The following is a 72,089-nucleotide window of genomic DNA, read 5'->3' as shown; positions in this document are numbered from 1 at the left end:
TCGAGACCAATGTCTTCGGCTGCGGTGGGGTCAACAGTTGGAATGTCTTCAGTTTCAGGAGCCTCTGTGGTAGCAGGCTCATGAATTATCAAACGATGCTCTTGGTGTGCAGACGCAGGACGAGCAACTGAGATTGGCTCAACGACAAGGGGCTCTGTGGGAGCAGTCCGATCTTTCTTCTTTGTCTTTCTCTTCTTGGTTGGTGGCGCATCATCAGTGGTGTTCTTGGACTTGCGCTTTCTGGCTTCGGCTGTTCTTGTTTTCTTGAGTTCCGAAGCCACTGTGGGGACCTTAGGCTTCACGCCTGTCATGCTGGCGGGGAAGACAATGCGTGGTTCTTCCCGCCTTGATGCTTCAGCTGGGGCCACAGTAGGCTTCTTCTTCTTGGCAGCCATCTTGGGGTCGCTGCCAGGACGCCCAAGTGCCTTGCGCTTCTCGGCTTCATTGTAAGCTTGAACACATTTGGCAGCAAGGAGTTTCATGCGCTCTCGAGAACCTTTAGCTTCGTCACGATTCTTGTGAAACGCCTCCTTGAGCTCATGCATCATTTGGTTTAAGTTTTGGACATCCGTCACACTGAGCTTGGCCATATGCTTCTTGAACTGCGCCTTTTCATAGTCAATTTTGTTCTTCAGTTCAACAATTTTATGAGCTAGAGCCAGCTCAGGAGCAATGGCTCCAAGGAAGGAGACGCTGAGGCCGATTGGAAGCTGAAGATAATCAAAACTGAGGTTTGGGCTGTCAAACCATTCATCAATGAACTTGTTCAGGATGTCCACATCGAAAAGGGGAAGATCATTGAAGATTTCCGCCTCTTGCTTGCTCTTGATTAGCAGTTCGAGAGCATCATCGTCACTTGACAGATCAATGGCTTCGTTCTCATTCCTCAGAACGGCAGCTGGGGTCAGTGCTTGACCAATGATCTACATGGTCTTCTTCTTCTTCTCAGTCTTGGATATGTGAGAAAGATCTTCAGAATGCACACTAGGTGCAGGAGGAGCAGTGGCCAGAGGCTTCGCACGCGAAACTCTTGGTGCAGTGGAGGGCTTTGAAGCCTTTGGTTTGTTCTGCTTTTGAGGCTTCGGTGGAGCGGGAGCTTCATCAAAATCAGCTTCATCTCCAGACTGATCCACTGTGGCCCTCTGAGCAGTGATGTAGGAGAGGAGACCATCAAAGTTGTCGAAGGGGCCGATGACATTTGGATTTGCATCACGTGTGCCATCAGCCCGTGGAGCAGAAGGACCTGGCTTGAAATTGCATCCAAGACTTTTCTTGTTCTCTTTGGCCGATGCCTTTGCAGTCTGAAAGTTGCGCTTGAAAAGATTATCATCACGACACCATAGCAATGATGATGGGTCGGCATTGGCAGGCTGTGGTCCACGGACCATACAGGGGTAGAAACCCTGAGCAATAGCTTTAGCTCTATTCTTGGGTTGAAGATTTTGAAAGAGAATATCACCCCAAGGACTCATGATAGCATTCTTCTCAGCATACTCCTAGGTCACGAATCGGTATTTGAACCATTGCTCGGCCCAATATCTTCGAATCCATTGGATTCGAGTTTTGCGCTAATTATAATCTTCTTCTGGATCAGTCTTGTACAGCTCATGGAGATATGGTGGCAAATCCTGATGTCCCCCCACGGCGCTGCATGCCGCCCTTCCTTGCAGACTTTTCTGTGGCCATGAAGTTCAGACTGAATGGCTTCAAAATTGTCAAAGTCTTCCGTCTGCTGGTCAGACAAGAACTAGCTTCGGGAGAGTTGATGTGATGCTGTAAGAATTCTGCAAATGAATGCAAACTATGAGAACCAAGGGATTCTCCCACGGACATGTACATGTGACAGCATTAGAGATGTGAGGGAAGGGGAAGAGGTCATATGCATTCTCAGAAGATTTTGAAGATAAATCAGTTTGAAGGCATTGACCTCATAGCGCGAAGACATTCACTTATATGTTGAGAGTTGGTTCCAGATTTGTACGAATCCAAGAATAGGTACAAGTGAGGAATCCAACTACGTGTGAAGCATAAGTGAATATACTAGGCATAATATGAGATGCAGAACAGGATAGATCCAATGGAGGCAGAAACCACTTTTGGTAAGGAAAGATTAATCCATCAGATCAAAAAGACAGTAAAAAGAGAGTTTTAATTACCACACAATGAACTGCTAGACGGAGTAGAAGAGGAGGCCGAGCAGTTCGATCTTCCGTGCCCTAACTTGGCGACGGAGGGCACCTACGGCGACGGTGGAGAAGACGAGGTCGCGGCAGCTAAGCGCTTCGTCGCCGACGTCGTCGAGAGCTAGCGGTGGCGCTAGGGTTTGTTGAGGTGGAGAGGTGGAAGAAAGATTTTGACCGCGATGAGTTGTGCATTTATAGGGAGAGGGACAGCACAGCGCAATTACGCAGGTGCCCCTGGCGCTTCACATCTGAGGGACACATGGCGAACATGCAACACATTGGAAGTTGTTCCATGTTCCCACGCACGCCTGATCTGTCGGGTGGTCGTTCCGGCTTCTCCGGGTTTCAGGCAATAAGGACTGAGCATTTAAAATAGATTTAATGTTTGTCTCTGTATCTTCTGCTGACAAGGATGCGGAGAAGACATTCGGCAGTTTCAACAGAATGCATATGATTTGGATACATAGAGTTTGAGGTAGAAGCATAGAGGGGTTAGGGTCCGATCACATTCACTTAGTCCAAAAGATTCAAACGAGAAGACATAGCTATAAGTGAATGTTGTAGAGGACAGAACACAAGTATATGTATATATCTGAGTAAAACTAAATCAATAAGGTGAAGATCATCAGGAAGACAAACCAATGTTGAAGATAAATCAAATGCGAAGACTTAGCAAATGTAACGCCAGGAGAAAAACACTTCAAACAAGAATTTGGTGGTGGCGTTACCCACCGTATAGGAAGTATTAGACCCAGACACGGCACACAATTATCGTGGCGCTCCGAAATCAAATTCCGCATTAATGTATTCACACTTAGAGTGTAAGTCTTCATTGATTGAAGATATACGTTACTTCGTGTGTTGCACATCTAAGTCATCAACATGCATAAGTGTTAGGATGTGTGCCTAATCACAGGACATTCGAGGATTCCAAGATATTTAGCTCACACCGTAACTTGCAAAACCTTTTCTCATCCAAGGGCTTTGTGAAGATATCTGCCAATTGCTCTTCAGTGTTGACGTGAATGATATCAATATCTTCCTTCATAACATGATCTCTGAGAAAGTGATGACGAATTTCAATGTGCTTTGTCTTCGAGTGCTGAACTGGGTTGTTGGCAATCTTGATGGCGCTTTCATTGTCGCAGTAGGGTGGTACTTGCTTCAGATGGATGTCATAGTCCTTGAGTGTTTGCTTCATCCATAGAAGCTGAGCGCAGCAAGATCCAGCAGCAATGTATTCAGATTCAGCAGTGGAGAGAGATACACATTTCTGCTTCTTTGAAGACCAATAGACAAGTGATCGTCCCAGAAAGTGACATGTGCCTGATGTAGACTTGCGATCCACCTTGTCACCAGCATAATCAGCATCCAAGAATCCAACTAGATCAAACTCAGAGCCCTTTGGATACCATAATCCTAGTGTTGGGGTGTAATCCAAATATCAAAGAATTCGCTTCACAGCTAAGTGATGTGATTCCTTTGGTGCCGCTTGGAATCAGGCACACATGCAAACACTAAGCATGATATCTGGCCTAGATGCACATAAATAAAGTAAAGAACCAATCATGGAGCGGTATACCTTTTGACCGAACTCATTACCATTGGTGCCAGGACCCAGATGACTTTTGGTTGGCATTGGCGTCGTGTAACCTTTGCAGTCTTGCATTCCGAACTTCTTCAGGCAGTCTTTGAGGTATTTCTCTTGAGATATGAAGATGTCGTTGCTCTGCTGACGAATTTGAAGACTAAGGAAGAACTTCAGCTCACCCATCATGGACATTTGATATTGCTCTTGCATCATGTGTCCAAACTCATCACTATATTTCTGGTTAGTGCAGCCGAAGATAATGTCATCCACATATATTTGGCACACAAACAGTTCACCATCATATGTCTTCGTGAAGAGTGTGGGATCCAGGGAACCAGGTTTGAAGCCTTTACTCTTCAGGAAGTCTTTGAGTGTGTCATACCAAGCGCGAGGGGCTTGTTTGAGGCCATACAATGCCTTGTTGAGCTTGTATACCATATCAGGATGTTTTGGATCTTCAAAGCCAGGTGGTTGTGCAACATACACTTCTTCTTCAATCTTGCCATTGAGAAATGCACTCTTCACATCCATTTGATACAGAAGGATGTTGTGATGATTTGCGTAGGCTAGCAGTATGCGAATGCCTTCAAGCCTAGCTACAGGAGCAAATGTTTCATCGAAGTCAACCCCTTCAACTTGAGTGTATCCTTGAGCAACGAGACGAGCCTTGTTTCTGACGACTTGACCATGCTCATCTTGTTTGTTGCGATGTATCCATTTGGTTCCTATTATGTTGTATTTGCGAGGGTCAGGATGCTTGACTAGTTCCCACACATTGTTCAGCTAGAACTGTTGAAGCTCTTCTTGCATAGCTTGAATCCATTCAGGTTCCATGAAGGCTTCAGCAACTTTCTTGGGTTTTGATATTGAGACAAATGTAAAGTGCCCACAGAAATTTGCTAGCTGTGTTGCTCTTGAACGAGTGAGTGGACTTGGTGCATTGATGCTATCAATTATCTTCTCAATCTGTACTTCATTTGCAACACGAGGATGAACTCGACGAAGATTTTTCTCTTTCTGATCATTGTCATCATTTGGAGGATTGTCTTCAGGCTGAGCATTGGCTTCAGGTTGATTAGGTGCAGAAATGATGAGTTCCTCTTCAGCCTGTGCCTCAGAAGGTATGATATCTCTAGTTCCCATGAGTTTATGGATTCACTAGGTGGATCTTCATCTAGCACATTTGGCAGGTGCTCTCTTTGCGAGCCGTTAGTCTCATCGAACCACACATCTACAGTTTCAACCACTTTATAATGAAAGAGGTTGAAGACTCTGTAGGAGTGCGAATCCTTTCCGTAACCAAGCATAAAACCTTCATGTGCTTTCGGTGCAAATTTTGAAGTGCGATGTGGATCCTTGATCCAGCACCTAGCACCAAATACTCTGAAGTGACTGACATTTGGCTTCTTACCAGTAAGGAGTTCCTAGGATGTCTTCTTCAGAAGCTTGTGAAGATAAACACGGTTGATGACATGGCATGCAGTAGCAATGGCTTCGGGCCAGAACTTTCTTGGAGTCTTGTATTCATCAAGCATTGTCCGAGCCATCTCAATGAGTGTTCTGTTTTTGCGCTCCATGATGCCATTCTGCTGAGGTGTGTACGGAGCTGAGAACTCATGAGTGAAACCCAATGTATCCAGGTAAAGGTCGATGCCGGTGTTCTTGAACTCTGTACCGTTGTCACTTCTGATATGCTTGATCTTGATGCCATAGTTGTTCATGGCACGGTTGGTGAAGCATCTGAAGACATCCTGCACTTCAGTCTTGTAGAGGATTATATGCACCCATGTATATCTTGAATAATCATCAACAATGACGAAGCCATAGAGACAAGCAGTAGTAGTGAGAGTAGGTGAGTAGGGCCAAATAAGTCCATGTGTAGCAGCTTGAAGTGTTGAGATGTCGTCATGATTGTCTTTGAGGGATGCTTGGCCCTAGTCATCTTTCCAGCTTCATAGGCACCGCACATATGATCTTTCTTGAACTTGACGCCCTCGATGCCTATCACATGCTTCTTCTTTGCGAGAGTGTGTAAGTTCCTCATGCCAGCATGCCCTAGCCTCCGATGCCAAAGCCAGCAATCTGAAGCTTTTGCTAGAAGACATACGGCAAGCTATGGTCCTGCTGAGAAATCTACCATGTACAAATCATCTTTTCGATACACTTCAAAGACTAGAGACTTGTCAGATTCCATTAGTACAAGGCAATGGTATTTTCCAAATATCACAATCATGTTCAAGTCACAAAGCATTGAGACAGACATTAAGTTGAAACCAAGGGATTCAACAAGCATCACTTTATCCATGTGCTGATCCTTTGAGATTGCAACTCTACCTAGACCCAATACCTTGCTTTTACCAGTGTCAGCAAATGTGATGTGACTCTTGTCAGATGGAGGTAAGGTTGAGTCCATGAGAAGACTTCGATCACCAGTCATATGATTAGTCCATCCGCTGTCCATAATCCATTCTGAAGACTTTGGTGTCATACCCTACAGTACAGTTAGGGGGATAGGCTTCACCAAGTGTATTGTGAAGCATAAACATTTGACGGACAAGAGGATTATCAAAGCTCAGATCAAGGTTAGGACAGATAGGATGATTGGCAAGCGATTCAGGAACAAAATACATAGTAAGACCATTTGGGCATTTTATCTTGCGCCCTACAAGATGTTTTAGGTCCCCAGCAATAGCATCGGACGCCTTTGATTTCCGACTGGAGACCTTTCCCTGCAAAAGAAAGTTAATTCTTCTTAACCACCCACATCTTCAGGGGTGGCTTAGAAGCAATGAGTCTAAGTGCAGCATCTGAGAACTTCGGCTTTGAAGCCCCAGCAAATAGCCTTGCAGGAGATGAGTGATACTCATATGAATAAGCAGAATAGTTCTTAGTCTTATGAACATAGCGGTTTGATGATATGCGCTCATATTCATAAGTTTGAGTATGATTTCCCTGTAAAACATTGGCGTTAGGGTGACTCAGGTGAGTCATGTGTCTGTATGAAGCCTTCGGGCCATATGAAGCCTTTGCTCTGGGGTTTGTCTTCTTCCCTTTTGGTGTCATGATGACATTCACAGGAAGATTCTCCAGACACCTTTTGGGCACCCAGATCTTTTTCATAGGTGGCCCATTCCTGCAGTTAGTACCAATATACCTGGCAAACACTTCACCATTCTGATTCTTAAACAGTTTATAGTGTGCATCCAAGGAATCATCAATGATAATTGGGTTAGCACAAGTGAAGCGAGATAAGGTGGATGGATCCACTGAAGGTCCCTTTGCAGCAACCCATATGGTTTTGGGGTACTGCTCAGGCTTCCAGTAAGAACCATCAACATTCATTTTCCTCTCGAACCCAACACCCTCTTTTCAAGGGTTTCGGTTCAGAATCTGCTTTTTGAGGACATCGCACAGTGTCTGATGCCCTTTGAGACTTTTGTATGTCCCTGTCTCAAGCAATGTCTTCAACCTAGCATTTTCATCAGCAACAGTAGTGGCATCCTCAGCAGAGGGGTTAGTTACAACATCAATAGTTGAAGATATTGCACCAGTAGAAGCAGTAGAACATTCAGCAACAGAAGTAGCGTTATCACGCTCAAGGCATTTTAGACATGGTGGTTCAAATCCTTCCTGAGCGGGACTAATCCGTTGAGCGCGAAGTGACTGATTCTCCTTTTGAAGATCTTCATGAGCCGCTCTCAATTTCTCAAGTTCTTGCTTCCTTTGAATATAATCGTAGGAAAGCTTTTCATGAGTTGTTGAGAGCGTTTCATGACGACATTCAAGTTCCTCGTACTTAACATGAAGATTTTTTATTTCTTCAATTAAGGACTGAGATCGGGTCATTTCTGCGTCCAACAGGTCATCGCTTTTGTCTAACAGTTTTTGAATATGTTCCATAGCTTTCTGTTGTTCAGTTGCAATTTTAGCAAGTGTTTTGTAGCTGGGTTTGGATTCACAATCAGAGTCATCTTCACTTGATGTTTGAAAGTAAGTATCACGTGAGTTTACCTTGGCACCATGTGCCATGAAGCAGTAGGTGGGAGCGGAGTCGTCCTTGTCATTAGCATCAGCGTTGGTGGCGGAGCCATTGTCTTCAATGTTGAAGATGGACTTGGCAATGTAAGTTGTAGCTAGAGCCAGACTAGCAACGCCAGAGTCAGACTCCTCCTCAGACTCTACCTCCGCCTCCTCAGAAGCAGACTCCTCCTCTGAATCCATCTCCTTGCCAACAAAAGCACGAGCCTTGCCAGATGAGCTCTTCTTGTGTGATGAAGACTTCGATGAAGATTTGGAAGAAGACTTTGAGGATTTCTTCTTCTTCTTGTCATCAGAATCATATTCCTTGCTCTTTTTCTTCTTCTTGTTTTCATTGTCCCACTGTGGACACTCAGAGATGTAGTGACCAGGTTCCTTGCACTTGTGGCATGTTCTCTTCTTGTGGTCATGAGTAGAAGCTTCATCATTTCTTGAGCTGGATCATGAAGACTTTCTGAAGCCTTTCTTCTTTGTGAACTTCTGGAACTTCTTAACAAGCCTAGCAAGCTCCTTTCCAATGTCTTCAGGATCTCCAGAACTATAGTCAGATTCTTCTTCAGATGAGGAAACAGCCTTTGCCTTCAAAGCGCGAGTTCGGCCATAGTTGGGACCATAGATATCTCTTTTCTCAGATAGATAAAACTCATGTGTGTTGAGCCTCTCAAGTATGTCAGACGGATCGAGTGTCTTGAAGTCAGGGCGTTCTTGAATCATCAGGGCTAGGGTGTCAAATGAGCTGTCAAGTGATCTCAGGAGTGTCTTGACGATTTCATGCTTGGTGATCTTAGTGGCGCCGAGAGCATGAAGCTCATTTGTGATGTCAGTGAGGCGATCAAACGTGAGTTGGACATTCTCATTGTCATTTCTCTTGAAGCGGTTGAACAGGTTGCGAAGGACACTGATCCTTTGATCTCTCTAGGTTGAGACGCCTTCGTTGACCTTGGAGAGCCAGTCCTAGACTAGTTTCGACGTTTCCAGAGCACTCACACGGCCATACTGTCCTTTAGTCAGATGACCACAGCTGATGTTCTTGGCAGTAGAATCTAGTTGAACGAACTTCTTGACATCAGCAGGGGTGACACCTTCACCAGTCTTGGGAACGCCGTTCTTGACGACATACCATAGATCGACATCAATGGCTTCAAGATGCATGCGCATCTTATTCTTCCAGTAGGGATAATCAGTGCCATCGAAGACAGGGCACGCAGCGAAGACTTTGATTATCCCTACAGTCGACATAGCTAAAACTCCAGGTGGTTAAACCGAATCACACGGAACAAGGGAGTACCTTGCTCTGATACCAATTGAAAGTGCTAGTTATCGACTAGAGGGGGGGTGAATAGGCGATTTTTATGAAAGTCTTCAAAACATGGAAGTTTCGAAGACAAACAATGAAAATGAACCTAATAACATGCAGCGGAAGGTAGACTACACTAGGCAAGCCATAGTCAAGTATTCAATGAAGTGAAAGCACGAAGACTAATAGCAGCTAAGTAGTAATGATCAGGAAGGAAGATAGTATGAAGCCACACAACAATAGAAGTCACACAGTGAAGTCAAACAGGTAGCACAGGTAGGCAATGACTTTACGAAGACAAACTGTAAGTAAAGAGAGGGAGAAGATAGAACCGGTCTCTTGGAGAGGATAAGGATTTGTTGGACCAGTTCCAGTTGCTGTGACAACTGTACGTCTGGTTAGGGAGGCTGAGATTCAACTCAGAAGACCACGTCTTCACCTTATTCCCCTTGAGCTAAGGACACCCAATCCCCGCCCAATCACTTTGGTAAGTCTTCAAGGTAGACTTCCAAACCTTCACAGACTTCGTTCACCAGCAATCCACATTGACTCTTGGATGCTCAGAACGTGACGCCTAACCGGCTGGAGGATTCACAGTCCTCAAGTGTAACAAGTCTTCAGGTCACGCGGACAGAAAGACTTCAGTGATGCCTAACACTCTTTGGCTCAGGGTGTTTTGGGCTTTGTCCTCGCAAGGATTTCTCTCTCTCAAAAGCTTCGGAGGTGGGTTGCTCTCAAACGACAAAAGCCGTGCACTAACTCTGAGCAGCCACCAATTTATGGTGTAGGGGGTGGGCTATTTATAGCCACTAGGCAACCCGACCTGATTTATCCGAAATGACCCTGGGTCACTAAGGAACTGACACGTGTTCCAATGATCAGATTTCAAACACACGCGGCAGCTTGGCTTGGGCTACAAGTAAAGCTGACTCATCCAGCTCTGGATAAGATTTGCCCTCATTGTCTTCGCTCGAAGACATAGGATTTGGTTGAGCATCACTTCAGTCACTCTGACTTTGTTCACTTGGACCCCACTTAACAGTACCGTGGTTCCTATGACTCAACAAAGAAGAAAAAGAAACTATGAAACAACAATGTCTTCGCGCTCCAAAGTCTTCATGTGATGTCTTCTCATGTCAGAGTCTTCAATGTGAATATCTTCACATACCACCATTGTCTTCCATGTCTTCACACATTTTTAGGGGTCATCTCCGGTAGGTAAACCAAATCAATGAGGGACTACTACCTGTGTTATCCTGCAATTCTCACAAACACATTAGTCCCTCAACCAGGTTTGTCGTCAATACTCCAAAACCAACTAGGGGTGGCACTAGATGCACTTACAGCAGGGCACCCCTTGGAGACACACCAATTGTTCCAAGCCGTGTGTGGCGTCTCTCTCCACAGTTTACTCCTCCGGTCATATTCACGTAGTGCATAGGCAAAGCCCTGCGCAGATCACATCACCATCACAATCACCACGACGATGGAATATGATATTATGGTCGAGGGAGAGTTTCGTCAGCACGAATGGATTAGGGGGTCCTCGGATGGCCGGGCTATGTCACATGGGCCGGATTGATGGTCCGTGAAGATATAAGGTAGAAGGCCTTCCCCCGTGTCCGGATGGAACTCTCCTTTGGGTTGATGACAAGATTGGCGTCTGGACGTGTAGTTTCCTTCCTCTGTAAACCAACTTTGTACGACCCTAGCCCCCTCCGGTGTCTATATAAATCGGAGGGTTTAATCAGTAGAGGCTATCACAAATCATACAGGCTAGACATCTAGGGTTTGGCCATTACGATCTTGAGGTAGATCAACTCTTGTAACACCTATACTCATCAAAGTCAATCAAGCAGGAAGTAGGGTATTACCTCCATTAAGAGGGTCAAACCTGGGTAAACATCATGTCCCCCGTCTCCTGTTACCTTCAATCCTCAGACGCACAGTTCGGGACCCCTACCCGAGATCGACCGGTTTTGACACTAACAGACACACTCTCCCCTTCTCGTTGCTATCCATCTCCTAGATAGATCTTGCATGATCGTAGGAATTTTTTTTAAATTGCATGCTACGTTCCCCAACACGGGTCTATTCTTTATCATATTTGCCTTGAGATCTATTTTTATTTGCTTTTGTTTTCATATCTATTTCCAAAAACCCAAAAATACCTTGCTGTATTTTTTGTTACTTATTTTATTTCGCGTTTTATCGAGATCTATTTATCCAATCTATCATAATTTTTATCCCGTCAGCTTGACAATTTCTGGCGTCGTTGCCTATAGAGGGAATGATAACCCCTCATAAGCGTCGGGTTGCAAGTATTTGTTCTTTTTGTGTAGATACCGTTTACATAGTGTTGCTTGGTTCTCCTACTAGATTGATTACCTTGGTTTCATAACTGAGGGAAATACCTACAGTAGTTGTACTGCATCATCCCTTCCTCTTTGGCGACTCCAAAACTATGAGGTCTGAGGGGAAAACATGCCTACCAATGGCCAATGGTATCTGAAAACATCCTTGGCTGGCCATATACTCTGCTCCTGGCGAGGTTACTAACATAGGGGTTTTGAGAACTTGGGTGGACATCTTAAACTTATTCACAAATCCCCTTGATATGTATGATTGCGATGCACCAGTATCGAAAAGAACGGTTGCAGTAAATGACTTAACCAAAAACTTACCGATTACTGCATCAGGCTGAGCTTCAACCTCCTCCATGCTCACCTGGTTCACATGTCCTTCATTGAATGGGTTCGGCTTCTTCCCAGAGCTTCCATTGCCATTTCCATTTTGGGCTTCAGGACAATCAGTTGCATAGTGTCCAGTCTTCTAGCACTTGAAACAAGTAATGTGACTTAGATCCCTCTTGGTTGGGGTAGATGGGTTGGTACGGTTCTGTCCGTTGCTTCCTCCATTCCCATTACCATTCTTGGAGCCATTGTGGTTGTGCGAACTACCTCCTCCATGGGTATGCTGAAACTGTCCTCCCGGTTTCGGGGCAAATCGTGGCTTCTGCTGAGCTCCAGAATTGTACTTCCCTTGTCCATACTTCCTCTTGCGGTTTTCAATCTGTTGTTGCTTCCCTTCAATCATGAGAGCTCTATCTACCAGCTCCTGGTAGTTGTTGAAGGTTGCTACCATCAACTGCATACTCAGTTCATCATTCAGTCCTTCAAGAAACTTCTCCTGCTTGGCAGCATCTGTAGCAACGTCATCTGGTGCATAACGTGCTAACTTACTGAAATCCTCCACATACTGGCCTACGGTGCGTCCTCCTTTGCGTAGGTTGCGAAACTCGTGCTTCTTCATAGCCATAGCTCCTGCTGAAACATGAGCTGTACGGAAAGCTTGCTGAAACTGATCCCATGTGACAGTGTCAATGGGGTGCGTGGCTGTATAATTCTCCCACCATGATGTTGCGGGTCCATCAAGCTGATGTGCGGCAAAACGCACTCTTTCCGCATCTGTGCATCCTGCAGTGGTCAACTCCCTTCCAACTTTGCGGAGCCAATCATCTGCAACAATCGGCTCGGTGCTACTGGAAAACACCGGCGGGTTTAGCCTTAAGAAACGGGCTAAGTGATCAACAGGTGGTGGTGGCGGTGGGTTGTTGTTGTTGTTGTTGTTGTTGCCTTGGTTCTGCACTAACACTTGCATCAGGGCATTCTGTTGCTGAATCAACTGGGTGATCTCTGGCGGGAAAACAAATCCGGGGTCGCGTCTCGGAGGCATCTGATAGGTTTAGAAAAGATGAGAGTTAAGAATAGAATGAGGTCTAGAGAGAAAACACTACCCATATGCTCATGAGACAAATACAATCAATATCACTCAATCAATTCAAACAAGGCATAACAATCGATCTAACTAGCGTTACAAAGTGCTTGAACTATACTATTAAATGGGGGAAAACTACTACTGATATGGTGGTCTAATAAAAATTCTAATCCGTTGAAGACTCCATGATGTCTGCTCCAGCTTCGTCAACCCAGTCATCTTCACTTGGTTCTGAGTCGGTGTCGTCGATGATGATGTAGTTATCCGGACAAGTGCATTCGTCATTCTTTGCTTTTGGCACTGGATTTCCCATGAATACTCCAATCTTCTTCTCCAGGTCGTCATTCTTCCCTACTAGTGCGATGATTTCCTCCATATAATCCTCGCGTGTAGCTTTAAGTTCTTCTTGGAGCTCCTTGATCTTGGTTAGTGCCTTCTTCAGTTCTTCCTTGTCCGTGCACATCTGGTTCTCCTGGCGACGAATATGTTGGTTTTTCTCCTGGATGAAAGCTGCAATTGATCCATCCTTCTTGGTTCTGATCATCTCCCATTGCGCGTCCCGGCGTCCACAAATCTGATAAATTGTATCCTTAAGCTCCTGGTGGTAGACTTCTCCAATGCGTCCCATGGCGATGTGTGCGGCCATGCTCTTCCCTAAACTCCAGGTTGGTGCTTCGAAAACCAATCTTATGGGTTCCGTAGTTGGCACAAACGTCCTTCCTGGAATGTGAACTTGAATCTTCCAGCTCTCCTCTTTGGGTAATGTGGCGTTGTAGGTTCCGGTGATGCTTGGTATTCCTATGTTCAAATACTTGGTGACTTCCTTCAAGTGTCGACCAAACGGTGTGTCTTCATCTGGTTGCATGAACTTGCTCCTTGCATCCGCCATTCCTAAAAGATTAGAAAGTGGAGAGGGGTCAGAAATGAGAAGAGAGAAGCTTTCTAGGGCTTAAGCTTAGTGGTCGTGTCCTACAGTCAGCGTGTGCTCTGATACCAACTTTGTAGCGACCAGACCTCAAATGGTCTGTGCTGCTGTGCACCAGTGTCATCCCTGGATCAGTAATGCTGACACGCACAGTACAAATGGAGGATTTATAACAGAGTAGCAATCACACACTTATTACATCGAATATCTCCAAAGAGATTAAGTATGAAATAATATGGCTTAAGGCCATCTAAAAACGATAACAGCGGAAGACTTGGAAGATAAGTGAGTCCATCAACTCCAGCGGCATCACTGAGTATAAGACCACGACCTAAGGCACCTTACTCGTCGTCTGAAAAGTCTGCAACATGAAACGTTGCAGCCCGAAAACGGGTCAGCACATAGAATATGCTGGCAATGTAACACATAGAGAATAATGAACAATGATAAGGCTATACTACATGCATATATGGCTGCTGGAAAGCTCTACGGTTACAGTTTATGCGAAAAGCCAATTTTTCCCTACTGCAAAGGAATAAATTTTATTTAACTATCATGGTGGTTGTTAAACATTGAGAAGGTACCTCCAACTCAATCCCAATTAAGTGTCATCATTAACCCAACAAAATTAATTAAAAGTAACATGGTGATGACATTCAAATGATAATCCAGGTACTAGATACTCAAGTTGTCCATAACCGGGGACACGGCTAACCATGATTAGTTTGTACACTCTGCAGAGGTTTGCGCACTTTTCCTCACAAGACTCGATCGCCTCCGCTTCATTCTCGCACTGCATGATGTTTGAGAAACGGATGACCGAGACACAGTCTTTCCGAAACAATCACTCTTTACTCTGGGTGGACCGGTACACCTACTTTCCCCTACATCTGCTAGCCCACCTCTTCAAGAGATCATGTAACCTACTCAACTATGCTAGAGCCCATAATAGCTTGTGGCTGCACACGGAAGTTTCCAGCATGAATAATCTTATGATCCCTTTGAGCCTGGGTGGCGGTCCTTATAAAATCAGACAACACTGGGTTCTCCAGGTGCCTCAATCCACCCAGATGTGAGTTTTAGTTGCCACCTTAGGTAAACCATTATTAAACATCTCACATCTGTCATGAATATCACTCAAAACCCAATCCACGTCTACGAGCATAGCATGGCAATATAATAGCAACGTAGAAGTAACTCCCAAGGGTTTGATAAGAAAACAGGTAATAGGTACTACCTCAACTACTTCCCAGTACCCATAGTTTAATCAGATCATAATCATGCAATTGTTTGAGGAATAGATCTAATGCAATAAAAACTGGGTATGGAAGGTATATGATCAAAGTGTTACTTGCCTTGCTGATGATCCGCAAAACCTAGCGATTCGAAGTAACAAGCGGCACACTCCGGGTACTCTATCGCAAACAAACAAGCAAACAATAAGTACTCATCTAATGCACAGGTAAAACTCGAATGAAAGATCCAACCAGAAAGTTCAACTTAAGAACTCCGGTTTGCAAAAAGAATCAACTCGAACGAAGCAACGAGAGTCAAACGGCGAAAGAAACAAGCTTCGTTTACTAATCTGGATCTAGGTCAAATTTTACAGTAGCAAAAACTTGTTTGAGTAGGTTAAACGGAAAGAGAATTTCGAAACGAAACTCTAGGCGCTTGAATTGCCTGATTCCGATAAACGAGCGAAAAGTTAAACAGAAACGAAGATTCGATCAGAAATCGAATCTGAGATAATCGCGGAAAAATCCGACGAAAAAGAAAAACGGACGAACGGTTAAGAACGGACGTTCGTTAACAGAGAAAAACCGACGAACGCGTTCGTTAAAACGAACGGTTCGGTGAACGCTCGCAAAATAACAAAACCGAAAAAAAAGATCTAGGGTTTTTTTAAACGAACGGTTTTTTTTAAAACGTTCCGCGGAAAAATATTCGTAGAAAAATAAATAAAGATCCAAAAAAGATAAAATAAATTTTCCCCGTCTAGTTAGAAAATCTAGAATAGGGTGAACATTTTTTTAACACAAAATAAATTTTTTCAAAACATGCAATATTTTTAATGCAATAAAAATTGCAAATAAAATCCAAATAAATTCCAATAAATGATTTTAACACTTTTTCTCCAGTATTTCAATTGTTTTGGAGAAGTCATATTTTCTCCTCTCATTTATCTTTTTTTTAATGAAATATTTTTCCGGAGCGAAAATAATTAAAACCAAAATCCTCGTCTTATTATTTGATGAAAAATCAAATATGAAAATTTGAGAAAATCCCCAATTCTCTCCGAGGGTCCTTGAGTTGCTTAGGATTATCGAGGATTTGTCAAAATGCAATAAAATATGATATGCAATGATGTTCTATGTATAACATACCAAATTGAAAATTTGGGATGTTACAGCCTCATGGTACCTTCAATCCTCAGACGCACAGTTCGGGACCCCCTACCCGAGATCGGCCGGTTTTGACACCGACATTGGTGCTTTCATTGAGAGTTCCTCTGTGTCATCAATAGAAGGATCGATGGCTCGCCTTGTCATCAACGACAAAATCACCTCTGGAAGGGCCCTAGCTCCTGGGCAGATCCTCCAGCTCGGCAGTTTTACCATGGCCCGCTCTGCCGTTAAGCTAAAAGCGGTCCCCCAAATCACCGAAAATCGTCTCCGCATCGGCCTCGAACACTCCGATAAGATGGATCCTGCGGATGTCTCATCTTTGAATGAACTGCTAGATCGCATCGCCGCCCTAGGGGTCACAACAGACTATGATCGGATCAGGCTTAAACCCGTTCAGAGGGAAATCAGGTCCCCGCCGATCACCCATCTGGTAGGGGTTGTGGAGGAACAAGCCGAAGATACCTCTCCCCCTATGCTGAGAACAAGCCATGTTCGGACCTCCGAGCCCTATGAGCCGGATACCCATCTTCGGGAAGAAACCCTCTGTCCTCCGAACATAGAATCGAGCGTTGAACCTGAAAACCCCCGGGACACTCCGGATCCTGGGCCAGTGACCTCAGAAATTCTTCAAACTCCGGATCCCACAGTGGGCCAGGGTTCGGATTCAAGCCCACCCACCCACCACAAGATATACTCCCCAAGCTATTCTGGTCCTCCGGACATATGCGACTTAATGTATGTGCGGCAGCAACCTCGGGAAACAGTCCATCACTTTTGGGCCAGATTCCTCCTTGTTAAAAACAAGATCAAAGATTGCTACGACGACGACGCGGTTTCAGTATTTTGCCACAACTGTACGGGCGAGGGGATCCTTAATGCCCTCAACCGACACCGCATACTGCACTTTGCAGATTTGGCACACATAGTACAGAAGTATTGCGCAATGGAAAGCGCTTGGAAAGCCCAGACAGCCCAGTGGGAACCGCCTGCCTTTAAGCCACCCACCTGACGGGAAAAAGGATGCACCCTCATGTTGCACCTGATCATCATCTCACGGACAAGAAAATCAAGCCCTTAACGGGACACAGAACTGTCCTTGATGAATGGCTCAACAAGCCATGTCAGATACACCCGACGTCGAATTCCGAACCAACACACAGCCTTCGGGCATGTTGGGTACTCTGGCAGGTGGCTAAGAGCGGAGGCTATCCTCACCAACACGACCTTAGAGAAATACTCTTCGGAGGACGACGATCTCAATGTATTTACAGTCTTCGAGACATTTTCTTCAAATAATCGACGTAAAAGGGCACTCCGCGACCTCCCTGAAGTCAGCCAGGTAGCCGCAGTAAATCCTTGAAATGATACGGCAATAACTTTTACCGCCAACGACTAACCAAGGGCTCGATCGGTCCGCGCACCAGCCGCTTTGGTCCTAAACCCAATCGTGGACGGCTTTCGGCTCACTAAAGTGCTCATGGACGGCGGCAGCGAACTGAACCCCATCTATGAGGACACGCTCGATAAAATGCAAATGGACAAGAGCCGCATCGAGCAAAGCAGTACAAGCTTTCGAGGCATTATCCCCAGTCGAGAAGCGCGATGCTCGGGGAAAATTAAACTTGATGTGGTATTCGGCACGCCGGAGAACTACAGGTCAAAAGAGTTGCTCTTTCGCGTGGCACCTTTCAACAGCGGATATCACGCCCTGTTGGGGCGAGACACATTCACACGCTTTCAAGCCATACCCCATTACGGGTACATGAAGCTCAAAATGCCCGGGCCCAACGGAGTCATCACTATCACCAGTGATTCGGACATAGCACTCCGCGCCGAAAATAAAACCGCATCCATGGCCCTCGAGGAATTATCGGAGGCCCTTGCGGCCGAGGATCTCCCCGCTCTGGGTTCCACAGTGGATAGAGACGACGTAATCCTCGATAAAAGGCCTAAATCCACTTCTTTCAAGCTAGCAGACGAAATAGTCAAATTTCAAGTTCACCCGACGGATCCTAATAAAACAGCAGCCCTCGGAGCACAGCTGGATCCGACGGTCGACGTCGCTCTAAGAGCATTCCTGTGTGAGAATTGGGACATCTTTGCCTGGCATCCTTTGGATATGCCAGGAATCCCGCGTAGACTGGCTGAACACAGCCTCAACATAATAAAGGGGTTCAAGCCAGTCAAGCAAACGCTGCGGCGATTTTTCGAACCCAAGTGACAAGCTATGGGGGAGGAGCTAGCCAAACTACTTGAGGCCGGGTTCATCAGAGAAATCAATCACCCGGACTGGCTAGCAAACTTGGTCTTGGTGCCAAAGAAGGACAAATCTTGGCGCCTTTGTGTCGATTTTAAAGACCTCAATAAGGCCTGCCATAAGGACCCCTTCCCATTGCCCTGCATTGACCAAATCATTGATGTGCAGGACACGAATCACTGTGTTTCCTCGATGCATACTCTGTATACCATCAAATTAAGATGAAGGAATCCGATCAGGCCGCAACGGCATTCATTACTCTGTATGGGCCTTTCTGCTTCAACACTATGCCCTTTGGACTCAAAAATGCCGGCGCCACTTACCAACGCATGATTCAAGCATGCCTGGAAAAACAAATTGGCAAGACGGTGGAGGCATATGTAGATGATGTAGTCATCAAAACTAAACATGTCAAATCATTGGTGGACGACTTACACCTTACATTCGACAACCTCCGAACATATGACATACGGCTCAATCCAGAAAAATGCGTTTTCGGCGTTCCAGCCGGAAAACTGCTAGGGTTCATTGTTTCCAATAGAGGAATCGAAGCAAACCCAGCCAAAATCCAAGCCCTGTCACAATTGGCAACGCCAACAAACCTAAAGCAGGTCCAAAAACTAGCTGGGTGCGTGGCAGCTTTGAGCCGTTTTATCTCTAGGTTGGGAGAAAAGGCGCTGCCACTTTATCGCCTGCTCTGACGCACCAATCACTTTGCGTGGACGGATGCGGCAACAACCGGATTGGAAGAAATAAGAACTTTGTTAGCAAGCAACCCAATCCTTGCCGCACTAAACATCGGCGAACCTATGTTACTCTACATATCTGCAACTCACCAGGTGGTGAGCGCGGTGCTCGTCATCGAACAAGAGGAAGAGGGACATAAATCCCCCCCCCCCAAAAAAACTAGTGTACTATGTATTGGCGGTCCTTACACCATGCAAATCCTGATACCCACACTATCAAAAGATAGCATATGCAGTCTTTATGGCATCCCAGAAGCTGCGGCACTACTTTCAAGAGTGTTCGATCATGGTGGCTTCCGAAGTACCACTTAATGACAGCATAAACAATCAAGACGCCACTGGCCGCATTGCCAAATGGGCCATCGAGCTCCTACCATTTGAAATAACATATAAGCCACGCCGAGCCATTAAATATCAGGTGTTGGCCAATTTTGTCGCCAAATGGACAGAAGACAAACTCCCTAAAGAGTACAACACATACTCCAACTGGGTGATGCACTTCGACGGCTCTAAAATGTTAGCCGGACTGGAGGCTGGTGTCCTCCTAACATCCCCTATAGGGGACACAATCCGTTATGCATTACAAATCATGTATACGGACTCCAACAACACAGCCGAATATGAGGCACTACTACATGGTCTCCGGATGGCTGTTTCTATGGGCATACAACGCCTCGAGGTACGCAGGGATTCGAACCTTGCAATATCCCAAATAAACGGAGAATTTGATATTAAAGATTCAAAGATGGCGGCTTACCGCAATGTTGTACTCAAGATATCAGCTCGGTTTGAGGGGCTTGAGTTTCACCACATGGCTCGAGACAGTAATCAAGCGGCGGACATCCTTGCTCGAATGGGCGCTAAACGCGACTCTGTCCCACCTAACACCTTCGTGGAAAGGCTCTTCAAGCCATCCGTGGTATGGCAGGACGAGAGCGGTAACACTAGTCCGGAGCCGATAATACCCCCAGATGCCGAACACAATTCTGATATCATCGGGGGCTCGGGCACCGAAATGACACCTTCCGCCCATAAAATCATGGCTGTCATCGCTCCGTGGACTGAACCTTTCCTGGCCTACCTCCCTGATGACCAGAATGAAGCTCGTTGTATCGTTCGATGTTCGAAAGCCTATAAAGTTCATGAAGGTGAACTCTACAAGAAAATTAGTACTGGAGTCCTTCAAAGATGTATCTCCGAAGAGGAGGGATGGCGGCTCTTGGCCAAAATACATGCTGGTCTTGGCGGCCATCACGCCGCAGCTCGGGCCCTTGTAAGAAAGGCCTTCCGTACATGTTTCTTTTGGCCCACGGCCCGAGAGGATGCACAGGACCTCGTACAGCGCTGTGTTGGATGCCAGCTTTTTGCCAATCAAAGCCATATGCCGCCCACTGCCCTACGAACAATCCCCATTACTTGGCCTTTCGCGGTCTGGGGGCTGGACATGGTCGGACCCCTTAAAGAGGGAAGCCATAAGAAGAAATATTTGCTGGTTATGGTGGATAAATTCACTAAGTGGATAGAGGCCAAACCAGTAAAAACGGCTGAAGCCGGACCGGTGATAGACTTTATATCCGGTGTCGTACACCGTTATGGTGTCCCACACAGCATTATTACTAACAATGGCTCTAACTTTACAGCCGACGAGGTGAAAACTTGGTGCGCTAATCTGGGCATTAAGCTCGATTACGCCTCCGTATATCACCCTCAAACAAACGGTCAGGTCGAATGGGCTAATGGCCTGATAAAGAGCGGCATCAAACCCAGACTAGTGCGATCCCTACGGGAATCAGATAAGCACTGGGTTGAGGAACTCGATTCCGTACTCTGGGGGCTGCGGACCACGCCCAATCGCACGATCGGACACACACCCTTCTTTATGGTGTACGACACAGAGGCTGTCCTGCCCTGTGACATTATTCATGACCCACATCGAGTGCGCATGTATGAAGAGAGAGAAGTAGAGCTCGATCGGCAGGACGATCTAGACGGCCTGGAAGAGGAGCGCGATGTCGCAAAATCCCGTTCCGCATTCTACCAACAACAGGCTAGAAGATACCAAAGCAGAGAAGTGCGGGCGAAGACATATAATGTCGGCGAACTCGTTCTATGCCTACCAGAGAAGAAAAAGGAAAAGCTCAAACCCAAATGGGAGGGTCCCTTCATTATAGATGAAGTTCTCACTGGAGGAGCCTATCGCCTTCGCAATGCATCGGATAATCGCTTAGAGCCGAACCCATGGAACGATGCTCGGCTCCGAAGATTCTATGCCTAAGCCCGGACATATGCCTTTGTTCGTTCCTTTTTCTCCTTTCAATTTTTTCTTTTTCTCGTTTTTATACGATTTCTAGCGTGTGTTAGGGTAAGCCGCACACTTGAGGAGTATACATCCTTAAATGTACACACCCCACCATAACTGGGGGCTTCTCTCAATAGAAGCTTATTATTATTTTGAGCATAGAGCTCACCATATATATGTGTCGACTACTCATATACGTCCTTTCTTCGCCATTATATGCACCTCTATGACTTAAGTTTTTGCCAAGCTGGGTTGCCTGGCTCCTGTGCTTATGCCCTACGTTCCCGCTTGTTTGGCTAGGGCATAAAGGGAGCACCTCTGCGATTGTTACAACCGGGTTATCCGGACATGTACCTCAGACGGGTGAAGCCGAAAGCTAGCGTTCTTAAGAGAATAATTGGTCGGCGGAAAACGATGAACTGCCTTCGTTGCAATATAAACTCCTGAAATATAAAGCTTCCTGTGATTTTTTAGCATCACAGTTTAGGCATGCATTAATAACGCATGCTGACCCAGGGAGAGGAACCCTTAACGGAACTATTCTCTCTGGAAGATGTTTCTTACATTAAAAAGTAATATAACATAGCTCCCCGAATATAGTTTGTTTGTTCAAGCACTATGGTTGGATTGCCTGGTTTCTGAACATACTTGGTGTTTACCACAGGTATAGTATTGGAAACACTCCAACCTTTGGGTTTCGGAGGTTGAAGCGGAAGGTCTGCCATGACGATCTTTTAAAATTCGGCCAAAGATAAGTTTGATGATAAAGTGTATTGTTACATGGAATCAAACGCCTACTCCTCCATAAGGCTCTCTAGTTTACAGTCCTGTTGTGAAAATTTGGCGGATGTCTTTACTTGGTCGTACACCAAACTAACCGGAATTTCTTGACCGTCTGGTCCTCGAGGTCCGACCCGGGCCATATGATTCGGATCCAGTCCGGTATACCACGTTTTCACCATGGCCCAGGCTTCTCGTGCACCTTCTCGACATGCTGATGCCTTCCATAGTTCAAAATGGCGTCGAGCTTCCTTGAATAAATTCACGAGCTCCTCCATAATTTCTAGAGGAGAATTGGATGGCCATAAAACCTTAGCCATGTTCCTCATGGCTTTCCGAGCTCGCTCGTGCACTTTCGATAGCTCTTGCAGCAAGTCGCCTTGAAATCCGGACACTTCTCCCTCGGGCCGCCCAGTTAACAAACCTATAGGAACGATCTCGTAAACCTTTGCATCAGGGGACCATATGAAAGTTAGGTTAAAGGACATACTGAATATGCCGCCTCTCAGCTTTCTTCTCTCCTTCAAGGCATCCGACAGTTGGGCTCATACGTCCTTTAGCTCTTATGCTTGCTTGATGTTTGCATCATGTAGCTTGTTCTTCTCATTAATGGTACGTGTTAATACACATTGACCAGCGGCTTCTTGCCCTTCGGCATGTTTTTTGTCCGCCTGAGCAGCCTTTAGCCTCTCCTCCAACTGATCTGCCGATCCTGTAGCTGTAAACAAAACAATGCATATTTAAAAATCATTGTTGGCCCATAATCATATTTTCCGGACGCTGTTGTGCTTACCACCAGGTGCCTTCTTGGATTTCTTCACATTTTCCAGTTCGGCGGTGACAACAGTTAGCTTGGTCCGGCATTCTTCAAGCTCCTTGGACAGCTGTTATTTTTCGCAGTGAGTACGTGATGATATAACGACACTTGAATCAGTTGCGCCAACTGCTCCAAGTCTCGGGGGCTACTGGCACATGATTATTGAATCTACACAAAGTTTTTACCAGCATATCCTTTGAAAGCAGGTGAGTGGCTCTGGCAAGTCCATCCCGAGCAGCTCGGATATATGCATCCGCAGAGCTGAGGGCGTGGAACGCCTCTTCGGTGAAACTTGGGTCGCGCATGGCCTCTTTCCGCCACCGATGATTCATCGCACTCTCCACTTCGGAATTGGTGACTGATACATTATTTGAGTCCTCTTGGAGATGACAATCCGGTGTTGCGCCCGCATCAACCCTAGTCCTTGTGGCAAGGTCCGGGGCTGGATTGGTCGATGCATGGCCGGCGAGGTCCCCGGATACAGTCCAGCGTATGCTCTTCCTAAAATATGGCACAGCGGGAAACGTCACAATCCGGTATGTCCACCGAGTGCATGTTAAAAATTATACCTCTTTGGTGAAGGTGGGGGCCCGGTAGTATCACCGTTTGCCTTTCTTTTCAAAGACTCGCCCTGCACGGGCGTCGCCTTCTTAGAGGACGCCTCTGATACAGCTCGGCGAGACGAGCGCTGCCCCTTCGGAGCATGAGACAGTGCGGTGGGTGAGGCGCAATGGGGAAACTCTTTTGGAGGAGACGTCTCCTGGGTACTTACATGGGAGGACGGGAGAAAGCCGACGTAATCGGCTATAATGGCCACTTATGTCCCGTCGTAGCTCGCCTGATAAAAGATCCCCTCCTTAAGTTCTATAAATATATCCGGATCTTCTTCAAATCCGGGATCCATGTCTCGAATATGGTCCTCTGGCTGCGGAGCGGGGCTGTGGACCCCCTCGACGACCTTTCTCCACTCCTATAAAAAATAGCCGGATTAAATTCGACTAGCATAAACTCAGGACAAAGATTGAGTGAATTGAAGAAATACTCACCCAGTCGATGGGGTTATACATGGAAAAACCTACCCGACATTTCAAACGAGTCTTCCTTCTCCCATTTGTAAAGGTCGGCTAAGATGGTGGCCAGGACGGCAAAATTGTCTGGACCCTTGCGTAGACAACGGGATGCATCGTCCTCCCCATTGTAACTCCACATAGGAAAACCTCTACATTGGAGCGGCTGAACGCATCACGTTATTGAAATCGCCATTACCTCGATTATAGACAGCCCGGAGTTGGCAAGTACTCTGATCTTGCTTACTAGCCTCTTAACCTCCGCACTGTCTTCTTCCTCGGGGCTTTGGGGACACCAGCTGGTGCGCTTCTTTAAAGGAGCACTGGAGAGTTCGGGAAGACCATGCCGGATTGGGTCTGGAAGAATGGCGTCTTCAATATAAAACCATTCCGAGGGCCACTCTTCGGATGCCTTCTTCGGAGTGCCGGACAAGTATCGTGTCCCGGCTATGCGCCATACTTCGGCGCCGCCCACCTCGAATATAGATGCCTTCTGGGAGCGGGGTACGAGGCAGAAAAATTTCCGCCATAGCTTGAAATGAGCCTCACAGCCTAGAAACAGCTCGCAAAGAGCAACGAAGCCCGCGATATGCACGATGGAGCCTGGCATCAGATTGTGCAGTTGGAGGTCGTAATACTCCAGAATACCTCTGAGGAAAGGGTGGATAGGAAATCCGACGCCTCTCAAAAGGAAGGAAACAAAACACACCCGCTCCTCTTTAGAAGGATTGGGGAAATTCCCCGCCAGGGCTTCGCCGTTGAGGGAAGTTAATCCAGCCCGAACGGAGACTAGATCCGCGGGAGGAAGATATCCCTGCGTCTGAAGTTTATTCATATGGGCGTGGGATACCGAGCAGCTTTCCCAGTCGCCTTTTTGAGGGTCGTGGGGGCGTGAGGAAGAGCTAGGAGCGCTGGCCATGTTTGGACAATTTCCTATGGCGAGTTCTAAGGATTTCCGCATGGTGTGGAATGGCATTCGAGACCTAATCTCCTTAAATAGACGCCTTCCCTGCATGGTCAAAGGGTTATTTGTAAAAAAAATCCTAGACCGTTCGCATTCGTTTGACACGTGGAAGCCGAGGTGACGGCAGCAAAGAATCAATAGAATATGATATTTAATGTGGAGCCGAACTATCGTCAATCCGAAGTATAATGGAGAACCCGCCTTGCAAAGCTGAAGATATAAAGACAGATACTATGTCGTCATTGAAGGCAAGTTCGGGGGCTACTGAGGGAGTCCTGGATTAGGGGGTCCTCGGATGGCCGGGCTATGTGACATGGGCCGGATTGATGGGCCGTGAAGATATAAGGTAGAAGGCCTTCCCCCGTGTCCGGATGGAACTCTCCTTTGGGTGGATGACAAGATTGGCGTCTGGACGTGTAGTTTCCTTCCTCTGTAAACCAACTTTGTACGACCCTAGCCCCCTCCGGTGTCTATATAAACCGGAGGGTTTAATCAGTAGAGGCTATCACAAATCATACAGGCTAGACATCTAGGGTTTGGCCATTACGATCTTGAGGTAGATCAACTCTTGTAACCCCTATACTCATCAAAGTCAATCAAGCAGGAAGTAGGGTATTACCTCCATTAAGAGGGTCGAACCTGGGTAAACATCATGTCCCCCGTCTCCTGTTACCTTCAATCCTCAGACGCACAGTTCGGGACCCCTACCCGAGATCGACCGGTTTTGACACTGACAGACACACTCTCCCCTTCTCGTTGCTATCCATCTCCTAGATAGATCTTGCATGATCATAGGATTTTTTTTAAAATTGCATGCTACGTTCCCCAACACGGGTCTATTCTTTATCATATTTGCCTTGAGATCTATTTTTATTTGCTTTTGTTTTCATATCTATTTCCAAAAACCCAAAAATACCTTGCTGTATTTTTTGTTACTTATTTTATTTTGCGTTTTATCAAGATCTATTTATCCAATCTATCATAATTTTTATCCCGTCAGCTTGACAATTTCTGGCGTCGTTGCCTATAGAGGGAATGATAACCCCTCATAAGCGTCGGGTTGCAAGTATTTGTTCTTTTTGTGTAGATACCGTTTACATAGTGTTGCTTGGTTCTCCTACTGGATTGATTACCTTGGTTTCATAACTGAGGGAAATACCTACAGTAGCTGTACTGCATCATCCCTTCCTCTTTGGGGAAATACCGACGTAGTTCAAGCGACATCACTTCTCCGATTGTAAGACAAGTTTGAATATGAAAAGTATATCCAAATGAGTGCTTAATGGACATGTTATACATTATTTTTAGGGATCCAAAAATGAGTGCCAACGTTTTGGCGAAACATTGATTAATTTTCGTTTCGCCGAATTTCTGGCATTCAGTAGGTTCATTTTTTAGCAAAGGTCATGCCGAATTTTTCCGATCATTTTCACCCTTTGTTAATAGTAATAAGTGCATCATATGATTAATAGGGATCATGGTGCTTACAACATGCCAAATTTGCAAAAGTAGTTGTGCGGACAACTTGGAAACTGCAAAGGAATTCAGGATCTTTTTGAACGAGGGGTTCCAAAATTCATGGTAACGGTCTTTACGCCTCCCACGGATTGATAAACCTTAGGCGTCCACTTGAGGGAAAATTGCTACTGTCCTACAAAACTCTGCGCTTGGAGTCCCAACACGAGTCTACACGGAGATGGTTGCGTAGTAGACATCAACGAGCGCCCGCCACTGATGCCAATATAGAAGTGGCGGGAGGTCACTCGCGGGTGCCCCTGAGAAAATTGCCCGCCACAGCTGGGCTTTTCCCACCCGCCACTCCTAGGCATTCCTGTAGTAGTGTCAACTTGAAATTATCACATATTTCATATGCATAGCTATCAAGACCCAAAGCTGCCATGACCATTTACTAGGATTTTCCAACAAAAGACAAACAATATTTTTTTGCGCATGTATACTTATCCCCAAACCCAGTGTTAGAGTTCAAAAAAGCTACCGCCCTAAGTTTTATGGAGTTACAACGATCATATACTAAGTTTTTCCATCAAAGAACACACAAAGTTTCTAAGGGGCATGCATTCTTATCTATAGACCTAGTGTTGCCATATAATTTCAGCTGAAGTTAGCATTTTTTTCTTCATGGATCTAATAGTAGCCATACTAAATTTTCCAGGCCCATCTATATTAGTTACCGTATGATCTTTAAAACTTACCATTTTCCCATGGACCTAAAATACTAACCATGGTAACTTGCCAGGCCCCTTCTATATTAGTTGTCGTATGAAGCACACATGACAACTAACGAGACACATCAAAGAAATGAAAACACACATGACAATTTTTCTCAACGAGAACTACACAATTCTTGACATGGCAATTTCTCGGAGTTAGAATAAATTAATCAGTATAGAAACTTCCATATGTTATTATTTTGGATTCAGTAACAAGCAAGTATCACGATATACACATGGCAAATTTCTTATATCGCACACATGTTATTTTCTTGAGAATAAGGAAAAGTGTTGAAAAGTGATAGCATTCCTGTGTGGCAAGTTCTCAATAGCAAGCATGTAGTTACCAACCACTCGATGGTTGGTAACTAGCAACAACCTAGCACATGGCAAATTTGATCGGTGAACCATCAATATAGGACCTATGTTGGGACATATAATGGTGCTTTCTGGATAAAAATAGAAGCAAGTAAAAAATAAGAGGCAAACACTGATCATGATGGGAACATGGCAATTTACAATACGCATAATTTTCGAAAAATGAGTAAAGAGATAACGTGAAGAAGTGATAACATTAGTCCGTGGCAATTCCACAGATAGCAACACATGGCTGTTACAAAAAAGTAAATTCAGAATAACCAAGCATGGCAACCACTCAGGCAAACTTTGATTGTGCTCCCCCAAATTGTCCCTGTAATCCTCTACCCGATGACCGGCGACCGTCTTCTCGTGAAAATGCTTGTACAAAGAAGACATCTGACATCTCCCTCTCATATTATTGTTCCTGAAAATCCTTGCAAATGTGCCAATGTGCACAAGAATGAAGCTCATAACAATATATTAAAGCTGAAGACAAGTTTCTTTGATGAAAGGGAGGATGATAAGGCCATGGTTCATTGAATCACTGCAGTTACCAATTTTGGTAAGATGTGCCATTCCGCATATATTTCAGAAGGTAGTATTTTGGAAAATCCTACCATTCCGTTGGCTCATTCTCTTGTATTGTGTAATGATGACCCACAAGTATAGGGGATCAATCGTAGTCCTTTCAATAAGTAAGAGTGTCGAACCCAATGAGGAGCAGAAGGAAATGACAAGCGGTTTTCAGCAAGGTGTTCTCTGCCAGCACTAAAATTATCGGTAACGAGTAGTTTGGAAGCAAGGTAACTCATAACGATAACAAGTGACAGGTGTAACAAAGGTGAAGCAAAGTGGGCCAATACTTTTTATAGCAAAGGACAAGACTAGATGAACTCTTATATAAGGCAAAGCGCTCCCGAGGACACATGGGAATTATCGTCAAGTTAGTTTTCATCATGCTCATATGATTCGCGTTCGCTACTTTGATAATTTGGTATGTGGGTGGACAGGTGCTTGGGTGTTGTCCTTACTTGAACAAGCCTCCAACTTATGATTAACCCCTCTCGCAAGCATCCTCAACTACGGAAGAATAATTAAGATAAATCTAACCATAGCATGTGGATCCAAATCAGCCCCTTACGAAGCAACGTATAAACTAGGGTTGAAGCTTCTGTCACTCTAGCAATCCATTATCTACTTGCTACTTCTCAATGCCTTCCCTAGGCCCAAATCATGGTGAAGTGTCATGTAGTTGATGCTCACATAACACCACTAGAGGAAAGACAACATACATCTCATCAAAATATCAAATGAATACCAAATTCACATGATTACTTGACGACTTCTCCCATGTGCTCAGGAACAAAAGTAACTACCAAAAAGCATGTTCATGTTCAAGATTAGAGGGGTAATAAATATCATTAAGGATCTGAACATATGATCTTCCACCAAATAAACCAATTAGCATCAACTACAAGGAGTAATCAACACTACTAGCAACCCACAGGTACCAATCTGAGGTTTTGAGGCAAAGATTGAATACAAGAGATGAACTAGAGTTTGAGAGGAGATGGTGCTGGTGAAGATGTTGATGAAGATTGGTCCTCCCAAGATGAGAGGATCGTTGGTGATGACGATGGCTTTGATTTCCCCCTCCCAGAGGGAAGTTTCTCTGGCAGAATCGCTCTGCCGGAGCCCTATATTGCTTCTGCCTAGGTTCCGCCTCGAGACGGCGGTGCTTCATCCCGAAAGCCTTCTTATGATTTGTTTCCTAGGTCAAAACCCTCCATATAGCAGAGATGGGCACCAGAGGCTGGCCAGGGGGGCCACAAGCTCAGGGGGTGCCCCTGGGGGGTAGGGCGCGCCCCCAGGCTTGTGGCCACGTGGTGAGTCCCCTTCTGTTCTTTCTTCGCCCAATAACAGTTCTCCGTAAAGTTTCGGGATATTTGGAGTTGTGCAGAATAGGTATATCAGATTTGCTCCTTTCCAGTCCAGAATTCCAGCTGCCAGCATTCTCCCTCTTCATGTAAAACTTGTGGTCGAGTCAGACTAGAGATTGGCTGGCCTGCGTGCCATATATGGCCTAGGGCGGGCACCCATGTAAGGGGATTTTTTATTGTTTTTATAGTCGTGGTTTTCCCCCTAGGAACCCTAGAGGGGTTACTGTAAGTGCATCTAGTTCCACCCCTAGTTTGTTTTGGAGTGTTGACAACAAACTTGGTTGAAGGACTAATGTGTTTGTGAGAATTGCAGGATAACACAGGTAGTAGTCCCTTATTGATTTGGTTTACCTACCAGAGATGACCCCTAAAAATGTGTGAAGACATTGAAGACAATGGTGGTTCGTGAAGACATTCACGATGAAGATTATGACATGTGAAGACATTCACTTGAAGACTATGGAGTGCGAAGACATAGTTGTTTCGTAGTTTCCTTTTCTTCTTTACTTAGTATAGGAACCAGCGTACTGTTAAGTGGGGTCCAAGTGAACAAAGTCAGAGTGACTGATGTGATGCTCAACCAAAATCCTATGTCTTCGAGCGAAGACAATGAGAGTAAATCTTATCCAGAGTTGGATGAGTCAGCTTTACTTGTAGCCCAAGTCAAGCTGCCGTGTGTGTTTGAAATCCGACCGTTGGACACGTGTCGGTTCCTTAGTGACTAAGGGTCATTTTGGACATATCAGGTCGGGTTGCCTCCTGGCTATAAATAGCCCACCCCCTACACCATAAATTGGTGGCTGCTTAGAATTAGTACATGGCTTTTGTCGTTTGAGAGCAACCCACCTACGAAGCCTTTGAGAGAGAGATCCTTGCGAGGACAAAGCCCAAAACACCCAGAGCCAAAGAGTGTTAGGCATCACTGAAGTCTTTTTGTCCGTGTGACCTGAAGACTTGTTACACTTGAGGACTGTGAATCCTCCACCCGGTTAGGCATCGCGTTCTGAGCATCCAAGAGTCATTGTGGATCGCCGGTGAACGAAGTCTGTGAAGGTTTGGAAGTCTACCTTGAAGACTTACCAGAGTGATTGGGCGAGGACTGGGTGTCCTTAGCTCAAGGGGAATAAGGTGAAGACGCGGTCTTCTGAGTTCAATCTCAGCCTCCCTAACCAGACGTACATTTGTCACAGCAACTGGAACTGGTCTACCAAATCCTTGTCTTCACCAAGCAACTGGTTCTATCCCACACTTCCCTTGACTTTACTGTTTGTCTTCGTGAAGTCATTGCTTGCCTGTCTGATCTGATTGACTTCACTTTGTGAAGACTATTACTTGTTTGGCTTCATTCTGTCTTCCATTCTCATCCATACTACCTAGCTGCTGATAGTCTTCATACTTTCACTACATTGCTTACTTGACTATGGCTTGTCTAATGTAGTCTATCTTCCGCTGCATATCAATAGGTTCATTTCATCTATTTTTCTTCAAAGACCTCGGGTTTTGAAGACTTTCATAAAAATCGCCTATTCACCCCCCTCTAGTCGATAACTAGCACTTTCAATTGGTATCAGAGCAAGGTGCTCCCTTGTTCTATGTGATTCGGTTTAACCACCTGGAGTTTTAGCTATGTCGACTGCAGGGATAATCAAGGTCTTCGCTGCATGCCCAGTCTTCGATGGCACTGATTACCCCTACTGGAAGAATAAGATGTGCATGCATCTTGAAGCCATTGACGTCGACCTCTGGTATGTCGTCAAGACAGGCATTCCCAAGGTCTGTGAAGGTGTCACCGCTGCTGATGTCAAGAGGTTCACTCAATTGGACTCGACCGCCAAGAACATCATTTGTGGTCATCTGACCAAAGGACAGTATGGCTGTGTGAGTGCACTGGAAACTGCGAAGCTAGTCTAGGACTGGCTATCCAAGGTCAACGAAGGCGTCTCAACTTAGAGAGACTCAAGTATTGATTTTCTTCGCAATCTCTTCAACCACTTCAAGAGAAACGATAATGAGAATGTCCAACTCACATTTGATCGCCTCACTGATATCACAAATGAGCTTCGCGCTCTTGGCGCCACTGAGATCACCAAGCACGAAATCGTCAAGAAGCTCCTGAGATCACTTGACAGCTCATTTGACACCCTGGCCCTGATGATACAAGAATGTCATGACTTCAAAGATCTCGATCCATTTGACATACCTGAGAGGCTCAACACACATGAGTTCTAGCTATCTGAGAAGAGAGACATCTATGGCCCCAACTATGGCCGAACATGTGTGCTTTGAAGGCAAAGGTTGCTTCCTCATCTGAAGACGAATCTGACTGCAGTTCTGAGGATCCTGAAGAGATTGGCAAGGAGCTAGCTATGCTCGTGAAGAAGTTCCGGAAGTTCTCCAAAAAGAATCGCTTCGGAAAGTCTTCAAGATCCAGCTCAAGAAATGATGAGGCTTCCACTCGTGACCACAAGAAGAGAACGTGCCACAAATGCAAGAAGCCTGGCCACTACATCTCTGAGTGTCCTCAATGGGACAAGCAATCTAAGAAGAATAAGAAGAAGAGCAAGGAATATGATTCTGACGACAAGAAGAAGAAGAAATCCTCAAAGTCTTCGTCTCACAAGAAGAGCTCATCTAGCAAGGCTCGTGCGTTTGTTGGCAAGGAGATGGATTCAGAGGAGGAGTCTGCTTCTGAGGAGGCGGAGGTGGAGTCTGAGTAGGAGTCTGATTCAGGCGTGGCAAGCCTGGCTCTAGCTTCGGCGTTCGTCGCCAAGCTCATCTTCAACACCAGAGACAATGGTCACATCACCGACGCTGATGCCGATGGTGAGAATGACTCTGCTCCAACCTACTGCTTCATGGCACATGGTGCCAAGGTAAACTCACGCGATGCTTACTTTCAAACATCCAGTGAAGATGACTCTGAATGTGAATCCAAACCTAGCTACAAGACTCTTGCTAAAATTGCAACTGAACAACAAGCTGCTATGGAACATATTCAAAAGTTGCTAGACAAAAGCGATGACCTATTGGACGCTAAAATGAATCAAACTCAGTCCTTAATTAAAGATATTAAAAATCTTCATGTTAAGTACAAAGAACTTGAAAGTCGCATGAAACACTCTCAGCTACTCATGAGAAGCTTTCTATGATTATCTTCAAAGGAAGTAAGAACTTGAGAATCTGAGAGTGTCTCATGAAGAACTTCAAAAGGAGAACGATTCACTTTGCGCTCAACGGATCAGTTCCGCTCAGGAAGACTTTGTGCCACCATGTTTAAAAGGTCTTGAGAGTGATAATGTTGTGTCTGTTGCTGAATGTTCTACTGCTGCTAGTGTTGCAATATCTTCAATTGCTGATGTGGTGACTAACCCCTCTTCTGAGGATACCACTACTATTGCTGATGAGAATGCTAGGTTGAAGTCTTTGCTTGAAACAGGCATGTACAAAAGCCTCAAAGGGCATCAGACACTATGTGATGTCCTCAAGAAACAGATTCTGAACCGAAACCCTAGGAAAGAGGGTGTCGGGTTCGAGAGGAAAATGAATGTTGATGGTTCATACTAGAAGCCTGAGCAGTACCCCAAAACCACATGGGTTGCTGCAAAGGGCCCCTCAGTCGACCCATCTACCTTATCTGGCTTCACTTGTGCTAACCCCATTATTATTGATGAATCCTTTGACGCAAATTATAAGCTGTTTAAGAATCAAAATGGTGAAGCGTTTGCCAGGTATATTGGTACTAACATCAGGAATCGACCACCCTTGAAGAAGATCTGGGTGCCCAAAAGTTGTCTTGAGAAGCTTCCTGTGAATGTCATCATGACACCACCTAGGAAGAAGACAAACCCCAAACCAAAGGCTTCATATGGTCCAAAGGCTTCATACAGACAGAGGACCCCTCAGGGTCACCCTAATGCCAATGTTTTGTAGGGAAACCATACTCAGACTTATGAATATGAGCGTGTTTCTTCAAACCGCTATGTTCATAAGACCAAGAACTTTTCTGCTTATTCTTATGAGTATTATTCACCTCATACAAGGCTATTTGCTAGGGCTCCAAGGCCAAAGTTCTCAGATGCTGCACTTAGACTCATTGCTTCTAAGCCACCCCTAAAGATGTGGGTGGTTAAAAAGAATTAACTTTCTTTTGCAGGGAAAGGACTCCAGCCAGAAATCAAAAGCTCCAGGCACTAATGCTGGGGACCTAAAACTTCTTGTGGCTCGCAAGATAAAGTGCCAAAATGGTCTTACTATGTATTTCATCCTAGGATTTCTTGACAATCATCCTATCTACCTTAACAAGGATCTGAAGTTTGATAGTATGCTTGTTCGTCAAATGTTTATGCTTCACACTTCTCTTTGTGAAGCTTATCCCCAAACTGTACTGTAGGGTACGGCTCCAAAGGCTACTGAGTGGATTATGGACAGTGGATGCACTAACCACATGACTGGTGATCGAAGTCTTCTTATGGACTCAACCCTACGTCCGTCTGACAAAAGTCACATCACATTTGCTGACACTGGTAAAAGCAAGGTATTGGGCCTAGGAGAGTTGAAATCTCAAAGGATCGGCACATGGATAAAGTGATGCTTGTTGAATCCCTTGGTTTCAACTTAATGTCTGTCTCAATGCTTTGTGACCTGAACATGATTGTGATGTTTGGAAAATATCGTTGCCTTGTGCTTATGGAATCTGACAAATCTCTAGTCTTGAAGGGTATCGAAAAGACGATATGTATATGGTAGATTTCTCCGCAAGACCACAGCTTGCCATATGTCTTCTAGAAAAATCTTCAGAGTGTTGGCTCTGACATTGGAGGCTAGGGCATGCGGGCATGAGGAACTTGCACACTCTCGCAAAGAAGAAGCATGTCATTGGCATCGAGGGCATCAAGTTCAAGAAGGATCGTCTGTGTGGTGCCTGTGAAGCCGGAAAGATGACTAGGGCCAAGCATCCCTCGAAGACAATCATGACAACGACACGCCCCTTCGAGCTGCTTCACATGGACTTATTTGGCCCTACTCACTACTCTACCCTTACTACCACTGTATGCCTCTATGGCTTCGTCATTGTTGATGATTACTCAAGATATACATGGGTGCACATAATTCTCTACAAGACTAAAGTGCAGGATATCTTCAGACGATTCGCCAATCGCGCCATGACCAACTACGGCATCAAGATCAAGCACGCCAGAAGTGACAACAGCACAGAATTCAAGAACACCGGCCTCGACACTTATCTTGATACATTGGGTATCACACATGAGTTCTCTGCTCCATATACACCTCAGCAGAATGGCATCATGGAGCACAAGAATAGAACCCTCATTGAGATGGCACATACGATGCTTGATGAGTACAAGACTCCAAGGAAATTCTGGCCTGAAGCCATTGATACTGCTTGTCACATCATCAACCGTGTATATCTTCACAAGTTCCTAAAGAAGACATCATATGAGCTTCTGACTGGTAAGAAGCCAAATGTCAGCTATTTCAGAGTCTTTGGTGCTAGGTGCTGGATCAAGGATCCGCATCACACTTCAAAATTTGCACCGAAAGCACATGAAGGTTTTATGCTTGGCTACGGAAAGGATTCGCACTCCTACAGAGTCTTCAACATCTTTCACTACAAGGTGGTTGAAACTGTGGATGTGCGGTTCGATGAGACTAACAGCTCGCAAAGAGAGCACCTGCCAAATGTGCTAGATGAAGCTACACCAAGTGAGTCTATCAAGCTTATGGGTACTGGAGAAATCATACCTTCAGAGGAACAGGCTGAAGAGGAAATCATCATTTCTGCACCTAATCAGCATGAAGACACTGCTCAACCTGAAGCCAATGCTGAAGATAAAGACAATGATCAGCAAGGGCAAAATCTTCGTCCAGTACATCCTCGTGTTGCAAATGAAGTCCAGATTGAGAAGATAATCGATAGTATCAATGCACTTGGTCCACTCACTCGTTCGAGAGCAACATTGCTAGAAAATTTCTGTGGGCACTTTGCATTTGTCTCTATATCTGAACCCAAGAAAGTTGATGAAGCCTTCATGGAACCTGAATGGATTCAAGCTATGCAAGAATCGCTTAAATAGTTTGAGCTAAACAATGTATGGGAGCTAGTAAAGCGTCCTGATCCTCGCAAGCTCAATATCATAGGTACCAAATGGACCTATCGCAACAAACAAGATGAGCATGGTCAAGTTGTCAGAAACAAGGCTCGTCTCGTTGCTCAAGGTTACACACAAGTTGAAGGGATTAACTTCGATGAAACTTTTGCTCCTGTGGCTAGGCTTGAAGCCATTCGCATACTGCTAGCCTACGCCAACCACAATAAGATTCTTCTGTACCAAATGGATGTAAAGAGTGCCTTTCTTAACGGCAAAATTGAAGAAGTGTATGTTGCACAACCACCTGGTTTTGAAGACCGAAAGCGTCCTGACATGGTGTGCAAACTCAACAAGGCACTGTATGGCCTCAAACAAGCACCTCACGCTTGGTATGACACACTCAAAGACTTCCTGAAGAGCAAAGGCTTCAAACCTGGTTCCCTAGATCCCACTCTCTTCACGAAGACATATGATGGTGAACTGTTTGTATGCCAAATCTATGTGGATGGCATTATCTTCGACTGCACTGATAAGAGATACAGTGATGAGTTTGGGCATATGATGCAAGAGCAATATCAGATGTCCATGATGGGTGAGCTGAAGTTCTTCCTTGGTCTTCAAATCCGTCAGCAGAGAAATGGCATCTTCATATCACAAGAGAAATAGCTCAAAGATTGCCTGAAGAAGTTTGGAATGCAAGACTGCAAAGGGTACACGACGCCAATGCCAACCAAAGGCCAATTGGGCCCCGACGACAATGGTAAAGAGTTCTACTTATGTGCATCTAGGCCTGATATAAAGCTTAGCGTTTGCATGTGTGCCCGATTCCAAGCGGCACCAAAGGAACCGCATCACTTAGCTGTGAAGCGAATTTTTCGATATTTGGCTCACACCCCAACACTAGGATTATGGTGTCCAAAGGGCTCAGAGTTTGATCTAGTTGGATTCTCAGATGCTGATTATGCTGGTGACAAGGTTGATCGCAAGTCCACATCAGGCACATGTCACTTTCTTGGACAATCTCTTGTTTGTTAGTCTTCAAAGAAGTAGAATTGTGTATCATTCTCCACTGCTGAATCAGAATACATTGCTGCTGGATCTTGCTGCGCTCAGCTTCTTTGGATGAAGCAAACTCTCAAGGACTATGGCACCAACATGAAGCATGTGCCACTTTACTGCGACAATGAAAGCGCCATCAAGATAGCTCACAACCTAGTTCAGCACTCGAAGATAAAGCACATTCAAATCCGTCATCATTTTCTCAGAGATCATGTGTTGAAGGAAGACATTGATATCATACACGTCAACACTGAAGAGCAATTGGCAGATATCTTCACGAAGCCCTTGGATGAGAAAAGGTTTTGCAAGCTACGGTGTGAGCTAAATATCTTAGAATCCTCTAATGTCCTGTGAATGGACACACATTCTAACGCTTATGCATGTTGATGACTTAGATGTGCAACACACGAAGTAACATATATCTTCAATTAATGAAGACTTACCCTCTAAGTGTGAATACATTAATACGGAAATTGACTTCGGAGTGCCACGATAATTGTGCGCCCTGTCTGGGTCTAATACTTCCTATACGGTGGGTAACGCCACCACCAAAATTTCTCGAAGATTTTCATTTGGCGTCATGATTGCATTATCTTCATATTTGGTTTGTCTTCAACATTGATTTGACTTCAGAGTTTATCTTCGCAATGTATGATCCAACGGCATCTAGGTAAGGAGCCTGGGCACCTAGGTGTCAATCATTTGGGACACCAAGGTGCCCAGGCTCCTTACCTAGATGTCGTTGGATCATACTTGATCTCGCTGCTAAAATAGGTATAAACTTTGCATGCATACCCGCATTATTACTTTCCTATTTGTTTGCATGATGGTACTTCTATGGAAAGTAATAATGGTTGCCTAATTGATACGTGTCATTATTTTCCCTTCATGATAGTAAATTGCTAATAATTATTTAGCATACTCGTTGCCATGTATTGCAGGTGCATAATAATTAATTAGAAAAATAGCATACAACTTTTTTACCACGTACACCAATACGTACATATTTTCATCGGGAATAACACTAACACGTATGTATTTTCATTGGGTATGACACCAACACGCACATATTTTCATTAGGTATAATACCCATTAGCTAGTATCACGATCTAAAATGTACACCTGGGTATCTCAGGTACATATACCGCTTATAAAATGTGTGACATTGATGGGTATATACAAAAAAATCACATCAAGGTATGTATATTTGTGTTTATATTTTTGTTGGGTATACACGTATATTTTTATTTGTATATTCGCATCGAGGTATATTTATGTGTATATTTTCATTTAGTATGACATCATGCGTACTTATTAAAATGTATGATATTTATATGTATATTTTCATTGGGTATAACATCAATGCATACAAATTTGCGTTAGGTATAATACCCACTAACTAGTATATCGGTCTAACAATATATACACGTGGGTATCTCGGGTATGATGTACATATATACATACCAAGTATAAGTGTTCAGTTTATTTTTATTCTAGAAAACAATCATGACTATTTAGGATACTAATACATGCAAACAAAACATGGAAAGTCATTATTTTATCAATTGTACACCATGCACTAATGAATAGTATTTTCCATAACACACCGAGGTGCCTGGGCACCTAGGTGCCCCAAAAAATTTACCTATACATAAACACTATTCTGATCACGGGATCGGAATAATATTCTGATCACAACCTGAACTGCCTGAGTAACGCGCCTGAACTTCCCTCTGTACGAACCCGACCTTCGTGCTATCTTCGCAACTGTGGCTTCCCCCGCGAATTATTCTTGTTAGTCGTGTTCTATATGATGTTAGTGTAATCTAGAAACGTTTTTTAGCAACTAAATACCGGTTTTAAATAGGAATCTTGCTCGTTGGCGGATTTTGCTCTCGGGTCGTGATGAAGTTGCGTTTTTTGCAATTTTACTGCGGGAGTTGTTCGACCTGGACTTCTCCCAGTGCTAGGTTGAACTTCCGCCAACATTACCCAAATGAGGCTTGCGATATACCGTTGGAAAGCTATGGACACCAGAATCATGACCCAAGTTAATTTTTTGGCAAAATGAAAGCGGTTTAACAGCAGTTTTGAAAACCGTTTTTTCTTCATACAAAAAATGTGAATCGTATTTTCGATCGCATTTCTAAACTGTTTATCGGAATGGGGCAAATAGTATGGCGTTGGAAAGCTGCTGCAAAACCGCTCCTTCCACATGTTGAAAGTTTTCTCTAATTCCCTACGGTTAAAGAGTAATTTGGAAAATCGTAAAATTTCGCAAACCGAACAGCCGAGTTCGTATTTTCGATGTCATTTCTAAACGGCTATTCCAATTGAGGCAAATGATATGGCGTTGCAAAGCTTATGAAAATGCGCTAATTTTTCATGTAGAAAGTGTTTTCTAATATTGAACTTTTTAAGAGTAATTTAGAAAATGATACAAGTTCCACTGAGTTTGTATTTTTGATCTACTTTTTTAACCATATGTCTGAATGCAGCAAATGATATGGCGTTGGAAAGCTTGAGGAAATGCAAAACTTTTTGGTATATATTGTTTCTCCCAATTCTTTACTTTTTAATTCAATTTTGAAAATGGCCAAAAACGTATTTTCGCCGTAATTTCTACAAAGTTTATTGGAATGGGGCAAATGATATACTGTTGAAAAGCTAAGGAAAATGCGAAACTTTTTCATGTTGGTGGTTTTCTGTGATTCCTAGCCATTTTCAAGTAATTTCGAAAATGGCGAGATCATTCGTTCTGCCTTTATTGCGAAACAGTTTCTTCGAAAATGCACTACTTGAAGAACCTGAACTTCTCGGCATGTCTACTTGAACTTAACTCTGTTTTTCACGTGCTTTTTTTGCTCGCAGATCTCCATCCACTGCTCGTAGCTCTCCATCCACTCACCGGAATTGAGCAAGTGATATACCGATGGAAAGCTGCTGTAAACACGCAACTTTCCCGTGTTGATCGTTTTTTCATACTCGCGACAATTTTAGAAGTTTTTCATCTCAAATTCATTCACTATAGTAGTCAAACTTCGTGCTGTTTTCATGTTGAACTTCTGTGACGTATTTTCATTTGTAATTTTCTCATCCATTTCGTCAGTGTTACACAAATGATATTCTTTTTGTACAAACCTCTCTCACAATATTTTTTTAACTTTCTCCGACCGAGGACTTGAATTTACACAAATGATATTCCTGTCGTTTTGAAGTAAATTAGAGAAATGACGAGATCATGATTTCTGCCTTCATTGCGAATGGAAACACACTGCATGAAGTAGTTGAACTTCTCGGGGCATGTTTGTTTGAACCTCACTCTGTTTTTGACGTGCTATTTTTTGCAATGCGTGAAGTAGTTGAACTTCTAGGGCAAGTCAATTTAAACTTCACTCTGTTTCACTTTATTGTATTTTTCTTATATGAAATACACACCATGTAGTACGTGAACTTCCGGTTGTTATCAATTTGAACTTCTCTCTGGTTTGAGAGAATTATTTTAAAACACAAAAAAATAACATATTTATTATGTATTTTGGACATCTAAATACACTGTGAATCTCTCTCACAAGAATTTTGTAGACTTTTCCCCGCCGAGCACTTGAACTTCTGGCAAGCATTTTTTCTGTTTATGAGTTTTTTTAAAGTGCAAAAAATGGCTTTGTGTTTTTATTTTTTGAACAGGTAAATCCTAGGTTTTAATAAACTCCGAACTTCTCTGTTATTTCAATTTGAACTTCACCTTTTTCAAATTTTGAGTAAAGAATTGTATTCTATTTTTATACGGAAAAAATCAAACATGGAAATACGAGGTGAACCTCTCTCGCAAGAATTTTTGAACTTCCCTAGACAGAGCACTTGAACTTCTTTCAACAAACCTTTCATTGTTTTATTTTTCTATATTTTTTATTCTCACCTGAAATGCATTCCTTGCAGTACTTGAATCAAACATGGAAATACGAGGTGAACCTCTCTCGCAAGAATTTTTGAACTTCCCTAGACAGAGCACTTGAACTTCTTTCAACAAACCTTTTATGCTTTTATTTTTCTATATTTTTTATTCTCACCTGAAATGCATTCCTTGCAGTACTTGAACTTCTCGTCGTTTTCACTATAAACTTCTGTCGCATTTTTGTGTGTACGTCGAATTACACGGAATTGAAGGTCGGACGTCATTTTCTTGCCATTTTAAAACATGTAATTGGAGGTCGGACGTCCCGCAATATAAATTCTGAACTGTGCATGAAGGTGCACGTGAACTTGTTGCAACAAATCTGATAATTTTATAGACATTGAACTGATCTATCTTTTTTATTTGAACTTCAATGTGTATTTTTAGAAATGTGGAAACTGGAGGTTTTTTAGAAACATCGAACTTCTTCCTTATTTGAAATTGAACTTATTGATTTTATTATTTAGTAACTAGAAAAATCCTATTTTTCAAATCAATATCAAACTGCTCCGCTCTGTTCCAAATTAACTTCTTGGTTTTGTTCTCTAGTAACGTGAAAACCTGAGTTTTTTTATATATATCGAAGTACTTCCGTTATTATTAGTTTGAATTTCTTCATTTTATTTCTTTGGTATCAAGGAAAATCTATGTTTTTTATAAACATCGAACTGCTCTATTATTGTAATTTGTACTTCTTGGTTTATTTAGTTTAGTAACCAAAAAATCCTAGTTTTGTAATAAAAATATAATCGGCCCGTTATTTAAATTTGAACTTCTAAAGCTTTTTATATTTTTCGTAGAAACGGGGAAGACTTTGAGTTTTCTGTATACATCTAACTACCCATTTTTTTTAAAAAAATTGAACTTCTTGAGTTTATTCATTTAGTAACGAGAAAAATTTGAGTTTTGTATAAACATCGAACTGCTCTATTTTTTAAAGTTGGACTTCTTGATTTTATTTTCCTTCAACGAAAAAAATCCAAGTTTTGCAATAAATAAATAAAATATTTTGAACCGCTCTGTTACTTTAATTTGACCTTCTAGATTTTTTAAGAAACGGGGACATCCTTTTTTATAACTCTTCAACAACTTTTTCTTTTTAGTTTGAACTTCTTCGTTTTCTTATTTAGTAATTGGGAAAATTCGAGTTTTTGTAATAAACATCAATGAATCTTTCTTGACAACAATTCATGAACTTTCTTGAACTTGACATTCTAGAACACAACATTTTTTAACCTTTCACAAAAATAACAATATGTACTCAACATACTTTGACCTTCTCGAACACAACATTTTGAACTTCACAAAAAAATACACTGTTGAACAAGCACAACAACAGAGCAATTTCTCTTCTACTATACGTTCTCTAAATGACGTCTCGTTCACATACGAGAAAGTATTGCATCACCTAGGAGTAGCTTTGTTTCTTTTAACAAACAAGATGTTATGTATGAAATCTAGTAGCAGTACTCCTCCAAGCATTAACACAAACATGTTGTGGGCAACAAACAGCAACAGAAAGAGAGATGGAGCAGCATCAACAATATACAGACGAGACGAGAGGGATTTGTTTATATATATTGTTTGAACTGCTCTGTTTTTTTCGAACAGGGAAAATTTGAAGAAAAAAATAACACCGAAAGGGTATGTTTTTTCAAAGTGAGCTTCCTTGTTTTGTTATTAGAAATAGAAAAAATCTATTGTTTTTATTAAGATTGAACTACTCCGTTATTTTTAGTTTAAACTTCTTGATTTTACTTATAGAAACGATAAAACGGAATTTTTTATTAAGATCAAACTACTCTGTTTGTATAATTCGAACTTCTTTGGTTCTTTTAGAAAATGTGTATACAACATTCCCCTTTTTATTGAATTTTATTTTTGCGTTGGAGAACAAGGATAATATTATTTTTTATTAATGTCTTGAAGTGAATTTTCTGGACTTAAATTCTCTTTTTAAAGAACTAGCCATTTGCACGAAGACACACACGCACACGCACGGACGCGCCCACACACACACCATCTTCATTGTTCCTTCTTGTCTTTTATTTAATATATATATATATAACTACTCATAATTTTAAATTTGAACTTCTATCAAAGTTCAAGTCAATCACACAACCTATATTTTTTGAACTTTCTAGATTTTTTTCACTTTTTTGGGTACAAAACTTTTTTCTCTCTTTTCATTGTTTTGTCAACTCCACCAAACCACGCCCTTAATTAAATTTTGGATGGGATGTGCACCCCACCCCCCTAACTACGTGTATGAATGACTCAACAATAGTTGTTGAACTTCTGGAATGTACGAATAATTATGGTGTTATATTATTTATTTTTATCTATAAAGTATTGCAGCTCAGTCGACCACATAATTAGTAAAGTGGACCTTTTTTAATATCTTTTCCATATTTATACATTATACTTCTGTAGTTTTCCTAGTGGGATTTTTTTATGAAGTTCTAGTGGAGTCTGAGTTCGAAAATATAGTCTTTACTAGTACAATGCCCGTGCGTTGCCACAGGCCTTTAATTTTTTTTCATGTTGGTGTATAAAACTTGATGATATTTTTGTGCCTTTCAATGACATCGCATGGGGACCCTTGCCGATGTTTTTAAATGTCGACATAATCCATCTTTATCTCTCTCATCCCCTACAATAATAAACATATATGTAGAAATATACCTTTTGTGTTATCATGTGCTAAATATATACAAAAAATAACAATTATTTGTGTGCACCTCTTCTGATTGTGTAAAACTCGACGAGGTCTCAGTCCAATCCATCAAAGCATCATCCGAAGCCATCAGTTTTAAACTCTGACCCGAAAAAGTAAAGATATATTCATCGATTAGCTGCTAGATAATAGCATGTGACATTTTTAGTCGAAGTGAGTGGCATCGTGCCTTCTATTAGAGCGGGTCACATCCAATTTCGATATGGCTCACCTTTGAATCACTTGTTGGTAATTATTCCATAGAAATGACTTATTAGGATACGTGATATTATTCACTATATAAAAAATGTGTGACATTTCTTTCAAAGCAAACAGTGGCTTTTCCCTTAAAAAAGCAATCAACAACTCATTTTCTTCTTATCTAAAAAAGGTGATTCACTCTCTCAGCCCACAACACATTGCTCACACTCATATCTCATTCCCCCAACCTACTCACCCCGGGCCGTCGCCATCTCTCCCCACCATGGAAAATCATATCCAAATAAATGCCAGCTCTATCAAAAAAATGAAAAAAAAAATCTAAAGATACTTTAACATTGTTATCTATCTTGGTACTGCTGCTCATCTCACTTGAAAAGAATATTTACAAATGATAATACTTTTGCTCATATCTCTTCTAAGCAACCTGATGAACATTGTAGTCAATGATACGTCCTTGGTGCTCAAATGGTGAAGCTTCTACTTCACTCCTTGCTTTCTTTAAGAATTGGCACATATTACAATCAAGGACTCCTAATCTCTTGGGCATATATCACATCAAACGATAGGGCATTCTACACAATTGTTTCCCTCCCACTGAACCTGAAGTTATTAGCCCTACACAAAGGAGTTATTCATGTTGATTTTAACCATGATGGTATACCTGGTGGATCTACCATTGAATATATCAGACTGCATATGAGGATATATGTGCCTGAATGTGATAGGGACCTGCATCCTTGATCCCAGGCTTATTAATCTTGGTGGACTCGATGAGGTCAATGTTGGCAATACTGCCATCACGAAGCCACATTTTATAATGGAAGCAACATGGTGAGACTCAAATATTGTATTAGGATTTGCGAGCAGCATGTTGAACCCCAAACTGGAGTCATTCTTGTCCTTGAGGCTGAGGTACAGCTTGGTAGCAATCTCTTCAAAGCAGAAGTGGCGGAACTTGATCTTGTCTTCGCCGGTCTTTTATTGGATCAGCATGCTACCACACTTGTCAGAACGACCCTCTATGAAAAAATATATTTTAAGAGACATTGGAACAATGCTTTGACAGTACAGGGTTTGTTAGCATGCACTAATCCACTAATCTTTAAAATGAATAAATGTTAGTAATTATATCAAAACCAGAAGATGAACAACACTACTGCTCTCTCCACGACATAAACCGACGAATTCTAGACTCTAACAATCCTGAATATGTATGAATAAAACAACCAGGCTCAGCTATTTTGCATAAACCATGAAAATCTATAGAAACTTCAATGTGTTCAATTGAAAAAATAGCACATGACTATAGAAAGAACAGCAGGCTTGATAATAACTAATCCATGAACAGAACTTGTTTAACACATGACTAATCCATGACTATAAAAAGTTCATTATACTCGGTCACTCGTCTGTTGCGTGCCATGATTTTTTCGTCTTTATTGACCATCATTACTTTGAACCGTCTAACTTGTTTAGCATGTAGCATGTATTCCCATATTGTATGGCTCAATCATTCAAACCTCTATATCGATCATTTACTTGCTTGTGTGGTCTGGGATGCCTTGTGTCCTGTCTATTTGTAATATGATTTTGCTGGTAGGATTTGCTTGTCTTTCTGGAAGGACTGGTTTATCGAGCGATTCTGATCAAGGTGGCCCTTGTCAGCTATTCACGTCCATAGCGATGAATGACTCAATCACTTGGCGCTCCTGTCTAGGAAAAAAATCATTATAAAGTTGGCCCTAGGCGTTTCTAGTGATTTTACAAGAAGAATCAATATAAAGTCTTATAGTCTTCCTGTAGTTGTCATTCTCACGTTTGAAATTTTCAATCTTCTTCCGGACTTAGTCTGGTCCACTTAACCATGTACACGAGGTTGTGCTTCAGGGATGGACATTCCTTATGTGAAATCCAATATGGATACATAGTAACATCAACATGTCAGGCAAAGAGTCACATCGAAGAAAAAACACAAGAAAACTATGAACAGGTTTGTTTCTGTTGAAGACAATCAACAATAGATCATCATTTTTTTGTTTATCTGTTTTTATTTCATTTTAACAACAGGTCATCATTTTTCCATAGGCTATTCACTTAATTGGTCTCATTGAAATCATTTTGTCAACACCCTAAAGGTAAAACAGAACTTGCCATGGTTTTCCATTGAGCTGAAGAATAAAATAAACCACATGCCTGGGAAGTAGATTGATACTGTTGAGTCCAAGAAGATCCATTAGAAACAGCTGATTTAGTGGCCCAAGCTTCTATAGTATATGGTGTAGTATTGCCGATGAATGTAGCAGAAATGCTTTCCTCCAATTTAGCCATTTTTAAATCAAAATCAACAATATTTTCACTGCATTTCACCACATTCAGTTATATTAAAATTTCAGGAATACAAAGTAATAATTTGACAATGGTGCTAAATAAATAAATTATTTCACTCGTAGAGTGCTAGTTCTGGTATCCTAGCAAAGTAAGCTAAATCAAAGTGTCATAGCTAAGAAAGCATACTCAAAACCTCTCTCGATTTTTTTACACCATTACCATACGTGTTTCCAGACTTGATTTTGCTGTTAGGAGCCAGCAACAGCAGCCAGAAGCATTGGCATTATTGATGATATAACTGAACCTTTATGTAGCAAGTGTTTCAGAGATTTATATTCGACACAACAACTTGCTGAATACTACTTTGAACTTAAAAGGTGAGGGAGAAATCAAAACTTGAGTCACACAGTCACATCAATGATACGATGAGAATGAAAAAATCAATGGAAAAGTACCGCTTAATATTTCACAGTTTCATCATGGTCATCAACACCGTTAAGTTGGAATTCGAGAGTTTTAGGAAATGTGACTGTGATTCAGTAGATTTCCCTTCTGCCATAAATAATGATGTATGGATAGCTGCAACTTTTCTTCATACTATCCCAACGCACGGACACATGTAGGACAAAAAAATGACAGCAATCATGGGAAAACATACCATTACCAAAATCAAAGGTATAACATAATATATTGTCAGCATGATAAAAATGAGATCATGTTAATTTCCCTATAAAACTGAGATCAAAGGTATATATTTCACAGGAATTTGACAACCACGATCATAAGTTCTGAATGGCGCTTCAAGGATTAAAAAAAATATTGCCCTACAAAAATAAATAAATATTCAAGGAAGACAACTGATGGTTGAATCCTGAAAGTCTAAAATCTCTAGATCACATATCTAGCATCTGATACTTACATCCCTAGTAAAATATAATTTTAAAATTTCCTAGAATACGAAAAGAGCCCTATATAGCTACAAGAGATATGTATGAGGTGACAAGCTCTTACACATGTATATATGTATGAGGTGGTCAGGAGTGAATCCCTTTTCTGATCTCTTTCTTTCATCCATTGTTCTTTGTCTCGCTTGATCCAGTCATGTTCCAGCACTCCTCACAAAAGTATCACTTCCAGACTCCTAGTATGGGCCGAAAAGAGGAGTTTTATTTTTTCTGATTATACATGCAACAGGGAATAGTTAAAAAACAATAACAAATTAAATGATCATGTGGTGAACCGGCTTCTTCTCCATTGCATTTGCTGATGACATAGGAAGTCACTGCAATATGGTATTATGAAATTATTTTTCATGAAAAAATGATGATACACTTTCATCTAACCAACTTGAATACTCACTTTCCTCAAGAAAACAATCTGAATAGTCTTGTGCATGGCATGATCCAAATTCAAACGACACACTTCCTTATATGCTATCTATTAATGAACGAACGGGTACTTACATGTATATGAGGCCAGAACCAGGCGTCGCGGACAGGGTATCTGTCTTCCACATCATCAGCATGGAGGAGCTCCTCCTCGGCTGCTCACTGAAGGACGACAACGATGTACCCATTTCCCATCTCTATTGTGGAAATGCATTCTGGAAACAATAAAAGAAACAATAAAAATACAGAGAGTTATACTAAAGAAGAAAAATCCTTGCATGCCAATCGTATGAAATAGCTAATGCAATTATCCCATATATAAATGCATCCCTAACACCAGCAACCGCTCCGGAATATATTCCACGTAAAAAACGCACCGATCATAGATTTATGAGATAAAAGTAATAGAGTCAAGTTAGACTACCCAAAACGATGCATGTGGTTCTACTTGTCACTTTTGACCTTAAGTGGTTTCGGTGGACATATAGTATGATGAATTTACTACATAGTGACCTTAAATTGTTTCAGTACACATATAGAAGGATAGAAATTCTACATGTACGGGGAACTACCACCAAAGCCATGTTCTATTGGATCCAGTTTGAACAAAAAAGTATATTGATTCATCAATCATAGACATAAAGTTTGGTTCAAAGAAGGAGGACTACATACAACTTCCAAAATTTTATGTGTGCCAACCAGTGGTTTCGGGCTGACATTCAGATAGACGATGCAGCTTGGAAGTAATTCTAAATGACAGCCATTTTCCATATTATATCTGCAGGTGCATGCTAGTGCAAAGTAGTGCTACATCATGAAGTTGTTGTAAGGTACATCGGGAAATAAATAAAAATTCAGTGCAAGCATGGTTGCAAATTATTTGGCAAGAGCGTAGCGTGCAGGCCACTTGCCAGGTCCGGCACCCATACGCCCCTAGTAATTAGCAATGGTGAAAAGTCTAAACCAATTGGATGGCACAATCAACAGAAGCAAAAAAAAATCCTTGGGCGCCTCTCCACGATCCGTTGCCCGGTCCACCTCGGAGATTGGCCTGCTTCGAGCCCCGTTTGTGTTCAGCAACGGCGGCGGCCCTGCAACTGCAATCATTTATCCTAGTCTCCATAGTAGAACAATGGATGATCACAACTTCAAATTCTAGTATATACTGAATTAGTAAGGACCAGCGGGATAGCAAAAATTCAGAAAAATTCATTCTAAAATAGAAACCTCTAATTAATCAGACAATAAACTTGCCGTTTGATCTGATGATGAAAGGCACAAATGAATGGTTGTCGTGCATGCACATAAAAAATCCACACGAGAGTATGCAATCATCAATTCAATTTTTACAGCCTGGGAGTTAACACTGATAGGCCTTGCCTTGAATCAGGTCAAAACGAATGACCACAAGATTTTATTAGTACAGACTGCAGACCAAAAATTCCTCTTAAACACTTTTTACTGACTTCTGTATTGTTTTGTTCAGTACTTCAGTTCTTCAGTTTAGCATTCTAAACAAGCCAATGATGTTGAAAACAAGGTATGCTATTACAGATAGTTTTAAGGCTAGGCAACCAATGAATTTAGTAGCACACAATTAAACAACATCAGGTGACAAATTCAGCTTCCATGCTGATCCTAAATACTGCAACAAAATGTTTGACAGAATATGCAGGTCAGTTTGGCACTATAAGTTCCCAATCATTAGCTCGCCTCAGGGGTAAAACAAGCTACCATATAGTAAAGTACCAAATCACATGAGCAGTGTTGTAATCAGTCATGTAGATATTATAGAACATCACTAATTTTAACCAGTTCTGTAGTAGCTGTATAACTTTAGTGATTTTGGAAGCTTTGTAAGACTAATTCCCAAATTCCATCTGGTAGTAATTAAAAAATTCCATACAATGAAAATACTCGTATATATTTCCATCATGAACTCAATATACGTGTGAATAAATCGATAAGTAAATCAATATGGTGCATACTCTAAAATCTCAGAGATCTTTGATGTTGTAGAAGTTATTAGTCTACTACTCGTTTCGGAAATCCCTACAGAAAAAGGGAGTGCATTTCAAACTCCAGAACATGATGTGCAAATGGTGAACTGAATAAAGCTATAATGGGCTAGTATACTACATGGAGCATAAATCTGCAACATGAATTTTGTAGTTATAGTATTATTACTTTCTTCGAAAATGAAAATCTATTTGCAGCATGGGTGTGAAGCATGCATACGCGTGCACAATCAAGGATTGAAGTCCAAATCTCAGCATGTTCCACGTCACCAGAACATCATCGTATTCCCAAGTAACCAAAAATATTGTTACTCCTGGTTGCCGTGAAATTTCTGCAACAAAGAGGGGACAATTCAGTACAGAGATAACAGAGAGAAGAGAGACGTAGTGTTGTTGTCATTGTGCTCCCTCACCTCCCGGCCCTGCAACTTGAAACCACCGGCGCCTCTGCACTACAACCCCGTATGCACATCGTCCCTCTCCCTCGCCCGACACAAGACACACAAGCTAGCACCGGCCAAAAATCAATCAATCAATCAGTCAGTGAGGGGAAGCTTGTTGATTGACATCCAAAAATTCAATGAGTTAGAGAGCAGAATGAACTCATTAACAGCACACATAAACAACCAACCATCCCCTGGTTCAAACTGGTACTGGTACATATTTACAGATTCGACGGTTCGGTTTAGGCACCAGAAAGCAGAAAGCAGAGATATAAGATGACAGATAACATAGAACCAGAAAGCAGGACGACGACACAGAGAAAAACGTTTAGATTGCAATTCGTGTATACCAAGCTATGCTATGCATTTTGGCATAAGTTGTGGAATCACGCACATATTTTCTTTCAAATAAAAGTAGTACTCAAAGTCTGAATTCAGTTTCAAAGAACAAAGCACGCATACTGAAGTTCGATGACAGGTCGACGGAGGTTGTCCCTGCAGGACACCTTGTCGGATAGCGCTGAACTTCTTGCCGGTGATGCTAGGCACTGGGGGGACGGCATGAACAGCAGCATCGGCGGGAACAGCCTGACGAAGCATTTTAAAAGCATTCATAAAGAATATAATCTTCTAGATGATAACAATAAAAAATACAAGTGCAATAATCCACCAAATGTAGGAAAGCATTGTTAATAAATAGAGATCTGAAACCATTGATCACATGCAAGAAAACAGGAGGAGGAGGTGCACAACTACATGTAGGGCGTGCAGATGCCGCTGAATTCATGAGTCGTTGGCTCCTGTTGCTTCCGTCGATCTCGTCATCCCCAAACTCAAGTATAGTGCCATAACATCAATCATATATGTGTTGGCATTTTACTGTACCTGTTATGACAGGGATGGCCTTGCTTTAAATAGAGCATGTTCAAAGTGTGAGAGTTCAATCAAACTCGACGAACTCATTGATGGTGTCCAATTTACCAGGAATTGGGTTCTCTCATCCAAAGCGGCCACAACTACTTAGTTTTACCTAAACAAGGAAGGCATGGTCAAACAATTTAATTCCACTCGTTGCACATTCATAAATCACATGACAGATGTACCACGCATTCATAATTGTACAAAGTAACTACCAAGTGTTCCCGAAAGAATAAATCCACACACGCAATCAGCTAAACATAAAAATTTACCTCAAAAAAATAGGATGTATGGTGAGTTAGTGCTTGCACGGGTTCATATTTTCCTTACTTCTGATTCGCTCTCCCCAATATACTTGTTCAATTGATCAGGCCCCTAAAGTTCCAGAAAAGGAAACATTGTACAGTTTATACAGAACACAAATTAGGTAGAAAGAATATGGCAATCTCAAAATAAATTGTCATTAGTGTTTTCCCACAACCTGGAGATCCAAGCAGAAAAAGACCAGCTCGCATGACTGGCACCAAAAAGGGAAGATGAAACCATAATTAGGTATTTAAAGCAGTAACATGAAACACTAAAACTTATAAAATGCAAATAAAAACCGCAGATCTTGGTGAACTACCTTCGATATGAATTCAGAGGTGGCTAACGGTTTTAATCTACCAATCACTATGATGACCAGATGACACATAGTTAACTGCAATACCACACGCCCTGCCCTGTTCATCGCTTAGGGCAGCAATGTGGTCAATGGATAAAGATTAAAAAAAATCAGGCGCCTGGTTTGAACAATAACACACGCCCTCCCCTGTTCCCAAAAAATACCATCAACATGGCCACTGGCTAAAGTTTCAGGAGTACCCATTCTTGGAGTCGCCCACTCGAGTCCTAAATGTTTTAGCAAAGTATAAAGTACAAAGGTTAATCATGTGTCGCTGCATGTTTCAGCAATTATATGGTAAGGAATCAAGCTATGAACTCAGGCATACCTTGGTATCTTGGCCTTCTAGTTCATCAAAGATCAGGTTCAGCCTTTCAGGTACCTAATAAGAAATAAGAACAGATTTGTCAGGTGGCAACTTAGATACCAACGATGACCGTGTATGCCTGAGACCAACAAGCAGCTCATCAGGGAGGTGGGTTAAGACAAGAAGCAGCTCATCAGGGAGGTGGTGAATCTAAGGATGCCCATCTGCACCGGGGAGCAGAACAAGATGTGGTGTGCTGAGACTGCAATAACAGGCTCATTGCCCATAACCGTGTGGCGGACATACGAAATTCAGTTTGTTCCTAGCTACTCCCTCCGTTCCTAAATATAAGCCCTTTTAGATATTCTAATGTGGACTACATACAAAGCAAAATGAGTGAAACTACACTCTAAAATACGTCTATATACATCCGAATGTAGTCCGTATTGAAATCTCTAAAAAAAGTTTATATTTTGAAACAAAGGGAGTAGATTTTATGTCCTGTATATAAATGGACCCGAGAGATGAAATTTAGTCCTCTCCCCAACCAGACATACCAGCCCCGGCTTCTTCCCAGCGGTTGTCGGATCATGCTCCAGGACAAGTTTTTTTACGAGGATTGAAATGCAAACCCTTGTGTTGCTATGCTGCCACCCAAGATAGTATTCTTGGATGAAAGTTATCAAATACCAGAATGTAACAGAACTAAACATTACATTTGTGAGATTTGAAATCACTCACCACAGAACAAGCCTATCGTCGCAAGAAAGTGCTAATGAAACACAAGTTTTATAGCAACCACGGTTTAATCATCATTTGGGACACGGTAAAGACCAACCACAAACCTAGTCACGGAAGCAGCTTCCCGGCCATGAAGCACGCGAACTTATTGCTCCAGGAGTACTCATACGGCACCCCAGCCACGGTGAGCAGCCGCTCCAGGACCTCCTTGGCCTGGTCGGGCTCAGCGGTCTCGCACTCCAGCTCGTAGTTTGTGCCGAAATCGAAGTGTGTCTCGTCGAGCTCTAGCACGAGCCCTTGCCCCTCGCCCTCCTCGAGCTCATACACACCGCGGGTGTTCCGGAAGCCGCCGAGGCAGACGAACGGCGCTTTGTCCCTGCCGACGCCGTACTCGTCGGAGACGAGCCGGACGATGGGGGAGTCCACCGCGTCGAGACGGGCGGGGTTGTCGACGCAGGTGAGGGCGAGGGCGGGGTCGAGGGGCTCCATGACCTCCTCAACGCGGCTGACGCCGGCGTCGATGCGCGGGCGGCGCTTGAGCGTGAGGACGGCGCGGGAGGGGTCGCGGTCGTCGGTGCCGTAGAGGCGGACGTCCCGCTGGGCGGCGGTGGCGGCGGCGAGGGGCCGCGCTGGGGCGTCGGTGCGGAGCAGGCGGGGCGCGAGGAAGGAGGAGGCGCCGGTGTGCAGCCGCGTCGGGGAGACGGAGCTTGATCTCGACCTCCATGGGGTTGGGGTTGCGGCTAGGGCTGGGGGGCGGGGCCTGGAAGGGGCGGGCGGCGGCGGTGTCTACTCTGGGAGTTCTAGGGATCGAGAGGAGCGGACGAAAAAACCTACGAAAAAAACCAGTGGAAGGTGGGACGAAAAAAACCCGGACGAAAATGGTGGGACGAAAATAAACCCCGAACGGAGACTACCAACTGAGACATTAGGAGTAGAGATAATTGATCATGACCACTAGGTAAAAAACATTACTTCTTTGAAGCGCACGTTCTTTTTATCACTGAATAGTAAGACATGTTGTATCCTATCCTCTCACACACCACACGTTCCTTATCCACACCGTCTTAGACACACTCATCTTTATCTTCTTCCCTGTACACCTAAATTAACAACAACCAAAGCCAGCAGCAACTCGGTGACATGCATGGGAAGGTGACAGGGAACACAACAGACACCGTGTGCAGCAGCAATGAGAGACGTCGGGCGAAGGTCAATGACAGGAGCCATGGAAGGTCTGCCTGAGATACCCGAGCAGGTCACGCGCGAGGGATGACGAGCATACAACAGATTGAATGTTGGAGGAGTTGCATTGGATCCTAGTCATCAGCACTCAATCCGGATCAAAATTTTCAGTCAGTTCAGATAAACAATGTTGATGTTTTAAAGATGAACAAGAACAGGGTCAGCTGCTGCTTCTTGAAGAACAAGAACGAAGGCCACGACAGCTATTGCAGGAGAGGCCGCGACGCTCAGGCTGCAGGAAAGCGGCGCTGCAGTGGGAGGTGACCGTCGGGTGATTGGGGGTAGCAGGGGAAACATGGTGGGGGTGCAGCAAGTGGCCTCGCGGCAGTGCTTGGCTGGCTTACGGGGAGGTCGGGGTGGGTGTTCTGCAGGTGACGTGCAGAGCCGAGGCAATGCAAGCAGAGGAGAGGAGCCCCAACACCAGATCTCATGGCAGTTCGAGGACTGTTGGAGCACCGAGCCGGGTCGATGTGGAGTTGAGGAGCGGTGGCTGACATGCATCTGGAGGACGGCAACGGCCAAGCCCATGGCGGCGGCGCTCCGGCGCTGCACCACTCGCCCGACGTGGCGAACAAGGAGGCAGGTTGGTCGCCGGCGAGGGGAGGAAGGAGGTAAGGTCCGGGGGACACGAGGTAGCGCGTTGTGGCCTCAGGAGGTGGCAGCGCGAGGGGATCCTTGGCGCGGTGGCGGCGCGTGGGATCCATGGCCCAACGGCGGCGCACGAGATCGAGGGCCCTGCGGCGAGGTACAGGGATCCAGGGCCTGGCGGCGCGCGGGGATGCGGGAGATCAGCCGCGCCGGTGAGAGGGCAAGGAGAAGGAAGGAGGAGAGGCTAGGCGCACGACGGTGGAGGTCCGGTGGTCTCCGGCGATGGGTTCGCGGGGGGTTGCAGATCGGGGAAGGTGGTGGGTAGAGCTGTTCCTGGTGGTGGAGGTGGTTTTCTCTTTTTGTTTCCACCCGTTCGGGAGTTTCGGGAACAGCCGATCGCCCACAGAGCTGTGATCCAACTCCTTCGCCAACACCGTCTTAGCAAAGTCTGATTTAAAAAAAATCTAAACTCATTCTTCACCTTCCTATTTTTATCCCGCATCTTCAAATATTCTTCAGCATTGACAATACTTTCTTTAAGCCTACCTCTGTTCTCTTCCTAATACATGTTCCAGAGCTTTGCTAGGTACATCTTCAAAGACTATTGCCACTCTTGATCAACCCACTCCAAGTAAGAACACTTCACATCATCCTATAATATTTAAAACTAGATCAATAACAATTGTAGGGGAAATGGGTTTATAGCAACATAGAAAATTCTAAATACTTATTTTGAAAAACTGAAGAAACATGTTAATTTTCACATATCTTCTCAAAAAAATCAATGTGCAAATAAATTAATTGCTACTGAGACAACAACGAAATTCTGAAACATCAGAACCTATAATTAACTACAACAACGCTACAAGTTCTTACTCATGTACAATAAATAACAAATTAAACATTTTATGAGGAAGGTAAATATAACTGCAACAGCATAGCGACGGTGTTTGGATGACAGCAAATTGATACTAACAGGTGTGTACATGCACAAATTTAGTAACATAGAACTAATAGCACTAAGGCCGTCCACTATGTATGCCAAAACTGGTGTAAAGACAACTGTTGCTACATCTCGCACCGGTGCCCTGCACTGGTGAGCCGATGCAGCGGAAAAAAATCAGGGACCCGGACTCCGGAGCACCTAGTTGCTCCGATGCCCAGTTCCTTCGTGCCATAAAGATTTAGTATTTTACTGCTTGGTTGCTCGGATGCGTGGACCAAAGTTGGCTACATAAACTGCTGAAGCGGTGCCAAATAATTTTCTAACGGCACTGCTGATGAGATGGCAACAATTTTAGATACTAGGTAGAAACTGTGGCACTGTCTTAGGATGCGTTTGGTTAAAGGTGTGGTATGAATGGGTTGGGACCGTGACAGTGTCTGAATCACATCTAACAAATGATTTGTAACAATGAAAGAGGGTCTACCCTTCTCTGCACATGCTAGAAACTTCCTCCCAGTGTCCACAGATTCAAACGCAACTAGCTTCACGCATGGAAATTGATGGTGACAACGAGTAGATAGATCTTTAGCCACCCCGCTCCATTCGTTGCCACTTATGGTCCTAGGGAGCTACAAGAGGAAGAAATGACTCAAATCGACTGTCGGGTAAAAAATCTTTCATTCCAAGTCATAGCCCGAGAGAGAGAAGAGAGGCATACCCGGGTGGTGAAGGAGTCGTCGCCGGACGAGGAACCGCTGGAGAGGTCTTTGAAGAAGACCATGGCGACCCCGGTGGTAGGATGCGAGACGGCGAGAGCAAGGAAGCAAGCGAGGAAGCAGCTATAGCTAAGGAAGGAAGGAGGAAACAGGAGAAATGTGACTTGTGGTCGGGGAGAAAAGGGGGTGGGGAAGGGGGAGGGGGTGGGGTAGATATTTTGGTGGTAGGCCAAAATTTTGGAAATGTGGAGGGAAACTTTGCGCGCAGTGCCGCCGGACCATTCACTTTGAATGATTGTGTGCATCGCAAATGATTCTTCTGCTTTACGTGCGTGGGATGAGTTTGATAATTCAAATTTTGGTGGAAATTTCCTCGGGTACATCATTGCATAATTTAACATTGCTTGCTAATTTGGGCACACAAAAGAGCGTACAGCAGGCAAACCACACTTACTGAATCGAGCAATTTTAGTAATTAAACAGAGCCAGTTGACCTAAACATTGCTCTAACAAAAGACCAGCATTAAAAAATAGCCTAAGTACGCATAATTTTAACAAATCCGTCGCCGCGCCAGCCTATGCATCACCGGTGTGAGATGAGACGTCGATGACTTGTCCTGGCGACATGACGACGTTGGTCGACTCCGTGTCCCCCCTGCTGAAGTTGACCGCGTCCTCGTCCTCGTCCTCGGCGCCGCCCTCAAGGTTGTAGTACTCGTAGTAGTGGCTGCGCCAGAGCTCGCCTTGGTACTCCATCGCCGATTCCTCGACGGACAGACTCTTCTCTATCTCGCCTTGGCCACGCGCAACTCCTCCTCCCGGCGCTCCTCGATCTCCGCCGCCTCCTGCATCTCCAGCTCCCGCACGGCGACCTCATGAGGAAGCAGGTGCTCCATGGCCACCGCCGCCCTTTTCGGACGTGGGTTGCATGCTGGACGAGGTGGCCTGGAATATCTTGGCGTGTGCATCCTTGATCTTGGCATGGATGGCCTCGAACCAGGCCAGGGCGACATCGGAGGCACGGACGGCAGCTCGAGCGCTCTCGGCGTTTGCAGCCACCGTCGTAGCAGCAGCTGCAGCCGTCTCGGCTGCTGCAGCTGCCCTGTCGGCTGTCGCAGACGCCCTCTGCTACCTCTTGAGCATGCGTTGGTTTTTTCTTGAAGAGGAAAGGGTGATGCAGCAAAGTAGCGTAAGTATTTTCCTCGGTTTTTGAGAACCAAGGTATCAATTCAGTAGGAGACAACACACAAGTCACCTAGTACATGCACAAAGAATCAAGAACCTTGCAACCAACGCGATAAAGGGGTTGTCAATCCCTTCATGGTCACTCGCAAAAGTGAGATCTAATAAAGATAGTAAGATAAATATTTTTGGTATTTTTCTTTCATAGTTTGGAAAGTAAAGATTGCAAAATAAAATAAATAGGAAACTAGAATTGTAGATCGGAAACTTATATGATGTAAAATGGACCCGGGGGCCATAGGTTTCACTAGTGGCTTCTCTCAAGATAGCATGTATTACAGTGGGTGAACAAATTACTACCGAGCAATTGATAGAAAAGCGCATAGTTTTGAGAATATCTAAGCAATGATCATGAATATAGGCCCACGTCCATGTCAAGTAGACCGAAACGATTCTGCATCTACTACTATTACTCCACACATCGACCGCTATCCAGCATGCATCTAGAGTATTAAGTTCATAAGAACAGAGTAACGCATTAAGCAAGATGATATGATGTAGAGGGATAAACTCAAGCAATATGATATAAACCCCATCTTTTTATCCTCGATGGCAACAATACAATACGTGCCTTGCTACCCCTACTGTCACTGGGAAAGGACACCGCAAGATTGAACCCAAAGCTAAGCACTTCTCCCATTGCAAGAAAGATAAATCTAGTAGGCCAAACTAAAACGATAATTCGAAGAGACTTGCAAAGATATCAAATCATGCATATAAGAATTCAGAGAAGAACCAAATAATATTCATAGATAAACTTGTTCATAAATCCACAATTCATCGAATCTCGGCAAACACACCGCAAAAGAGTATTACATCGAATAGATCTCCAAGAACATCGAGGAGAACTTTGTATTGAGAATCAAAGAGAGAGAAGAAGCCATCTAGCTAATAACTATGGACCCGAAGGTCTGTGGTAAACTACTCACACATCATCGGAGAGGCTATGGTGTTGATGTAGAAGCCCTCCGTGATCGATTCCCCCTCCGGCAGAGCGCTGAAAAAGGCCCCAAGATGGGATCTCATGGGTACAGAAGGTTGCGGCGGTGGAAAAGTGGTTTTGTGGCTCCCCCTGATGCTTTTAGGGTATAAGAGTATATATAGGCGAAAGAAGTACGTCGGTGGAGCTCCGTGGGGCCCACGAGGGTGGGGGCGCCTACCCCCTAGGCGCGCCCTCCTGCCTTCTGGTCGCCTCGCGGAGTTCTAGACTTCAACTCCAACTCTTCTGGATTGCTTTCGTTCCAAGAAAGATCATCGTGAAGGTTTCATTCCGTTTGGATTCCGTTTGGTATTCCTTTTCTGCAAAACACTGAAATAGGCAAAAAAAAACAAAAACTGGCACTGGGCCTTCGGTTAGTAGGTTAGTCCCAAAAATAATATAAAAGAGCATATTAAGGCCCATTAAACATCCAAAACAGATAATATAATAGCATGGAACAATCAAAAATTATAGATACGTTGGAGACGTATCAAGCATCACCAAGCTTAATTCCTGCTCGTCCTCGAGTAGGTAAATGATAAAAACAGAATTTTTGATGTGGAATGCTACCTAACATAATTTTCAATGTAATTTTCTTTATTGTGGCATGAATGTTCAGATCCGAAAGATTCTAGACAAAAGTTTAATATTGACATAAAAATAATAATACTTCAAGCATACTATCAAAGTAATCATGTCTTCTCAAAATAACATGGCCAAAGAAAGTTCATCCCTACAAAATCATATAGTTTGGCTATGCTCCATCTTAGTCACACAAAATGCTCAAATCATGCACAACCCCGATGACAAGCCAAGCAATTGTTTCATACTTTAGTATTCTCAAACTTTTTCAACTTTCACGCAATACATGAGTGTGAGCCATGGACATAGCACTATAGGTGGAATAGAATGGTGGTTGTGGAGAAGACAAAAAAGAGGAAGATGGTCTCACATCAACTAGGCATATTAATGGGCTATGGAGATGCCCATCAATAGATATCAATGTGAATCAGTAGGGATTGCCATGCAACGGATGCACTAGAGCTATAAATGTATGAAAGCTCAACAAAAGAAACTAAGTGGGTGTGCATCCAACTTGCTTGCTCATGAAGACCTAGGGCATTTGAGGAAGCCCATCGTTGGAATATACAAGCCAAGTTCTATAATGAAAAATTCCCACTAGTATGAAAGTGACAAAATAGGAGACTCTCTATCATGAAGATCATGGTGCTACTTTGAAGCACAAGTGTGGAAAAAGGATAGTAACATTGTCCCTTCTCTCTTTTTCTCTCAATCTTTTTTTATTTTGTTGGGCTTCTTTGGCCTGTTTTTTTATTGGGCTTCTTTGGCCTCTTTTTTTTCCTCACACGGGACAATGCTCTAATAATGATGATCATCACACTTTTATTTATTTACAACTCAAGAATTACAACTCGATACTTAGAACAAAATATGACTCTATGTGAATGCCTTCGGCGGTGTACCGGGATGTGCAATGAATCAAGAGTGACATGTATGAAAAAATTATGAATGGTGGCTTTGCCACAAATATGATGTCAACTACATGATCATGCGAGGCAATATGACAATGATGAAGCGTGTCATAATAAACGGAACGATGGAAAATTGGATGGCAATATATCTCGGAATGGCTATGGAAATGCCATAATAGGTAGGTATGGTGGCTGTTTTGAGGAAGGTATATGGTGGGTTTATGGTACTGGCGAAAGTTGCGCGGTACAAGAGAGGCTAGCAATGCTGGAAGGGTGAGAGTGCGTATAATCCATGGACTCAATATTAGTCATAAAGAACTCACATACTTATTGCAAAAATCTGCAAGTCATCAAAACCAAGCACTACACGCATGCTCCTAGGGGATAGATTGGTAGGGAAAGACCATCGCTCGTCCCCGACTGCCACTCATAAGGAAGACAATCAAAGAAACACCTCATGCTTCAAATTTGTTACACGACGGTTACCATACGTGCATGCTACGGGACTTGCAAACCTCAACACAAGTATTTCTCAAATTCACAATTATTCAACTAGCATGACTCTAATATTACCATCTTCATATCACAAAACAATAATCAAGCATCAAACTTCTCATAGTATTCAGTGCACTTTATATGAAAGTTTTTATTATACCCATCTTGGATGCCTATCATAACAGGACTAATTTTATAGGCAAAGCAAATTACCATGTTGTTCTAAAAGACTCTCAAAATAATATAAGTGAAGCATGAGAGATCAATAATTTCTGTAAAATAAAACCACCACCATGCTCTAAAAATATATAAGTGAAGCACTAGAGCAAAATTATCTAGCTCAAAAGATATAAGTGAAGCACATGGAGTATTCTAATAAATTCCAATTTATGCGTGTATCTCCAAAAGGTGTGTACAGCAAGGATGATTGTGGTAAACTAAAAAGCAAAGACTCAAATCATACAAGACGCTCCAAGCAAAACACATATCATGTGGTGAATAAAAATATAGCCTCAAGTAAAGTTACCGATAGACGAAGACGAAAGAGGGGATGCCTTCCGGGGCATCCCCAAGCTTAGGCTTTTGGTTGTCCTTGAATTTTACCTTGGGGTGCCTTGAGCATCCCCAAGCTTAGGCTCTTGCCACTCCTTATTCCAAAATCCATCAAATCTTTACCCCAAAACTTGAAAACTTCACAACACAAAACTTAACAGAAAATCTCATGAGCTCCGTTAGTATAAGAAAACAAACCACCACTTTAAGGTACTGTAATGAACTCATTCTTTTATTTGTATTGGTGTTAAACCTACTGTATTCCAACTTCTCTATGGTTCATACCCCCCCCCCCCGATACTACTCATAGATTCATCAAAATAAGCAAACAACACAACGAAAAACAGAATTTGTCAAAACAGAAGTCTGTAGCAATCTGATTCATACGAATACTTCTGTAACTCCAAAAATTCTGAAAAAATAGGACGAGCTAGATAATTTGTTTATTGATATACTGTAGTTGAAATCAATATTTTATCACTCTTGGTGATGTTTAACAATTGTTTTCGTGAGCAGAAAGTTTCTGTCTTTTTTCAGCAAGATCAAATAATTATCACCCAAGAAGATCCTATAGGTTTTACTTGGCACAAACACTAATTAAAACATAAAACCACATCTAACCAAAGGCTAGATGAATTATTTATTACTAAACAGGAACAAAAAGCAAGGAACAAAAATAAAATTGGGTTGCCTCCCAACAAGCGCTATTATTTAACGCCCTAGCTAGGCATTGATAATTTTAATGATGCTCACATCAAAGACAGGAATTAAAGCACAAAGAGAGCATCATAGAACACGTGATAAACACATCTAAGTCTAACATACTTCCTATGCATAGGCATTTTATAAGCAAACAAATTATCATAGCAAGCAAAAATTAGCATATGCAAGGAAGAAGAAAGAGAAGATAGCAATCTCAACATGACGAGAGGTAATTTAGTAAGATAAAAATTTCTACAACCATATTTTCCTCTCTCATAATAATTACATGTAGGATCATAGGCAAATTCAACAAAATAGCTATCACATAACATATTCTCAACACGATCCACATGCATGCGAAGTGGACACTCTTCCAAAATAGTGGGATTATCATTAACTAAAGCCATGACCTCTCCAAACCCACTTTTAATATTATTGCAAACACTATTATCAATCTCATATTCATCATGGGGCTTAAATAAATTTTGAAGATCATAAGAAGAATCACCCCAATCATGATCATTGCAACAAGTAGTAGACATAGCAAAACTAGCATCTCCAAGCTTAGGGTTTTGCATATTATTAGCACAATTGACATCAAGAGAATTTATAGTAAAATCATTGCAATCATGCTTTTTATTCAAGGAGCTATCGTGAATCTCTTCATAAATTTCTTCATCACAATTTTCAGATTCATGAATTTCAAGCAAAACCTCATAAAGATAATCTAGTACACTCAAATCACTAGAAATTGGTTCATCATAATTGGATCTCTTAAAAAGATTGGCAAGGGGATGAGGATCCATAAACTTTTAGCAAGCGAAGATGCAAGCAAAAAGAAGGCACATGGTAACACAAGATCGAGCGGAAGGAGGGCGAAGAAAAGGCAAAGGTTTTCGAAAATTTGTTTTAGAGGTGGGGGAGAGGAAAACGAGAGGCGAATGACAAATAATGTAATGCGAGGGAGCAGAGTTTATGATGGGTACTTGCTATGTCTTGACTTGGCATAGATCTCCCCGGCAACGACACCAGAAATCCTTCTTGCTACCTCTTGAGCATGCGTTGGTTTTCCCTTGAAGAGGAAAGGGTGATGCGGCAAAGTAGCGTAAGTATTTCCCTCAGTTTTTTAGAACCAAGGTATCAATCCAGTCGGAGACAACGGACAAGTCACCTAGTACTTGCACAAACAATCAAGAACCTTGCAACCAACGCGATAAAGGGGTTGTCAATCCCTTCACGGTCACTCGCAAAAGTGAGATCTAATAAAGATAGTAAGATAAATATTTTTGGTATTTTTGTTGTATAGATTGGAAAGTAAAGATTGCAAAATAAAAAAATAGGAAACTAGAATTGTAGATCGGAAACTTATATGATGTAAAATAGACCCGTGGGCCATAGGTTTCACTAGTGGCTTCTCTCAAGATAGCATGTATTACGGTGGGTGAACAAATTACTGTCGAGCAATTGATAGAAAAGCGCATAATTATGAGAATATCTAGGCAATGATCATGAATATAGGCATCACGTCCGTGTCAAGTAGACCGAAACGATTCTGCATCTACTAGTATTACTCCACACATCGACCGCTATCCAGCATGCATCTAGAGTATTAAGTTCATAAGAACAGAGTAACGCATTAAGCAAGATGACATGATGTAGAGGGATAAATTCAAGCAATATGATATAAACACCATCTTTTTATCCTCGATGGCAACAATACAATACATGCCTTGCTACCCCTACTGTCACTGGGAAAGGACACCGCAAGATTGAACCCAAAGCTAAGCACTTCTCCCATTGCAAGAAAGATCAATCTAGTAGGCCAAACTAAACCGATAATTCGAAGAGCCTTGCAAAGATATCAAATCATGCATATAAGAATTCAGAGAAGAACCAAATAATATTCATGGATAAACTTGTTCATAAATCCACAATTCATCGGATCTCGGCAAACACACCGCAAAAGAGTATTACATCGAATAGGTCTCCAAGAACATCGAGGAGAACTTTGTATTGAGAATCAAAGAGAGAGAAGAAGCCATCTAGCTAATAACTATGGACCCGAAGGTATGTGGTAAACTACTTACACATCATCGGAGAGGCTATGATGTTGATGTAGAAGCCCTCCGTGATCGATTGCCCCTCCGGCAGAGCGCCGGAAAAGGCCCCAAGATGGTATCTCATGGGTATAGAAGGTTGCAGTGGTGGAAAAGTGGTTTGGTGGCTCCCCTGATGTTTTTAGGGTATAAGAGTATATATAGGTGAAAGAAGTACGTCGGTGGAGCTCCATGGGGCCCACGAGGGTGGGGCCGCGCCTACCCCCTGGGTGCGCTCTCCTGCCTCGTGGCCGCCTCGCGGAGTTCCAGACTTCAACTCCAACTCTCCTGGATTGCTTTCGTTCCAAGAAAGATCATCGCGAAGGTTTCATTCCGTTTGGATTCCGTTTGGTATTCCTTTTCTGCAAAACACTGAAATGGGCAAAAAAACAGAAACTGGCACTGGGCCTTCGGTTAATAGGTTAGTCCCAAAAATAATATAAAAGAGCATATTAAAGCCCATTAAACATCCAAAACAGATAATATAATAGCATGGAACAATCAAAAATTATAGATACGTTGGAGGCGTATCACCCTCTCGGCGAAAGCGGCCGCACTCAATGCGGATGCAGTGGCACTCTCGGCGTTGGCGGCCGCGCTCTCGGCGCAGGTGGCCGCGCTTGGGGGGCGCGGCCATCATACGGGCATTCACAAAGCGTTTCCACGGCATCATCTTTGCAAGAAGGGGGTGCGGGAATGGGGATCGGGATTCGTGGATTCGGGGGTTGCCGGCACTGGAGAAGACGAGTCGGCGAAGCTTAAGGAGGAAGACTTAAATAGACCTTGATATTTTCATCACATATGGTTCCTAGAAAACAACTGTGTGTGTTGTTGTAGATATTTTTTATTAGCTGTGAAAGACGAATTTGGAGTAAAGTGGCAACGGATGATGTTTTAAATGTAAGAGAAAATTTGTAGTACTAATACAACTTTCATGTAAAATTTTGGAAAATTTCAAGGGTCATTTGACCTTTTAAAACATTTAAGTGATTTTATAGCCATTTAATGACCATAACTGAAATTTGAACCACATGTACATGCAACAGCTAACCATAACGGTTGGAAAAGACATATTTTGTGTAATTGTGTGTGATTGAATTCCATGTGTAGTAAATTGGAAGGAATTCTCAAACATATTGGTCTAATGGCTATGACACAATTAAGCATGGAGTGCCATGGCATTTAAATTCCAAAAAGTAAAAAAAAATCAGAAACACATGAAGCCTTGGTTGATGTAATGTCATGCCACCTAGATGATGTGGTAAAAAAATTGGCATGTGTGACGAAAGTTTTGACACACCCCTCACAAACCAGAGAAACTCACTAGAAGGATCGTGGTTCCGAGAGGGAACAATGCATGTTTGATGACGAACGGGAGATAGCTTCCTCTTATAGCCTTCAAATTTTTTCAACATGTAACATGCACTAATACAACTGTCATGTGAAAATTTGGAAAATTTCAGGGGTCATTTGACCTTTTGAAGACATTTAAGTGATTTTCTAGCCATTTAATGACCGTAATTCAAATTTGAACTACATCTACATGCAACGGCTAACCATAACGGTTTGAAAAATCATATTTGTGTACTTGTGTGCGAGTTAATTCCATGTGCAGTAAATTAGAAGGAATTTTCAAACATATTGGTCTCACAACATGGACACATGCATATGTATGCATGGAGTGCCATGGCATTTTAATTCCAAAAAATTAAAAAATGATCAGAAAAACATGAAACCTTGCTTGATGTAATGTCATGCCACCAAGATGATGTGGTAAAAAAATTGGCATGTTTGACGAAAGTTTGGACACACACCCCTCACAAACCAGAGCAACTCACTAGAAGGCTCGTGGTTCCGAGAGGGAACAATGCATGTTTGATGACGAACAGGAGATAGCTTCCTCTTACGGCCTTCAAATTTTTTCTACGTTTAACGTGCACTACTACAACTGTAATGTGAAATTTTGGAAAATTCTAGCGGTCATTTAACCTTTTAAAAACATTTAAGTGATTTTCTGGCCATTTAATGACTATGATTGAAATTTGAACTACATCTACATGCAACGGCTAACCATAACGGTTTGAAAAATCATATTTGTGTACTTGTGTGCGAGTTAATTCCATGTGCAGTAAATTAGAAGGAATTTTCAAACATATTGGTCTCACGACATGGACACATGCATATGTATGCATGGAGTGCCATGGCATTTTAATTCCAAAAAATTAAAAAATGATCAGAAAAACATGAAACCTTGCTTGATGTAATGGCATGCCACCAAGATGATGTGGTAAAAAAATTGGCATGTTTGACGAAAGTTTTGACACACACCCCTCACAAACCAGAGCAACTCACAAGATGGCTCGTGGTTCCGAGAGGGAACAATGCATGTTTGATGACAAACAGGAGATAGCTTCCTCTTACGGCCTTCAATTTTTTTCTATGTTTAACGTGCACTACTACAACTGTAATGTGAAAATTTGGAAAATTCTAGGGGTCATTTGACCTTTTAAAAACATTTAAGTGATTTTCTAGCCATTTAGTGACCGTAATTAAAATTTGAACTACATCAACATGCAACGCCTAACCATAACGGTTTGAAAAATTATATTTGTGTACTTGTGTGCGAGTTAATTCCATGTGCAGTAAATTAGAAGGAATTTTCAAACATATTGGTCCTACAGCATGGACACATGCGTGGAGTGACATGGCATTTTAATTCCCAGAAATAAAAAAAATGATCAGAAAAACATGAAACCTTGCTTGATGTAATGTCATGCCACCAAGATGATGTGGTAAAAAAATTGGCCTGTTTGACGAAAGTTTGGACACGCCCCCTCACAAATCGGAGCAACTCACTAGAAGGCTCATGGTTCCAAGAGGGAACAATGCATGTTTGATGACGAATGGGAGATAGCTTCCTCTTACGGCCTTCAATTTTTTTTCTACATTTAAAGTGCACTAATACAGCTGTAATGTGAAAATTTGGAAAATTTCAGGGGTCATTTGACCTTTTAAAGACATTTAAGTGATTTTTAGCCATTTAATGACCGTAATTCAAATTTGAACTACATATACATGCAATGGCTAACCATAACGGTTTGAAAAATCATATTTGTGTACTTATGTGCGAGTTAATTCCATGTGCAGTAAATTAGAAGGAATTTTCAAACATATTTGTCTCATGACATGGACACATGCATATGTATGCATGGAGTGACATGGCATTTTAATTCCAAAAAATTAGAAAAAATATCAGAAACACATGAAACCTTGGTTGCTGTAAGGTCATGCCACCAAGATGATGTGGTAAAAATATTGGCATGTTTGATGAAAGTTTGGACAAACACCCCTCACAAACCGGAGCAACTCACTAGAAGGCTCGTGGTTCCGAGAGGGAACAATGCATGTTTGATGACGAACGGGAGATAGCTTCCTCTTACGGCCTTCGAAAAAAATTCTACATTTAACGTGCACTAATGCAACTGTCATGTGAAAATTTGGAAAATTTCAGGGGTCATTTGACCTTTTAAAGACATTTAAGTGATTTTCTAGCCATTTAATGACCGTAATTCAAATTTGAACTACATCTACATGCGACGGCTAACCATAATGGTTTGAAAAATCATATTTGTGTACTTGTGTGCGAGTTAATTCCATGTGCAGTAAATTAGAAGGAATTTTCAAACATATTGGCAATACTGCAGGATGCTGCTAACGTGACACTACGATCAGAGACCCTTCGACGAAACTGTGTGCGATGCAATAATCGCAAAATGGTGGTGTAAAAAACTGTCAAAAAAGGTGCAGAACGTTTGTGATGACGGATGCATCAAACACGGTTCAGATTTTAGTTGCGTGTGCGATTCAGGGCATACGGTTTAGTTCAATTAACCGTTTTCGATGAGGAGGAACAAAAGAAACGGGCAGCCAGATGAAGCTGTGTGCGATGTACAGCATACGGTTCACTCGGATGAACTGTTTGTGATTAGGCAACACAAAAGAAACGGTCAGCCAGATCAAGGTGTGTGCGATGTACATCATACAGTTCACTCGGATGAACTGTTTGTGATTAGGCAACACAAAAGAAACGGTCAGCTAGATCAAGGTGTGTGCGATGTACGACATGCGGTTCACCCGGATGAACTGTTTGCGTTGAGACAAGAGAGCAGAAACGGTTCAATATAACAAATACCATAAATATTGCAAGGTTCAAATTCAAAGATTACAACGCCCAAATTCAAACATTGCAAACCGTGTCATTTCTGAAAAGGGATCAGCCGCTGACAAGTCATGTATGGGTTTGACATAATGATTTCCAATTGCTTTGCCATATGCTCTTCCAATACAAAGTTTGCATTTTTGGAGGCACTTCCATTCCACAGTACCAGCCGGCTCTGATAATCATACCATTTATCTTTCCTAATTAAATGCGTGTTCAACCTCAGTACCTTCAGCACCTTTGCTCTGGCAAGAAAGAACCTGGCGAGTGTAATCTCCGGTGGGGTCCCTTGGTAGGAGTTCAAAGTAATACTTGAGAGATGCAGATCCAGGCATTCGATGTGATTGTCGTTATAAACATCTTCCACCGGGCCTAATATGCACTGCAAAAGAAGAGAACGTGTTAGTGCCTACATGCAGTTTTGAACACTGCTACACACCCATTTGGTTTGCAGGATTTGTAAAATGCACCAACGTGCCATCTTCGATCTGGCATGATTAACATGGGAATTTGATTACAATCTAGAAACATGTAGCCTTCTTCACAAGAGGTTGGATTGGATGAAAAATTCCCTGAAAACTAGTACAGATGAATCCAAAGGAGAAATGATTATGGACGATTGTAACCATATGAATGAAGCAACCAACATGGGGTGGGGGTGTATGTCCTAAAATCCTCCAAAATTCCTTCAAAAATCATAGTACATTGTCATTGTAAACTTGAGAAAAGGTGCAAAAAATTGTACTCCCTTATGGTTAACATTTAACAGGAAATGAACATCACCTCGATATACAGCTTCTTCAGGCACGGAAAGCATCTCGGGCAACTGAAAACTTGGTCCAGGTTGGGGACGACAGATTCTAGTGCCAAGACCTTCATTGTGCCTAGAGTCTGGGTGAAGCTTCGCTGGATAACAGACGAACATACATCTTCAAAACTAGAAATAACGTTGATATCAAGAGGGAGAGGTATATAAGGCGACTGTTGTACCTGAAAGTTGTAGTATTTGACAGATGAGTAGCCCACCACTTTCAATTTCGGCACAGAAATGACATTGATTCTTGTTGGACCTTGTTGATCAACTACAAGTAATCTCTCAAGTGAAGGTGTGTCCTGGATGACCATATTGTGGTCCACTAATACGTCTCTAACGTATCTATAATTTTTGATTGTTCCATGCTATTATATTATCTGTTTTGGATGTTTAATGGGCTTTAATATACCTTTTTATATTATTTTTGGGACTAACCTATTAACCGAAAGCCCAATGCAAATTGTTGTTTTTTTTGCCTATTTCAGTGTTTCGCAGAAAAGGAATATCAAACGGAATCTAAACGGAATGAAACCTTCGCGAGGATCATTTTTGGAACAAACGCAATCCACGAGACTTGGAGTGGACGTCAAGGAAGCAACGAGGCGGCCACGAGGCAGGGCGGCGCACCCAGGGGGGTCGGCGCCCCCCCACCCTCGTGGGCCCCTCGTAGCTCCACTGACCTACTTCATTTGCCTATATATACTCTTATACCCTGAAAACATCCAAGAGAGCCACGAAACACTTTTTCCACCGCCGCAACCTTCTGTACCCGTGAGATCCCATCTTGGGGCCTTTTCCGGCGCTCCGCCGGAGGGAGAATCAATCACGGAGGGCCTCTACATCAACACCATGGCCTCTCCGATGATGTGTGAGTAGTTTACCACAGACCTTCGGGTCCATAGTTATTAGCTAGATGGCTTCTTCTCTCTCTTTGGATCTCAATACAAAGTTCTCCTAGATTCTCTTGGAGATCTATTTGATGTAACTCTTTTTGTGGTGTGTTTGTCGAGATCCAATGAATTGTGGGTTTATGATCAAGATTATATATGAACAATATTTGATTCTTCTCTGAATTCTTATATGCATGATTTAATATCTTTGCAAGTCTCTTCGAATTATCAGTTTGGTTTGGCCTACTAGATTGATCTTTCTTGCAATGGGAGAAGTGCTTAGCTTTGGGTTCAATCTTGCGGTGTCCTTTCCCAGTGACAGCAGGGGTAGCAAGGCACGTATTGTATTGTTGCCATCGAGGATAAAAAGATGGGGTTTATATCATATTGCTTGAGTTTATCCCTCTACATCATGTCATCTTGCCTAATGCGTTACTCTGTTCTTATGAACTTAATACTCTAGATGCATGCTGGATAGCGGTCGATGTGTGGAGTAATAGTAGTAGATGCAGAATCGTTTCGGTCTACTTGTCACGGACGTGATGCCTATATACATGATCATGCCTAGATATTCTCATAACTATGTGCTTTTCTATCAATTGCTCGACAGTAATTTGTTCACCCACCGTAGAATATACTATCTTGAGAGAAGCCACTAGTGAAACCTATGGCCCCCGAGAATATTTTCCATCATATTAATCTCCCGTCAACTAGCTATTTCTGTCGCCGTTTATTTTGCAATCTTTACTTTTCAATCTATACAACAAAAATACCAAAAATATTTATCTTATTATCTTTATCAGATCTCACTTTTGCAAGTGGCCGTGAAGGGATTGACAACCCCTTTATCGCGTTGGTTGCAAGGTTCTTATTTGTTTGTGCAGGTACTAGGGATTTGCGTGTAGTCTCCTACCGGACTGATACCTTGGTTCTCAAAAACTGAGGGAAATACTTACGCTACTCTGCTACATCACCCTTTCATCTTCAAGGGAAAACCAACGCAGGCTCAAGAGGTAGCAAGAAGGATTTCTGGCGCCGTTGCCGGGGAGGTTTACGCCAAGTCAAGTCAAGATTTGATCTCCCGCCAACGTGCGGATTTCTGGCGTCGTTGCCGGGGAGATCTATGCTCAAGTCAAGACATACCAAGTACCCATCACAAACTCTTATCCCTCGCATTACATTATTTGCCATTTGCCTCTCGTTTTCCTCTCCCCCACTTCACCTTTGCCATTTTATTTGCCTTCTTTTCCGTTTTCCTTTTTCTCGCCAGATCTATTGTTTGCTTGTGTTACGATGTGCCTTCTATTTGCTTGCATCTTTGCTTGCTAAAAATCTATTGATATGGATCCACTTAAAGTGTTCTACTTGGATCATCTTCGATCCTTATGCGTTCGTGCTGAAACCCCAACTAGTCTAGTTGATGGGAAATCTTTAGATGAGCATGCTCATTTTGTGCGTCACCGTTTGTGTGAAAAAGGGAGACTCGTATGGGATCAAATAAATAGATTGCTGTGCTATGCTTGGAATCTTTGTGAGATTTATGATTTTACTTGTTTCTCTAAGAACCCTAAAAAGCACCTTCCCTACCTATGTAAGTTTAATGATAATGAAATCTTATCTTATTATGCAAAGGGTGTTTATAGTTACTACGATATCGAACAAATTGAAGAATTTGTTGCTTTTAAGGGTGCTTATGAAGTTGCTTCTTTGATTGAAAAGTATGATATTACTCTCTACGAATATGAAAATTTTGACATACTTAAATATTGCTATGAAAACTATGCTCATAATGTCTATATCAAAGAATTTATTGAAAGAATGACCGTTGCTTTGGAAGAAAATAATGATATGCATGCATCTATAGATAATTATGATTCCGATGATTTGATTGAAATATCCCTTGATGAACATGATGCTTGCTATTCTTGTGGCCATGATGCCAATATTTATGAAGATGAATTTGCTATAGTTCCTTATGTTAAACATGAGATCGTTGCTATTGCACCCATACATGATAGTTCCTTCAATGAAAAGCATGATTGCAATGATGTTATTATAAATTATCTTAATGTCAATCGTGCTAATAATATGCAAAACCCTAAGCTTGGGGATGCTAATTTTGCAATGTCTACTACTTATTGCAATGATCATGATTGGGTGATTCTTCTTACAATCTTGAAAATTTATTTAAGCCCCATGATGAATATGAGATTGATAATAATGTTTCCAAAAATACTGAAAGTGGGTTTGGAAGAGTGTCAACTTTAGATCCCACATATTTGGATAATGTTCAATCTTATGAAGTTTTTGATAAAAGTGTGTTTGGAGAGGTCATGACTTTAGTTAATGTTAATCCCACTATTTCGGAAGAGTGTCACTTTGCATGCATGTGGATCGTGTTGATAATATGTTATGTGATAGCTATATTGTTCAATTTGCTTATGATCCTACATGTAATTACTATGAGAGAGAAAAATATGGTTGTAGAAATATTCATGTTAGTAAATTACCTCTCTTCATGTTGAGATTGCTATCGTCTCTTTCTTCTTCCTTGCATATGCTAGTTTTT

The 72,089-nt window shown here is 42.7% G+C and overlaps 1 pseudogene; it reads right to left on the bottom strand.

The window, feature by feature from the left end:
* Window positions 1-44,080: 44,080 nt before the first annotated feature.
* Window positions 44,081-53,363, bottom strand: LOC109759940 (triphosphate tunnel metalloenzyme 3-like; annotated as a pseudogene).
* Between the last annotated feature and the right edge of the window lie 18,726 nt (window positions 53,364-72,089).

Source organism: Aegilops tauschii, chromosome 5, assembly GCF_002575655.3.
Source record: "Aegilops tauschii subsp. strangulata cultivar AL8/78 chromosome 5, Aet v6.0, whole genome shotgun sequence".
Classification (NCBI taxonomy): domain Eukaryota; kingdom Viridiplantae; phylum Streptophyta; class Magnoliopsida; order Poales; family Poaceae; genus Aegilops; species Aegilops tauschii.
The sequence above is the reverse complement of the archived record's forward strand: the minus strand, read 5'-3'. Positions and strand labels throughout refer to the sequence as shown.